This window comes from Lithobates pipiens, unplaced genomic scaffold (genome assembly GCF_037356315.1).
Source record: "Lithobates pipiens isolate NorthernLeopardFrog02 unplaced genomic scaffold, aLitPip1_a1.2 Scaffold_3, whole genome shotgun sequence".
Lineage (NCBI taxonomy): Eukaryota > Metazoa > Chordata > Amphibia > Anura > Ranidae > Lithobates > Lithobates pipiens.
The window spans coordinates 24,168,695-24,240,783 of NW_027507790.1; the positions used below are offsets into that span (position 1 = coordinate 24,168,695).

General features: G+C 41.9%; 1 long non-coding RNA gene across 1 annotated transcript; it reads left to right on the forward strand.

The window, feature by feature from the left end:
- Positions 1–31,801: 31,801 nt before the first annotated feature.
- Positions 31,802–43,214, forward strand: LOC143939956 (uncharacterized). Its single transcript, XR_013263765.1, has 3 exons — positions 31,802–31,928; positions 39,050–39,105; positions 40,841–43,214. It is a non-coding gene; the product is annotated as an uncharacterized LOC143939956 (long non-coding RNA).
- The last annotated feature ends 28,875 nt before the right edge of the window (positions 43,215–72,089 follow it).

A 72,089-nucleotide genomic window follows, 5' to 3' on the forward strand; every position in this document is an offset into this window, starting at 1 on the left:
AGTCTGTTGCGGAGACTTTGTTTGGCATATCATCGGCTGCTAGGTCAAGTGAGAGGGGCCTATCCAATGACTGCTGGATCCAGTCTGTGGAGCTGTTTGTCCTCTGGATCTGACTAATACCTCTCTAACCCACAATTACTAGGTGCCTGAACCCCCCCTTATCCTCTAACCCTCTATTGAAGGACTGTGTTCTTGTGTTTTTCTTTGGTGTTACCCCTAAATAAATCTTCAAAAAGGACCATGTGTCTGATCTATCATCATTTGGGCTACTTTCCATGGGACTCCCCTAAGATGAAGAGGTGAGCAGATGAGGTTACGGTAAGCCCGAATAAAACCAGCAGCTCCTTTGGGGGTTAGTGTTACATATAATTTGTAATATGCCATTTTTGACTGGCAGATAGAAATTGGCCAGTAGTTCACTGTGAATGTCTTGGTTCTTGCAAATTCAAAATGAGACTCCTGTTTGTCAATGTTTATCAAACTCTAAATAACAATTAAAAGGCAGCAGATGACACAGCAGTGTAAAATTGGTCGGCAACATGAAAAAAAAAAACGCTATTAAAATGTTGCATGCAGTATTTGCCCATGTTTTTTGCAATATTTCCAGCATGAAACAGTGTGGTAATTTAATGCAGGTGTGCAATAATTTACTGTAGGTGTCATCATATCCAGGGGCTCTTCTTTTATGGTGCACCCTTCTCAGGGCCCTGGCAGAAGTGAGTGATGGTGGAGGAGAGCCCAACAGAAGTGAAGCCAAACATTCTAGATTTGGTGGAGCACATAGTAAGCCTTTCAACAGCCTCATTTGTCTTAGCAAGTGCACTTTCATGTTTGGCTTGTGTTTATCTGCCTCATTTCCGGTGCCTATCTTGCTTTGTGGCACATGTTTGTTCTGTATTAGATTACTCATTTCTGATGGTCTCCCATTTTTAGCTGTACACTTACTTCCCTGTGTCCCTCACTGCTTGGTGCACACATGTTTCCTGTTTGTTTGCCCAAAAATTCCCAGTGTGAATTTTCTGCCTTTCTTCAAGTATGTCCCAACATATTTACTGTGCATGTGTTTTATATGATTTCGAATACGAAAAGGGGAGAACCACAAACTACATGTAATATTAATAAGAAATTATCTTTATTTACATCTCCAAACATCCAACTTTGAGGCAGACTTAACACAATTAACAGACTTAATATATAGGTGCTTATGTATTCTTTTTTATGTTCTCTTAACTGTATTCAAGTCACCCATAGGAAATGTTTTCAGACTTCTCAAGTCTCCCACGATTTGCGGGAGTCTCCCACATTTGACTGCAGGCTCCCGGACACCTGACAATCTCTCGGCTGAGCCTGTCACTCAGGCGGCTGCTGTCAGCTGCTAGGAGTTTTGGGACTTTTTTTTGTTTCCTCGGCAGGGGCTGTGCTGTGAACAGGAGGTGGGTCTGTGAAACTTCTAGTCTGAATCAGCAGTAAAGGCAGCAGCACATTTCATTTCCAAAATAAAAAAGTTCATACCTGTACGCCCTTTTGCCTACCGACACCATTCTGCGAATGTACATCGGTATGTGCTGGTCGGCAAGCAGTTAAAGTAAAACAATAAAAAATTTAAATTCCTTTAACCACTGGGCACTTAATAACAGACCAATTTTCACCTTTCGGTGCTCTAACATTTTGAATGACAATTACTTAGTCATGCAGCACTGTACCTATATGAAATTTTTGTCCTTTTTTCACACAAATAGAGATTTCTTTTGGTGGTATTTAATCACTGCTGGGTTTTTTATTTTTTGTGCTATAATAGAAAAATTCTGTAAAAAAAAAAAAATGAATTTTTCTTTGTTTCTGTTATAAAATTTAGCAAATTAGTAATTATTCTTCATAAATTTTGGCCAAAATTTATACTACTACATATCTTTGGTAAAAATAAGTACAAATTGGTGATTATTATTTGGTCTGTGTGAAAGTTATAGAGTCCACAAGCTATGGTGCCAATATCTGAAAATTGATCACACCTGATGTACTGACGGCCTATCTAATTTCTTGAGACCCTAACATGCCAGAAAAGTACAAATACCCCCCAAATGACCCCTTTTTGGAAAGAAGACATTCCAAGGTATTTAGTAAGAGACATGGGAAGTTGTCATTTTTTCCCACAATTCTTTGCAAAATCAAGATTTTTTTTCCTTTTTTTTCACAAAATTGTCATATTATCAGGTTATTTCTCACACACAGCATATGCATACTACAAATTCAGGTGTGCTGAAGAGATTTTTTTTTTTTTTGGTGCACAAAGACATATAGAAAAAAACATATAGATAAAAACATATATAGAAATGATAAGATATAAAAGATATTGCACTTCCCCTAAAACGAATTAAAAAGATGAAAGAAAAGATTTAAAAAACACAAACAAGCTCAATAATGTACTTTTATTTTGCCATCAGAAACAAAAGTATGTACATTCATTTACTAGCTTAAAAAATAAAAATTATATAGTATACACCATGCTATATTTAGCAAAACAGTTAGCAATTGGGTTTTAAGGGCCCTGCTCACAGGAGCTTACAATCTAAAATGTATTGAAAACATACTTAACAGTCATTCTTACAAAGCATTCCAACATAATATTAAAAAGGCACATGTTCAAAATATAATATCCACCACCACCCCACAAATCCACACACATACATACATACATTGGTGACCATTTTCTGCTGGAAGCTACATTTCTGTGTACATGATTAAGCAATGAGACCAAAGAGTAGAAGGTCACAAACCATGTTTGCATGGTCAGACAATACACACACAACATCGACAGCATGGCCACATAAACCCACTTTTGATTGAAAAAAAAACACAAGAATTACAGCAAACAGCCCTAGTCAGACGTTTTTCAATAGGCACAATATCATTCCTTCGAACCCCCCCAAAAATCACAGCAAAAAACCTGGTCTTCTCAGGCCAAATGACCCCCACCCCTACTGCAGCCCTTTATATAAGGTAGGTTGTATTGTTAGCACACTGACACACGCCCAATAAAAGTACACATCCACCAGTATCTTTTAAGCTGTCTCTTCTTGTGTCTAAAGTGATTGTACTTGATGGGTAAGAACTAGGGATGAGCCAAACACCTCCCCTCCCCCGCTTCGGTTCGCGGCAGAACATGAGAACAGATCAAAAAATTGTGTGAACACACGAACCCTATTAAAATCTAAGGGACTCTCACTTCCTGTTGTCTCCCTCTGTTTGTAAGTAGGAGTCATTTGTAAGTCAGATGTTTGAAAATAAAGGACCGCCTGTATATACTATACAGCCTGCCCTATACACTCTGCGTAAAATTGGGCCTTAGGTGTTGGTGGTACCAGAACACTGTAAGCCACCACAGTTACTCTTGGTGGGCACTGGAACGGGCCCTGCTGCGAAATATTATATCAAGAATTGTAAATACATGCCCTTGTTAAACAGGGGCAGAAAAATTGGGTCTTAAGCAGTGGTTGTGGTGGTGGTATTAGTACAACACTAAGCCCACGTACACACGGTCGGAGATTTTGCCAACCAAATCCGTCGGATTTTGCCCGTCGGATTTAGTCCGACGGATTGTGTCCAAAACTGCTGCATACACACGGTCGGGCCAAGTTGGCGAAAAATCCGATCTTTCAGAACGTGATGACGTAATTTCGTTACGATGGGACTACATTCAGGCTAGTAGCCAATAGCTTTGATGTAGAAATTTGATCTGAGCATGCGTGGCACTTGGTCCGATGAAAATGCTCTACACATGATCGGATTAGGTCCGTCCGGCCCAGTTGGTCGGGAAATATTTCCAACATGTTGGAAAATTGGGTCGGACGGAGATTCGGATGGAATCAGTCCGATGCATACCACACACAGTCGGATTATCTGACGGCACGGTCCGATAAGACTCATTCCGACAGATTCTCCGACCGTGCGTACAAGGGCTTACTCCTCACAGATACTCTTGTTGGGCACAGGAATGAGTCCTGATGTGAAATATTAGATCAAAAATTGTAATTACACACCCCTGTTAAACAGTTACAGAAACATTGGGTCTTAGGCAGTGGTGGTGGTGCCACAACACTATAACCCCTCACAGATTCTGTTGTTGAGCACAGGAACGAGCCCTGCTGTGAAATATTAGAGCAAATATTGTAATTACATGCCCCTGTTAAACAGGGGCAGAAAAATTGGGCTTTGGGGACTGGTAGTGGTGCCACAACACTGCAACCCCTCACAGATACTCTAGTTGAGTGCAAGAATGAGCCCTGCTCCGAAATATTACAGAAAAAAATTAGAATTACATGCCCCTGTTAAACAGGGGCAGAAAAAATGGGCCTTAGGCACTGGTGGTGGTGCCCTGAAACAAAAATATTCTTAGAAGCTATCAATATGAACATTGAGGAGGAATAGGATAGTCACTCAGCATAACAGGATAGTCACTCAGCATAGGCAGTCTTCGAGGGATCTTACATTCATAGAAAAATGAATCGGTTACATCAGCATCAGGTGCTTGGTAGCTGGTGATCCAAGACTGATTCATTTTTATGAAGGTGAGCCAATCCAACAGTCTGTGGACAGGCACACTCTGTGATCGGCTACAAAGCCTCCAGGAGCCTCCACAGGCCAGTAGCTCAATTGCATATTATGCAAGCTTTGGCCAGTGATTGATCCTCAACATTCAGTAACCCAGTGGATTTTCGGTTGGAAAGGTCTCCAAGTCTGATCTTGCCCCAAGATATTCCTGCACCATGTAAATCAGATGCTGGCGATGGTTGCTGGAACCAATCAGACCTTAGGGCTGTGGGCTAAAGAATTGTCTGAATGCATCGGTCAGATGGCCACCTTCTCCATCACTCCATCTGAAGCCTCAGTAACACATTGTCCAGGAGAACCAGGAAATTGTAACCTCCCAGGCTCTGGAAACGCATTGCACAAAACTTTCTGCAAGGCCCCCCGAAGATGTTTCATTCTCTGCTCCCTCTGCGAAGGTTGGATAAGTTCTGCAACCTTACCCTTGTAAAGTGGATCAAGAAGGGTTGTCAGCCAGTAATGATCCCTTTCCTTGATACCACAAATCCGTGGGTCCTTTCGCAGGCTTTGCAGGATCAGGGAGACCATGCAGCAAAGGTATGCTGAGGCATTCGATCCGGAGTCCTATGGGTCACTAAGGATGACATGATCCACAGCCACATCCTCCCAGCCACGTACAAGTCCATGGGTTTCTGGGGACTGAAAACGATCCCTTGAAGACTGCTGCTGATGCTGAGTGCCAGGCTCCACCTCAATGCTGGCACAATCCTCATCCTCCTCCTCCTCCTCTTCCTGTGTGATTGGCGGGCCCAAAGGAATACTTTCAGGATAAAGGGGGCCTGGAGAGGTAAGGAAGTCCTCCTCTTCTTCCCTCTGATCTGTCTAAAGTGGCCTGTCCATTATTCCACAAAGCATGTGCTTCAACAGGAAGACAAGAGGGACAGTATCAATGATGCATGCACTGTCACTGCTCACCATCCTCATGGCCTCCTCAAATGGTGACAGGACAGTGCATGCATTCTTGATCAGTAGCCACTGGCGTGGGGAAAAAAAGCCAAGCTCCCCTGACCCTGTCCTGGTGCCATCCTCACACAGGTAGTCAGTCATTGATGGCCCTCTGCTGCAGCATTGCCAACGTAGAGTTCCACCAGCTGGGCAGGTCTCAAAGGCGGTTCCTGGGCAAGTTGCATTCCTTTTGAAGGTCAGCCAGCCGAGCCCTGGCATTATATGACCGGCGGAAATGCCCACAGACTTTCCTGGCCTGCCTCCGGAGATCCTGTAAGCCCGGGTACCTGCCACTGCACCACCAAATTAAGGATTTGAGCCAAACAGGGAACATGGGTCAAGTGCCCCTGTCAGAGGGCAGAGAGGAAGTTGGTGCCATTGCCACAAACCACCATTCCTGGCTGAAGCTGGTGTGGCGTCAACCACTTCTGAGTCTGCCCCTGCAGAGCTGACAGAATCTCTGCCATAGTGTGGTTCCTGTCCCCTAAGCAGATCAACTCAAACACTGCATTGCATCTTTTTGCCTGAGTGCTTGCGTAGCCCCTTGAACGCCTACAGAGCACCGCTGCTTTAGAGGAGAAATCTGCAGAGGAAGAGGCCATAGAGGAAGAAGAGGAGGGCGTGGAGGAGAGAGGTGTGGCAGAATCCCCACTACTAGCATTTTGGAGGCATGGTGACGGAACAAGCTCCAACAATACTGTATCCTGTCCTGCATTCTTCCCAGCTGCCAGCAGACTTACTCAGTGCACCATGAAAGAAAGGTAATGTTCCTGCCCATGCCTGCTGGACCATGAGTCAGCAGTAATATGCACCTTACCACTGACCATCCTGTCCAACAAGGCCAAGACATTGCCTTCCACATGCCGGTAGAGAACCAGAATGGCCTTCCGTGAAAAGAAATTTCAGAGTCTACCAGCTGAAAAGGTAGCAGTTGGAGTGCTAGCAATTTACCAAGCTAGCATTCAGCCACTGAGCATGTGGATGGCTGGGACCGAATTTCTTTTGACGGTTCAGCAACTGGGGTAGGGATATATATATGAAATACACTGCAACTAACTGAATAATATACCTGCCTGCTCAATCTAAATGACACTCTCATCTGAATTTTTTGCCTGTTCAGATGTTCTGGTGCGAACTGAACCAGGGGGTGTTTGGCTCATACTTATTCACTCATCCTCTTGGAGTTTAATCATGGGATTACATTGAAAAATCATGACATTACGTGATATACATTTAGAAATGCCCTGTAGACACATATAATCACAGGTTTGACAGTACCAGTATGAATAAGGCCTAAGAGTGAATACTCAAATCCTTGTGACTGATTCTCTTAAGCTTCTAGAGCTCATTCAGAACAGAAAGATATCAATAATATAATATTATGTAAGGCTAATATATTTGTCAGACTTCATTGAAGAGGAGCACTTTCCTAGGAAGGGGCTATGATATAGCTTTTCAATACTGCGATCCCCAAATTACCCTGCAGATTTCTGTCTGGCAGTGGAAGACTATTCCGGGAAGCTGACAGGAGACAACCTGTAAGGGCAAACCTACTTGTTCCCTCCTCATCAGGTATCTCTTCTTCATACTGCTCCTGCTCACTCTCCTACACCCACACTACACTGGATAATGAAGAATCCCATGATTTTCAGAATTATTCTAAGTCACAATGGCCATCCAAATCTTGTGGGATTTCAGTATTCAATAGAATTGCTGTCCTCCCCAAGATGGCTGTTTGGAGCCCACAGTAGTGGGAAATTAGTCCTCAATGGGCTCCTGCTAGCCTGAAGAAAAAAAACAGCGCCAGCCTCCACCTGCCTACTGCATTTCTTGTTACTTAATAGATTAGTTGGCTATTTTTTTTATTGTTTTTAACCACTTGCTGACCGCTGCATGCCGATATATGTCGGCACAATGGCAGCGGTGGGCAAATGGGCAAAAGTGGCTTGGGTAAGCGGGCACGTGTACGCCACGTACATCGTGACCATCGTGACTCAATGTCCGCCGGTGTCCCAGCGATCATGTCACGGAGCTGCAGAACAGGGAGATGCCTATGTAAACAAGGCATTTCCCCGTTCTGCCTTGTGACAAGACAGAGTTCACTGCTCCCTGTCATCGGGTGCAGTGATCGATGTCATGTGAGTGGAAGCCCATTCCCTCCACAGTTAAAATCACTCCCTAGGACACACTTAACCCCTTGATCGCCCCCTAGTGTTTAACCTCTTCACTCCCAATGTGATTTACATAGTAAACAATGCATTTTTATAGCACTGATTGCTGTATAAATGACAATGGTCCCAAAATAGTGTCAAAAGTGTCCGATGTGTCTGCCATAAAGTCGCAGTCGTGATAAAAAATTCAGATAGCCGCCATTACTAATAAAAAAATATAATAATAATAAAAATGCTATAAAACTATCGCCTTTTTGTAGATGCTATAACTTTTGTGCAAATCAATCAATATACGCTTATTGCGATTTTATTTACCAAAAATATGTAGAAAAATACATATTGGCCTAAACTGAGGAAAAAAAATGTTTTATATATATTTTTGGGGATATTTATTATAGCAAAAAGTAAAACATATTGCTTTTTTGTTCAAAGTTGTCACTCTTTTTTTGTTTATAGTGCAAAAAATAAAAACCGCAGAGGTGATCAAATACCATCAAAAGAAAGCTCTATTTGTGGGAAAAAAGGACGAAAATTTTGGTTGGGTGCAACGTCGCACGACCGCGCAACTGTCAGTTAAAGCAACGCAGTGCCGAATCGCAAAAAGTGCTCTGGCCAAGAAGGAGGTAAAATCTTCCGGGGCTGAAGCGGTTAAAGTAAGTTTTGCCTAGGAGAGTTTGCTATACTGCAAGTAATCTTTAACCCCCTTCCTAACCAGACCAATTTCCAGCTTTTGGTGCTCTTACAAATTTGAATGACAATTACTCAGTCATGCAACACTATCTATATAACATTTTGCAATTGAGTAATTTTTCTTCATACATTTTGGCCAAATTCTATACTGCTACATATCTTTGGTAAAAATAATCCAAATCAGTATTATTTGGTCTTTGTGAAAGTTATAGAGTCCACAAACTATGGTGCCAATCTCTGAAAATTGATCACACAAAGAGTACTGATGGCTTAGCTCATTTCTTGAGACCCTAACAAGCCAAGACAGTACAAATACCCCCCCTAATAACCCCTTTTTGGAAAGTAGACATTCAAAGGTATTTAGAAAGCAGCATGGTGAGCTTTTTGAAGTTTTAATTTTTTTCCACATTTCTTTGCAAAATCAAGATTTTTTTTCACAAAGTTGTTATATTAGCAGGCTATTAATAACACAAAGCATTTGCTTACCACAAATTACACCCCAAAATACATTCTACTACTCCTCCTGAGTATGGCAATACTGCATTTGTTGTGAGACTTTTACACACTGTGGCCACAGAGACGCAACATGCAGGGGGCACCATCAGGCGTTGTAGGAGCATAAATGACACATATAATTTCTTGACTACCTCCTGCAATTTTGAAGGCCCTGGAGCACCAGGACAATAAAAACGCCCAAAAAATGACCCCGTTATAAAAAGAAAACACCCCAATGTATAATCTATGAGGCATATTGAGTCTTTTGAACATGTCATTTTTTTGCACAAGTTTTTGGGAAATGTGGAAAGAAAATGAAAACGCATTTTTTTTTTTTTTTTACAAAAAAGTTGTCCATTTATACAATATTTCTAAAAATGATACCCTAAAACATTGTCTGATACTCCTCCTGAGTATGGAAATACCACATGTGTGAGACTTTTACACAGCCTGGCCACATACAGAGGCCCAACATGCAGGGAACACAATCAGGCGTTCTAGGGGCATAAATGTCAAATCTAATTTGACTATCTATTACACTTTGACGTACTGTAGTGGCATGGATGAGCCATGGATGGGGATGGCTGGGTATGGATGAGATGGCTGAATATGGCTGGGTGTGGATGGGATGGCTGGGTCAGGTATTGCTGAGGATAGATGGATGGATGAGTATTGCTGAGTTTTGCTGAGCATGGATGGATAGATGAGTATGGATGGCTGAGCATGGATGGATGGATGAGTATTCCTGAGGATAAATGGATGGATGAGTATTGCTGAGTATGGATCGATGAGTATTGCTGAGCATGGATGGATGGATGAGTATTGTTGAGTATGAATGGGTGGATGAGTATTGCTGAGGATGGATGGATGGATGAGTATTACTGAGGATGAATGGGTGGATGAGCATTGCTCAGGATGGCTGAGCATGAATGGATGGATGGATGGCTAGATGCCAACAAGCCAAGACAGTACAAATACCCCCCCTAATAACCCCTTTTTGGAAAGTAGACATTCAAAGGTATTTAGAAAGCAGCATGGTGAGCTTTTTGAAGTTTTAATTTTTTTCCACATTTCTTTGCAAAATCAAGATTTTTTTTCACAAAGTTGTTATATTAGCAGGCTATTATTAACACAAAGCATTTGCTTACCACAAATTACACCCCAAAATACATTCTACTACTCCTCCTGAGTATGGCAATACTGCATTTGTTGTGAGACTTTTACACACTGTGGCCACAGAGACGTAACATGCAGGGGGCACCATCAGGCGTTGTAGGAGCATAAATGACACATATAATTTCTTGACTACCTCTTGCAATTTTGAAGGCCCTGGAGCACCAGGACAATAAAAACGCCCAAAAAATGACCCCGTTATAAAAAGAAAACACCCCAATGTATAATCTATGAGGCATATTGAGTCTTTTGAACATGTCATTTTTTTGCACAAGTTTTTGGGAAATGTGGAAAGAAAATGAAAACGCATTTTTTTTTTTTTTTTACAAAAAAGTTGTCCATTTATACAATATTTCTAAAAATGATACCCTAAAACATTGTCTGATACTCCTCCTGAGTATGGAAATACCACATGTGTGAGACTTTTACACAGCCTGGCCACATACAGAGGCCCAACATGCAGGGAACACAATCAGGCGTTCTAGGGGCATAAATGTCAAATCTAATTTGACTATCTATTACACTTTGACGTACTGTAGTGGCATGGATGAGCCATGGATGGGGATGGCTGGGTATGGATGAGATGGCTGAATATGGCTGGGTGTGGATGGGATGGCTGGGTCAGGTATTGCTGAGGATAGATGGATGGATGAGTATTGCTGAGTATTGCTGAGCATGGATGGATAGATGAGTATGGATGGCTGAGCATGGATGGATGGAGGAGTATTCCTGAGGATAAATGGATGGATGAGTATTGCTGAGTATGGATCGATGAGTATTGCTGAGCATGGATGGATGGATGAGTATTGTTGAGTATGAATGGGTGGATGAGTATTGCTGAGGATGGATGGATGGATGAGTATTACTGAGGATGAATGGGTGGATGAGCATTGCTCAGGATGGCTGAGCATGAATGGATGGATGGATGGCTAGATGAGTGCAGGAATGGGCACAGATCAGCCCTGTGGGCAGTACACATCCAGCCCACAGCGCTGCTGCACTCAATCTCTCCCCTCTCTGCTTGCGCTATAACGATCAGTACAGAGAGGGGAGAGAGGAACCAGACATGATGCTGGTTTGTTTACAAGTGATAAATTAAAGTGTATGAAAAGCAAAACTTTTTTTTTTAGTTTTGGATAAAATGTGGACATGTTAGAACCCCTGCCAGGTTTTATTTCTCTTTGTGACCCCAATGAGGAGATTCACACTCACTAGTAGTACTGGTGACCATTATCACTAGTACAGAATGTGATAAAAAAATTCAATATTCTTCAGTTGTCACAAGAACTGGATCTAACAAAACAAGTTATTTAGTTACTTGCTATCTTCATTATCCCAAATTATCTAAAGTTACTGAACTTGTGTGTGTGTGTGTGCGTGTGCGTGTGCGTGCGTGGGTTCTTTTATATGAACATTACTTTTTTTTAATGTCATGTGATAGTGGCACTAATATGCAGCACTAATGGTCAATGATAGGTGGCACTGATAGGCACTGATGAGGCGTGGACAGTGTCAGTAATTTTTTATTTTCATTAAATTTTTTACATTTTTTTTATTATTTTTTACAATTTATACTGTCAGTGTTTTTATATTGTCAGTGTTTTTTTATGTTTTATTTATTTTTACAATTTAACCTTTAAATATTTATTTATTACAATTCTTTATTTTTTTTTATGTCTTTATTTATTTTCATCAGACCTCTGACATCTGTCTTTTGAGACAGGGAAAGACACTGAGGACACAGATTCCCCAGTCCCTTTCTCTGCAGCCTCAGCTGCACTGAAGATGAATGGACAGGAGACAGAGGCTCCTGTTCATTCATAAACTGAAGCATCATAAACAGTTTACGATGCTCAGTTATGAATAAACAGTCAGTGATCATGGATTTACTGGCTCCTTCCTCTGCTCTCCATCCTAATATATCTGAGGGGGGGGGGGGGGCGACACAGGGGACAGTTGGGGGTGATCGGTGAGGCTGCAGGGGCAGTTACAACCATTAATCTAATCTCCCTGTAAAGCTTTCAATGAAGCAGGTAACAGCCACAGGAGGGAGAGGAGGAGAAGCATCTGTCAGCTGCTTAATTGAAAGCTATACAGGGAGATTGGTACTTGTAACTTCCCCATTTCTGCATTATTATCGGTGAGGCCCCCCCTGTTATGCTGAGGATGCCGGGAGGTATTGTATTAAGCATCAGAGCATTTACAGGACTACAAGTACTCGTGAAAATGCTCGGTACCGGCACCGATACTAGTATCGGTATCGGTGCAACCCTAGTGTGTGTTATCAACCTCGACCTCAGCGTACAATAACTGCTAGAGATTTAGCACACTTTTTGTTCTTCTACATCATGGTGACATGGATTATTGTATTAATATATGCAATATTATTAAACCTTGTTAAACATGCTTTTAAATACTTCTCGCACTTTAATTACAACTCTAATTGCAACATTTCAAACATTTTACAAACCTCGATAATGCGAATACCATAATGGGAACTAGTTAATTTTACAAAGAAAAGGCAAAGTAATACTGGAACTTCAGTAATGTTTTTAAGAGGAATTTTGGGCTGATATAAAGCACCATTTAGTACAGTGCATTCCTTTAAAAACAAGTACATTTACTTGCAACTAGCATGGATAGCTGAACATATCTTGATATGAGCTTCTGTCATTCACTACCCAGTTTACTCACATGCTGCGAGAGTGAGTGCAAGAGCAAAGATAACCAGGCTCTGCTGCATACACATGTCCCGACAAGATACATGTTGATAGAAGACGAGAGCAGAGCTGATACACGCGTGCATTGCTGTCCCTTCTTCCCTCAAACATCATACTGAGTACAGAGAGGCATATTTTCTAAAGTGGTGACACTAGCCTGCAGGTACTGTCTGGCAGAGGTGCATTTTTAATCCCAAAAGTGTCTTGACAGAATTACAAATCCCTTAGCAAAGAACACAGATTTTGTATGTATATTTCAGCTATGCATTTAGCTGCTTGCCTGGAGTTAATATTTAAAGAACTCATTACAAGTATATGCAAGCTTAAACTTCACAATTCATAATATCCCAGCTCACAAGGGAAATCACAGTGTCTTTATATTGAGTATATCTGTTTACTTACTATTACACCGTTTAGTATTAGGTACATTTTTAATGTGACTTTCACACTGGCTATCTGCTCCTGCTTTTTATATAGTTTTTATATAAGTACTTTATAAACTCAGGCCACAGTGTAGCGTTCAGGGCCAGGATGGGGGGGGGGGGATCAAAGGGCCACTTGCTCTGGGTGCAGCGTTGAGCGGGGCACGTTGGGAGCTTCAGCTTCCCCAGCATCTCAGGGACGGGTCCAAAGCTGTCAGCTTCTGTCCCCGCCCACCAACTGTATGGCTTTAGTATCCTTAGATCTGCCCATGTCTAGTTCTGGCATTGCCTGCATCCTCTGTTGGCTTGTGTCCCTGCCTGCCAGCCGACCCACCCCCTGTATGGGTTTTAGTATCCTTAGATCTGCCGGAAATAGCCCTGCATTTTCTGCATCCTCTGATGGCTTCCACCTGTAGCACTTCCCTAGACTTTATTCTACAGGTCTGGTAAGTGGTGGGTGGGTCAGTGGGTAGGGACCGAAGCCACCAGAAAATGCAGGGCAAGACCCAGCAGATCTAAAGATACTGAAGCTGGCAGGCCAGCTGGGTGGGGACACAAGCCGACAGGACATGCAGAAGATGCCAGGGCTAGATTCTGCAGATCTAAGAATACGAAAGCCTTACAGGTAATATGCTGGCCGGCCAGGTGGCGACACAAGCCAACACAGGATGCCAGGACCAAATCCATGCAGGTCTTAGAAAAAACTGTAAGCCCTTGTACACATGGTTGGACATTGCGACAACCAAATCCGTCGGAAACTGGTGTTGCATACACACGGTCGGACACAATTGTCAGAAAATCTGATCGTTCAGAATGCGATGACGTTATTTCGTTACGATGGGACTACGTTCAGGCTAGTAGCAAATAGCTTTGGTCTAGGAATTTGATCTGAGCATGCGTGGCACTTTGTCCGATCAGAATTCTCTACAAACGATCGGACAAAGTCCGATCGGATCATGTTGTCAGAAAATTTTATAGCCCAGCTCTAAAACTTTGTCGGTCGGATATTCCGACGGAAAGAGTCCGATGGAGCCCACACACGGTCGGATTTTCCGACAACATGGTTTCCATTTTCCATCAGAATGTCTGACTGTGTGTACAAGGGCTAAGAGTTACAGGTACAATTCAGTTATGGTCTGCACTTTTCAGTTCAGGATTTGAGCACTGTGGATGTAATTGCTAGATGTGACACGTCAACTTTCAACTGTCAGATGGATGCGATTTGGCCACACACTTCCATGGGATTCCATGCAATGTAATTGTTGGTCCCAGTGCTCACCCCTGCCATGTTTCCTGGGCTCGAAACGCTTATTGGTGGGACCAGTATGGCAGGTGGCACTGGATAGAGGGTAGAGAGATCAGAGAATGGAAGTTCTTGCTAATGACCTGAAACAAACATATAAAACGTCACTTCCGGGTCCTGGTGTCACTTTCCCTAGTAAATCTGAGCGGGAAAAAATGAGCTTCATTAACTTCAATGGAGGGCAAGTAAGACATCAGGGGTCTTTTAAAGCCCTGATGTCCCACTAAAGAGAACCTGTCTCCAAAAGACCACATGTGATGAAAATTAAAGTTTAGAGAAAAAAATGAAAAAAAGTGTAAAAAATGTATACCAAAGTACTTAAAACCCCTGAAAAAAACAAACAACTTAGTCCTCTTATTGCCCCTTCTAAACCTGCTCAGCATGATCAGCCCAGTCTGTACCTTATCCACTCACTATGTTGCAGCACATACTGGAATAAAAGGGGGAGACAGACAAGCCCACAGGTGTAGAGCCCAGAACAGACCACTGGCTATAGCAGAGCCCAAAAATAACTAGATTTACCTATGACATTTTAGCACCTAACTAGGAGGTTGCTACAGTACATAACTATTTTGGGAAACTTAAACTGGTGGGTTTTGTTCCACTTTAAGAATATTGGCATTATGCCAAATGTACCTGAAAAATTGATTTAGGAGTTACATAGAATTTTTAAATAAATGAATCAGCTCTGCATCTATTCAGATTGGCCCTCTGACTAGGAGGGTGTAAAAACTCTATAGTTTTACAAAGTGAAGCTATACCACATTACATTTACTAAGGAAAATGTGTGAAACTGCACTTGCAAAGTGCATAGTGTATTTGGCTTTGGTAAATTAATATAGCACCTGAGAATTAATTAGTTGTGTGTGACCATCTACCCTACCTTAAAACCCATCTCTGGGAACAATTAAGCCCCTTTCCACTGCTTCACCCATCCTCATTCACCCAATCAGCTGTGTTTTTTTCAATAATTTGTATATTATACTCACCTAAGCCTCAAGCCTTTCAAGGTGTGAAGGGATGGTAATAAGCTGCAGACGTATCTGCACTGACAGTTCCCCCTTTACTATCACCACATAAGACTCCTCTTCTGGTTCTTGGGAAGAGCCCCAAGTCCAATCTGATATAGCAGATCCTGGACAAATTTTCCCTGTGCAGATACCCATTGTCTAGTTAAAACTTTTGTTCCTCTCCCTCCATTGGAGAGCTAGAAGCTAGGCTTCTGGTCTGCTCCAGACTAAGGTCAGTCTTCAGCTCTTGCTCAACAGTGGCAATACAAGTCCCAGTCAACTTTCTCTTGGTGAATGAAGAAAGCAACTGAAGCTTGTCAGAGGCTGAGTCCACTGGGTCAAAGCAAGAAAGGAGTTATGGGTGCCATCCTCATGTTCGGCATCCAGATATTGTACCTTAGAAGCCTTTTCAGCACCATGAATGACTACTAAATCTGGCAATTCATTATCAGCAGAACATTTCCGACATCAGACATACTGTACATGTATTGATAATTGCATATGCAAAATGATTACTCCATCCCCATCTCCTAACTTAGAAGAACTATACATATCCAAACCACTTCCCCCAGTTGTTCAGATGTCAAACCCACATCTATAAACAGTACCTTGAAATTTTCGGAAGTTTAGAAGGGTCTGTTTTTGAAGCTTGTCATCAGTGCACCTAGCAGAAACCGTGTGGCAATCTCATCTGACACAACCTCTTTTATTCCTGCCCCCCCATAGATAAAAACTCATGTATAAAGATAAACTTTTGGGTGCACACTGAAGTTGAACTTGGTGCAACTTTTGCTTATTTGGTGTCTGCCAGATGGTTGAACTAAACTTGATGTTCCTCCACCCACCAAGTTGAGTCTCTGGCTGCAGAGCAAAGTGAAATATTTAGCAGCAATATTGCTATCACTGCTAAATCTGACAGCTTTCTTCTCAGGATAATTGTTTGAGAGCCAGCCCTTGTTTTCCAAGAAACTAGTGCTGTATCCCCACACAGGCATGGACATGGCCATATTTAGTCAATGTCCATGACCACATTTGGTCAACTACATCAGCCACCTTTCCGGTGAGGCCCGGAGAGAAAAGTGTGGATAAGGAGACACATAAGGGGTTAACCAGAAAGGTGGTATTGGGAATGTTTAGAGGGGAGGGGGAACCAGGAACTTTTAGTGAAGGGGAGTGGCATTATTTAAAAGAAAGGAGGAGCAAGGACAGGGCAGTCAGAAGAGGAAGATCCAGGAGGAGGCAGTTTTTCTTCACTGCTCCTCCACAATGGCAGATATAGACACCATCCTGGCTAGACTGAGGGCTGCGGCGGTGACAAGCGTTCCGGACTGGCTGCACAGGCAAGTCGGGGCACTTATAGAGGAAGAATCAGGTGGATCGGCACTAGTGGAAAAGACCCCTCATGCGCAGAGGTTGCGACCTCCGGCACACCTTTCACCTGGGCCGCCATCGCGGCCCGTTTGGCAGTCACGGAGCCCACTGGAGGACCAATCAGTGTCCCCAGCTAAAAGGACCTAGCAAGCATACAGGGCATGGGCGGTTCGCACGCCGCCGGCCTGCTTCGGGGGGGGGCAAGGGCCATTATGGTGCTGCTTCCCCACCTGAGGCTCACACGCCACACAGTGGGGATTCATCCCTCAAGAACAGCGGGGACTTGCGGGAGGAAGCTGAGGGAGAAGAGTGCAAGTATTGGCTGCTGGAGTGGGAACAGAGGACGTTGCAGTCATTGCTGGGTAAGTTGAATTTCGCCTGTAGGATCACCCCAATGGGGAGAATGTTCTGCTAATGGCTGTCGGCGGCTACTATGGGGGTTAAGGCACCTAAGCATTTTGTTAGGAACACCGTAAGGATTTGAAGGTGTAGTATGAGTTTCTGGAGTCATACAATGGCAGATCGGTGTGGATGTCGGGCCCAGTGAGTAACTTTGACACGCACTTAGCTACGGATGCGTCAGAATCCATGGGTTAGGGTCCTTTTTTCCAAGGGCAGTGGAGTGCGGAACCTTGGCCACAGTCATGGGTAGCAGCTGAGTTTTTGCGTAACCTGGTGCTACTGGAACTTTTTGCAGTAGTACTGGCAATGGAACTATAGGAGGAGGCTTGTCAGAACCTGAAATTGAGATTGAATTGCGACAACATTGGAGTGGTCCAGGTGGTCAACCGAATGTAGGCATCATCACCACTGGTAATAAGGCTGTTGCATCAGTTGGTGTTGAGGTGCTTGCGATTGAACATTTTGATATATGCTGTTCATATCCCAGGCATGGACAATACTCTGGCTGATGTATTGTCTCAATTTCAGTGGGACAGGTTCAGAATGCTGGCCCTGAGCACGGAAAAGGAAGGAGTTCCTTGCACGGATTGTATCTGGAAGCTGACATTGGAGTCACCTTGGGATGGATTCGGTAGTCAGTAAGTGAGTCCACGTGGGTGTATTACAATAAGCTATGAAAAGAATGATCACTACTGGTACAGGAGGCTGGGATTGGCAAGGACAGGGCAGAGGTAAGGTTGCTGGTGTTGTATTTTGTGTCTCGGAAAATGGAAAGTGAGGGATCGGTCTCTGCCATCGACCGGAAGATGGCAGGCCTGTCATTCATTTTCAAGCTGATGGAGTGAGAGGACGCGACAAAAGATTTTTGGGTGAAACAGGCAATAAAGGGTTTCCGTAAAGGACACAAGAAATTAGATACTAGACGGCCTGTCACTTTTGCTAATTTTATGTCCATCTGTGGTATGTTAAGTTCAGTGTGTACCTCAAGTTTTGAGGTCCTGCTGTTTACGGCATTGTTCGCACTAACGTTTTATGGGGCATTCCGGATCGGGAATTAGTGAGTCTGTCGTGGGTAGCGGCAGGGAGGATTCGGGAGCGGGATGTATGGGTGGAGGAGCACAGGGTGTTTTGTAGGCTGCAGAGGTTGAAAATGGAGCAACAAGGAAAAGGGATGGATGTGTGGCTGTTTGCACTGCCGGGGTCCGAGGTATGCCCCATGGTAGCGGTGCAGGAATTTCTGAGGGTCAGGTTGGCTGGGGAGGGCCATTCCTGAGGCACAGGGATGGGTCCTATTTGTCAAAATTCCAGTTTATTTTGGTGTTCAGAAAATGTCTTACAGGGGCGGGTTTGGAAGGGGCACAATATGCTTCACACTCCTTCCGCATAGGGGTGGCTACTGAAGCCGTCAGATGTGGGTTGGATGAGGCATCTGTGCGAAGGATTGGGAGGTGGGAATAGAGGGGATTCCATACCTATATTAGGCCTCAAATGGTGGTTGAATAAAAAAAAAACAACAACAAATAAAAATGGAGGGGGTAGGCAGGATTCACATGGTGGCAGAAATGAGGTTGTCAGTAAGATATATGGTATAATGGGTAGTGCTACCTTTTTCTTGTTTGTCATCTCGTTTCAGATGGAGGTTCCATGCACCTCGTCTGGCTCCTCGGTCACTCTTATTTGTGTTGGGGGGCCAGGAGAGAAGATATTAGGCCAGATTGCAGACAGTTGGGCATATCGCGGAGGGAAGTTTATGTGCGATGGTTGAGTATGCCCGGGATGAATTGGGAGAGAGTGTTACAGGAGGTAGAGAGGTATGCAAGCTTAGACAGACCTCTGGATGTCTTGGTAATACATGCAGGGGGCAATAACTTGGGAGTCTGTCCGGTCAGGGATCTGATTGCAGACATCAAGTCAGATTTTCTACAGTTGCACTTGAACTTTCCTGGTACTTTATTGCTGTGGTCTGACATTGTCACTCGTACAGTTTGGCGATGGGCTAGGTCAGTGGCGAGAGTTCAGAAGATCCGCATATATATAAACAAATTGGTGGGGAGGATTGTGCTTAAGAATGGGGGCTTAGTAATCAGGCATAAGGAGTTGGAGACAAATGTTGGTCTCTATTTGAGGAAGGATGGAGTTCATCTTTCAGATGTGGGGATTGATCTCTGGACAATGGGCTTGCAGGGGGGGATCCAACGGGCCCTGCAGGTGTGGAGGTGCCCTCAAGAGTAAGTTTGTCACCCTTTCAGGCTGTGGTGGTGTTGCTTGTTGGTCTCTGGCAGCGGCAGAAAAATGTAGGTGATGAAAAAGTGGTGTAGGGGTCATGGGTAGTATGAGCCCCTCTGGTGTATTCAAGCAAAATGGGGATGGAATACAGTAATGGTGGCACTGTGCGAAAGGGGTTGTCCCTGAGTGATTATAGCTGGAGGCCTAACAGGTTGTAAAAGGTCCTGCAGTGCGTGGTGGTATATATGGTAAAAGGTGGGTCGCCGTCAGAGACCAACAGACTGGCGTAAAATGTTCATGTTGTGTGTTTTATGTTATATTTGATATTGGAGTTATTTGGTTTGATTGTTTAATAAAGGCTGTTATGGCCAGTTATACTCCAAAGCAAGGTGTGGTCTCAGTTATTTTAGGTGGGTAATAAGGGGGTTGGAGTATAGGTGCAGTAAGATATGGGGGTCATTTGGACTACACTGGTCATGTGTTTACAATTCAGCTGTCAGTCCAGGATTTATGCTTTAGCATGAGTCTCCATTGGGTTGAAATATTGCCTGGGAAAGTTGTTCCTAAATGTCCTAAATGAAAGGAGTGTCATAATCAATCACCAGTGGCATGATTTCCACTAGTATTGGCTATCAATAGGTCTAAAGGCCCATACACACAATCTGACTTTTTTGTTGCTGTTTTAAGGCAACATCCGACCATGTGTATGCTCCATCGGACAAACTTTTACGGTTTTCATCAGACTTTTGTTGGCTGTGTGAACGGGCAAACTTTCCGGCAACAAAAGTCCGATGGAGCAAAGTCCGATCGTGTGTACAGAAAACCATAGGACTTTTGTACACATGCTCAGAACCAATGCAAAAGATCAGACAACAATACAGAAGTTGCTGTACACACACAATAACACTGCACAGTACCAAGTATATAGAAAAAAGCTGCCAACACGCTAAAACCAGGATTTTTAGCCACAAAAATATTAAATACAAAAGTGTAAGCGCTAAGTATATGATGCCACAATAATCAGCTGAAAAAATGAAAGCAGAAAAAATTCATAAATATAAGAAAGTGAACAACATATATATTGAAAAGAGTATAAGAAACCCTATATAGTGTATTCATATGTCCATGAATATTTTGTGAGATATAAACACAAATAGTTAGATGAAGTCCATATCTTGTAATAATGGATGCATAAATATAAGTCCCAACAAAATGTGATGAAAAAAGGAATCCAAATCAGATGTAATCATAAAAATTCCCCACGGTGCGAATCCCACCACCATAAGAAGCGCAGGCTTACCAGATGGAAATGACCCGATTAGACGTATATCTAAGGGGTCACAAATCGCTTATGGTTCCAAATATTGAGGCACTGGTTCAGCGTTCTATGGTTGTATGGATCCCAAGAAGGATGACTCTTTCATTATATTGGACTGTATATGGTAACGGCTTTTAAAGAGACAGCTCCGACATCAACCCAGACATGTAATGGAAGGATAAAGCCAGGATAGCATAATAACGTTTAAAAAAATTTTTCTTAATAAAAATAAAATATCAAACTCACATGCCAGTAGTTGATAGTGAACATATCAGATAAAATTGGCAGTGGTAGAGTCTCCCCGATGCGTTTCGTCCTATGGGACATCATCTGGGGTGGACTACTACCACTGCTGCACTGCCTTATATAGGTAACACACCATAATACAATGAGGTTCAATTGGAATCAACCCCTCTGTGTCACGGGTGTCCACTTCCGGTTTGAAGGAAAATGCGTTCCACGGCTCTATTTCGTAAACTAAGCTGCATTCCACCTACCTCATATGGTCAAACCTTATGTTTAAAACTATAAATCTAAATTGCCTAACATTCCCAATGTTGTTCTCCCTCAAGTGTATATAACAATATACTTCATTAGTTCATATAGGAATAAGTCTAAGGAGTGACCCATACTTAATTTGTCTTAATGAATAAAAAATCACAAAACTTGGCTCTCCTCGGTTTCACGCAGTCAATTTATTAGACTTCGTCGCAACTGCAATGACTTAAATATCTTTTTCACCCAGGCCAATCTTTTGAAACAACAGTTTATCGATAAAGGCTGTTAGGCAATACTCCCTTTTTTGCCTTTTTGGTTCATTTAAAAGAATTTTGTGAAGATACATTATAGATTTTTCAATTGAACTGTATTTTCTAAGAATGAGAAGGAAGCTTATAGTATTATAGCTGAGCCAGTGTAAGATAATCACCATGTAAAAAACGGGATGTTTAAATTTGAGTTTTGGGAGTGATGGACGTTTGCCCATTCCCATATATATAGATGCCCTTCAGTTATTTGGCGTTAAATATTGATGTGGCAGTTTTTAGCCCTCTTCACGCCATAGATCTGAAGATGTTTTTGCATCTATGATTCCTTTTTACCACTTCGGAGCTTCTGTACTTCCGGTTTTGGCTATATTAAAGGTGATGTCATGACGATGTTTGACATCCATGCCTCGTTCTCGCCGTACCGGAAGTGATGTTGGTTCACTTCCGGTTCTGATTATTTATGTCTCATTTTCGCCGCACCGGAAGTGACGTTTGTTTACTTCCGCTTTCGGCTCCACCGGAAATGATGTAGTGTTACTACTACACAGGTCTATTTAGAGGCCTGATACGCAAATTTGATTATATATCCTTGCGGTTTGACATATCTCGGACGTATTACTCTTTTTTCATATTCCAGGTCATTATATCGATCCGAGACATACTATTTAGATTTATAGTTTTAAACATAAGGTTTGACCATATGAGGTAGGTGGAACGCGGCTTAGTTTACGAAATAGAGGTGTGGAACGCACGCCCGGCCGCCATTTTCCTTCAAACCGGAAGTGGACACCCGTGACACAGAGGGGTTGATTCCAATTGAACCTCATTGTATTATGGTATGTTACCTATATAAGGCAGTGCAGCAGTGGTAGTAGTCCACCCCAGATGATGTCCCATAGGACGAAATGCATCAGAGAGACTCTACCACTGCCTATTTTATCTGATATGTTTGCTATCAACTACTGGAATGTGAGTTTGATATTTTATTTTTATTATAAAAAAAAATTAAAATGTTATTATGCTATCCTGGCTTTATCCTTCCATTACATGTCTGGGTTGATGTCGAAGCTGTCTCTTTAAAAGCTGTTACCATATACAGTCCAATATAATGAAAGAGTCATCCTTCTTGGGATCCATACAACCATAGAACACTGAACCAGTGCCTCAGTATTTGAAAACATAAGCGATTTGTGACCCCTTAGATATACGTCTAATCGGGTCATTTCCATCTGGTAAGCCTGCGCTTCTTATGGTGGTGGGATTCGCACCGTGGGGAATTTTTATGATTACATCTGATTTGGATTCCTTTTTTCATCACATTTTGTTGGGACTTATATTTATGCATCCATTATTACAAGATATGGACTTCATCTAACTATTTGTGTTTATATCTCACAAAATATTCATGGACATATGAATACACTATATAGGGTTTCTTATACTCTTTTCAATATATACGCTGTTCACTTTCTTATATTTATGAAATTTTTCTGCTTTCATTTTTTCAGCTGATTATTGTGGCATTATATACTTAGCGCTTACACTTTTGTAACAATACAGAAGTTGACCAAAGGTGGTGGTAAAGAGCAGAAAAAACATGTGATTTGGTGAAAGTTGGCTGAAAAAGCCCTGCGGGTGTGTGCAATACAAGTTCACAAGTTTGTACAAAAATCCACGGGAAAGTTTGCACAAAGTCCAATGGTGTGTATGAAGCTTTAGAGGAAATAAAAGTGATTCTAAATGTAATAAAAAAAATAAAAAATAAAACATGTCATATTTACTGCTGTGTGCAATGATTTTGCACAGAGCAGTCCTAATCCTCTTCTTCTTGGGTCCCTGCCGGTGCTCCTGCCTCTTAACTCATGCCAAGTGTCCCCATAGTAAGCTGCTTGTTCTGGGGAACTTGTGCGTGCTCGCTTCCAAGATAACTCTGTATGTCTATTCACACACAGAGTGCAGCTTGAACCCAACCCAAATCTTCTCACTAGCTGTGAGTGTTAGCATCAGGACCCAATGGCTCTCACTGCTGCCTCACTGTCCATTGAGGAGGTAGAGAACCGATAGTGCCACTGCTCGTGTGCACATTGCTGGATCAAGATCGTGCTCAGGTAAGTATTTGGGAGATAACAAATGTAGCACTGCCCCCTTGAGTACTACTGAGAATTACTTGCTCATCTACACGGCCATGAACAAGTGAACCTTTAAACCCAACTGACACTCTGGGTTCAGACATCCTTGTAAAACTGTTCAGCAAGAATCAAACAACTCAGTAATAATAGGTTCTGAAATATTTAGCTTGAACCAAATAGAGGAAGTTATTTTACAAAAAGGAGGTAATAAATCTGCTGAGCCAGTATAACAGAGCCAACTCAGCAAACAAATTCCTTCCAAGGACACAAACAGTGGTTCAGCAACAAACAATATTATATACATATATGTACACTATATTTAGATCCAAAGTCACCTCCTAGCGGATGTTTCAGTTAACTACTTATGTGGCTACTTTGAGAAAGATGTAATCTAGCCAGCCTATGCTATCCTAGCAGGTCTACTGAAGGTAATGTATATATAGGCTTTCCTATGAATGATAATACAAGCGTTCCATGTTGCAGATCTGATTTTTTTCGCTAGTTAGTTGTAATCCGTTTGATTGTAGATAAAGCAATAGGTTCCTAGTGGTGAAGATCTAAGGCATATGAGCAGATTGTTCAAGCAATGCAGCAAAGTGTACTTGGGTTAAAGATGTCTATGCATAGTGTTCGGTAATAGTGACATTGAATAGATAAAGGGTCGAGCAATTTGCCCTCTCGCCAACGACCAAATCGATCCAAGGTCTTCTGGACAGGAACATGTGTAGCAGAACTTGGGCAGTGGATCCACTGTCTCGGTCTTCCAAAGTGAAACTTGCCCCACACACCCACACATCGGCAGGCAGGGGATCCAAGTGATGTTTTCGACAGGATGTCCAACAGCATATAACAGAGCTAGGACCCTTAGGCCACACTCCTTTTATGGTCACTCCCAGAAACCCTCAAACCACCGCAAAGATCCCTGGTATGTGTAGTCTTAGGGTACATGGTTGCAAAGTAATAGTCTGAAGGAGAACTATATGTCCCATAATTCACTTTGTTGGGTGCACAGATATGTGGTCACTGATTGCACTGATTGCCAAAAGGGACAAGCGATGTCTAGAAACACTAAATGTCTAGAAACACTGTCTGCTGACAGTCCATATTGCTATATCCCACCCCCCCCCCCCCCCTGAAAGTCTTTGGTCCCTAAAGACAGGGTATAATCCAAAATCACTTTACTCCATGAAGCTAATCAATTATTCATCTACTAAACTAGAGACTGCAACAGCTAATAACTGACTTAATGAAGGATCCTCTGATAACAAACTATATACATCAACAGAAGAGAAAGTCATGTTAATTTTATGACAGGCTGAGATTAAATCAGTGGCCCACCCAGTAGTGTCAGAGGGTGGATCGAGGTCATCCTTCACTAAAAACTCAGTGAAGGAGACAAGTGCTTGACTGGGGCCTTAAGCAGTAGGTACGAGTTCAGCTGAGTTTTCTCCAAGGGGTAGGTCAACCTCTTTGACGATATATCTTTTGTCTCAGTCGAGAGTGCATGTCTTCCAAAGACCTGTTCTGTTCCCCAATGACTGCATCCAGCTTCTGGTTCAGACCCTACCTTGGCCTCTGGCTCCAATTCAGGTTCTGGTTCTATTGCAGGTTTTAGTTCTAGGACTACAAAAAAAGAAAAAGTATCCCCAAAGTGGGGTTTTTAAACAGCATATATTACCTGTAGAAGCTAGTAGATGTGTGTATTGAAATAAATGCTGACATGTAGCAAACAACTAGTAATACAAATGTTTATTAATAAAAAGAGGATTGGACAGGTGACACAGTGGTCAGGGACTGGGCTCCACTATGTGAATAAAAATGTATGATATTACATATATAAACAAAATGCAATTGTAATACTTAAACCATAATATCACTGTAGATACAATAAAAAATAGATAATGTGGACCCTTTACGCGTTTCGACCCTCTCGGGGGTCTTCTTCAGAAGGTTTTTATCTATTATAAAGAAGGAAGACAAACATAAATATATATCCATACATGGTGCACTGTACTGTACTAGAAATAGTCTGCTGTGAGCAGAGTATACATCAAAACATTGCATGGTTACATAGTTGCCAGTCAATTAGTATACATTGCAAAATAAATACCTATATCATTCACGTAGGAGATCCTCTTTAAAAGACAGAAATAAACTCCGCCACTTCTCCCATATCCTTCATAGATGTGCCAAACTTGTATAGTTGGAATTGGTCGCTGTGCTCTACCGAAAAGGGAGAGCAAGGGAACGGAGTCCAAGGGATAAATGGCGTACAGGGGATCACATCCCTATTCCTACCTCCAATATAACATAGTGGAGGAAAGTGTAGGTATAGGTAGACAGAGATCAGGAGGGGGGCAACCTACAATGAAAACAGAAAAAATATATAAAATGTATATGTATATGAAAATCCCTGTTTGGGGACTGCCCTCTCTGTATGGAGAGACAGAAAATATACCCACATATAGTTGCACTCTTACCCCACTTTTCACTACCCTATTCTTATCACAGTCACGCTGTGTTATATTAGATTGTGCACATGTTGTGTTTTCATTTCACTCACTATTTTTCTCTTTTTTTCACTTGGCGTTCTCTGTTGTTGCTGGCTTCCCCCTGGGCACCTACAACTTTTAGCTCTTATTATTATTTGCTTATACTCTAATCTTGTGTAGCATTCTACATTAAAGTAGTATGGCTCACCTTTATATTCACATACCCTTTATACTATATGTGGGTATATTTTCTGTCTCTCCATACAGAGAGGGCAGTCCCCAAACAGGGATTTTCATATACATATACATTTTATATATTTTTTCTGTTTTCATTGTAGGTTGCCCCCCTCCTGATCTCTGTCTACCTATACCTACACTTTCCTCCACTATTTTATATTGGAGGTAGGAATAGGGATGTGATCCCCTGTAAGCCATTTATCCCTTGGACTCCATTCCCTTGCTCTCCCTTTTCGGTAGAGCACAGCGACCAATTCCAACTATACAAGTTTGGCACATCTATGAAGGATATGGGAGAAGTGGCGGAGTTTATTTCTGTCTTTTAAAGAGGATCTCCTACGTGAATGATATAGGTATTTATTTTGCAATGTATACTAATTGACTGCCAACTATGTAACCATGCAATGTTTTGATGTATACTCTGCTCACAGCAGACTATTTCTAGTACAGTACAGTGCACCATGTATGGATATATATTTATGTTTGTCTTCCTTCTTTATAATAGATAAAAACCTTCTGAAGAAGAACCCCGAGAGGGTCGAAACGCGTAAAGGGTCCACATTATCTATTTTTTATTGTATCTACAGTGATATTATGGTTTAAGTATTACAATTGCATTTTGTTTATATATGTAATATCATACATTTTTATTCACATAGTGGAGCCCAGTCCCTGACCACTGTGTCACCTGTCCAATCCTCTTTTTATTAATAAACATTTGTATTACTAGTTGTTTGCTACATGTCAGCATTTATTTCAATACACACATCTACTAGCTTCTACAGGTAATATATGCTGTTTAAAAACCCCACTTTGGGGATACTTTTTCTTTTTTTGTTTTCAATATACCAGGGGTGATCAGCGCCCTCTGACCCTGCATTGGGGTGTTACTGTCCATTTTCTTTAGTTCTAGGACTATCCCTCTCCACTCTATGTTAGTAGGAGGGATAAGTACATCAACCGGATCAGACACTTTACTATGTTCAGTTTGACTCCTTCAGTTTCCAGAGGGGGTAGGAAGCCATGGCCTCAGTATCAGACCTGGGAAGGCCTGTTCCGAAACAGTCTTCTTCTCCAGCTTCAGAGACAAGAGGATCATCCCTCGACGAGTGGGCCCACAGCTAATTCAGAGGTACTTCCTCATCATCACTTTCTTCCACCGGAGATATGAGAAGACAAGGTTTTCTGACCCGAGGCCTCAATGTTGGAGACGGCAGGGGGTTGGAATCAGGGGCTGATGGTACCTGGACATCCTCTGAGATAGGTAACAGATGGTTTCCCATGCAAAGTCTTTAGGAGCCCTGTCTTCCCTTCTGGCCTGATCTGGTACACAGGATGTCCAGGCAGTCATTGGCAAACAATCTAAGGTTGGGAATACCTGTCACAGCCCATCAGAGTACCCGAGTACCTGTCAAAGTCCATCAGAGTACCCGAGTACCTGTCACAGTCCATCAGAGTACCCGAGTACCTGTCACAGTCCATCAGAGTACCCGAGTACCTGTCCCAGTCCATCAGAGTACCCGAGTACCTGTCCCAGTCCATCTGAGTACCCGGGTACCTGTCCCAGTCCATCAGAGTACCCAAGTACCTGTCACAGACCATCTGAGTACCAGAGTACCTGTCACAGTCCATCAGAGTACCCGAGTACCTGTCACGGCCCATCAGAGTACCCGAGTACCTGTCACGGTCCATCCGAGTACCCGAGTACCTGTCACGGCCCATCAAAGTAACTGAGTACCTGTCACGGCCCATCAGAGTACCCGAGTACCTGTCACGGCCCATCAGAGTACCCGAGTACCTGTCACAGCCCATCAAAGTACCCGAGTACCTGTCACAGCCCATCAGAGTACCCGAGTACCTGTCATAGCCCATCAAAGTACCCGAGTACTTGTCACAGCCCATCAGAGTACCCGAGTACCTGTCACAGCCCATCAGAGTACCCGGGTACCTGTCACAGCCCAGGACCTTCAAAAGTGTGATAGGTAGGAATGAAATGAGATGTGTCATTTATGCTCCTAGAACGCCTAAAGGTACTACTTCAATGTTTGGTCTCCCTATGTGTTTTGGGATGTGTTTTGGGGTGTAATTTTTGCTATATACATGCTATGTGTTAGAAATATCTTATAAATTGACAACTTTGTGAAAGAAAAAATGCGTTTTCATTTTTCCCACATTTTCCAAAAACTTCTGGAAAAAAATGAACCCTTCAAAAGACTCATTATGCCTCACAGATTATACGTTGGGGTGTTTGCTTTCCAAAATGGGGTCATTTTATGAGAAATTCCATTGTCCTGTTACTCCAGGGCCTTAAAAAGTGTAATAGGTGGTTGAGAAATGAGATGCGTCATTTTTGCTCGTAGAACGTCTGAAGGTACTACTTCAATGTTAGTGCTCTGTATGTGGCCAGGCTGTGTAAAAATCTCACACATGTGGTATCGCCATACTCGAGAAGAGTATCAGAATGTATTTTGTGGTGTAATTGGTTGTATGCATATGCTGTGTGTGAGAAATAACCTGATAATATGATAATTTTGTAAAAAAAAAAATAATAATAAAAAAAGCAAAGAATTGTGGGAAAAAATGACAACTTAAAAAAACTCCCCATGCTACTCACTTAATACCTTGGAATGTCTACTTTCTAAAAAGGGGTCATTTGTACATTCCTGACTTGTTAGTGTCTCAAGAAATGAGATACACCTGATGTACTGAAGGCCTGATTAGATGTGATCGATTTTCAGTGATTGGCACCATAGTTTGTAGACTCTATAACTTTCACAAAGACCAAATAATATACACTAATGTGGGTTATTTTTACCAAAGATATGTAGCAAAAAATTAGGACAGAAACAAAGAAAAAGGCATTTTTTGTCACAAACTGTAGGTTTTATTTTATTTATAGAACAAAAAAAAAACACTAGTAATTAAATACCACTAAAAGAAAGCTCTATTTGTGTGGAAAAAAGGACGCAAGTTTCATATGGGTACAGTGTTGCATGACTGAGTAATAGTCATTCAAACTGTGAGAGCGCTGAAAGCTGAAAATTGGTCTGGTCAGGAAGGGGGTGTAAGTGCACTGTATTGAGGTGGTTAAAAAATGCATTCGTCCAAAAATCCAAAATAATTAAGGTTGAATCTGTCATTGAAGGCTTATGGTGTCTGTCGAATGTTCTAAGAAGATTCGACTGAGCAGCTAAACTGTACGATGCCGCAATCGTACATTTCCGGTCGAATGTTCCGCCTACAAGCTATAGTAGAATTCTAATGTTGTATGACACTAGTAATAATTATATTTATTAAATATTATTACTAGTCAACCAACATTATAATTCTTCTATAGCCTATGGGCAGAGCATTTGACCATAAATGTCCACTCACGGTGACTGCTTCATCGAATCTTCATGCCAAATCTTTTCTCTCTATGTCAAATAATCTTGGACTAATAGAGTTAGGTTAGGCACATTCAACCTTTTTTGCTATTGTCTCTTTTATGTCAAATCTTTTCTCTCTATGTAGAATAATCTTGGACTAATAGAGCTAAGTTCAGTCGACCACAGGTTCGGTCGGACACAGATTGCTATTGTCAACGTCATGTCGAATCTCCTATCTATATCGAACTGTTGTCACAACGAAAAATGAAAATAAAGCATTTGTTTATGTTTTTTCGGTTTTCGGATTCTGCACGTTCATTATCATTTGTTAAAACAATAATGAAAATACCTGAAATTCGGATGAAAATTTATTTGGATGAAAACGAATGCACATGTCTAGTAATATATATAAATAAATAAATACATACGTCCAATACAAAATATGTAAAATGTATGTCCATTTAAACATGAAATCATATGAAAAATGTCCTTTGTGAAAATAAGTAGTTGCTATTGAACTAATGTGATGTGGATGCGCTGAGTTAGGAACACATTTCCACATTTGTTGGTCATGTCCCAAAGCTCAAATTTATTGAAATGAGATCTTTACTATAGCATCTAAAATGTTAGGAATATCCATTACCTCAGATCCCTCAATGGCACTCATCAATCGAAAGCAAGACTTTCTAACACACACCCAATTTAAATTAATTGTTAATTTATTCACCGCAGCAAAACAAACACTTGCAAGAACCTGGAAATCCCCTACATTGATTGTGGATGAGATAGTGAATAGGATGAACAACACTATGACACAAGCCAAAATGGCAGCTCTTGAAGCTGACACGCTTATCAAATTTGAAAAAGTATGGCATCTGTGGATAAAAAAATATTTACCATCAAATTTTAACAAAGAAGTTCTATTACCATGGTAGCTGACCCGATGGGTAAGTGATTACAGTATATGGATTCTGAATGATATAGCGGCCCTTGACTCGACCCTGCGGACCTCTCTTCTTCCCTTCCTAGTTTCTTCTCTTCCTATCTTTCCTTTCTTCTCTATCTATTCCTAGTATGATTTTGAAGCTCTTTCCTACTTCAGAAGCTAATTCATCGAATAAACCATACCATTAATATGCGTTATTGTTATAGTAGTAATTATAGTTGAATATATCATTTACATTGTATTGAATATATAACTCTGAGCTTCATTACTTCTGTTGTATATTATGTACCTAACCTATTGTCAAATACTCTATTGTATGTTCAATAAAATCTTTTTGACAAGGAAATAATGTGATGTGTCAAAACACACTCCACGCCAATGATTGCTTCAGTGTATAAAATCTAATTAATTAAAATTAGCTACTAAAGTTGTTCTAAGCAGATTTCAGGTATAGTGGCTATTTCTACATATGTATGATATATCATTGTATATTGTATATGTGCTCTTTTTTATTCCAATTCCATAACACAACAATATATCTCTAGTCTTTATACTGTAGTTTTAAAGCCATTATTATCTTGTGTGTAAATCCAAGATCACAAATGCACAGCGCCTAATATAAATTCAGTAACTTATTTTTGGCTTCAGCAGGGGATGTCCTTGATGTATTTTCCTAATGCCAGATAGCTAGTAGTTTTTATGAATAGTCTGTGAACTCATTCATTGCAATTTCTTAAACTGAAGGCCACAAATATATAAGTGAGGGGGGCTGCATATTACTGTACTTAAAATATCCGTTTGTCAATTTGTCACATTAAAATGTGCATAACAATAAAATGATTGTTTATAATTATCTAACATCAAAATTGTGGTGTTAATGAGTGATTCTCCCAGAAGGACAACAGGTGGTAATTATTATGTATGTCAGTTATTCACAGATGTCATCTAGGGAATATACAGTATTTATTGGTTAACTGCTGACTTGAATTGAGGGTTTTGTTGATGTTTTGTTGATGAAGCAGCCTGTCCTCTCCTTGTTGATAGACACTTGTCATGCTGACACAAATATCTGTATCAGATGGACAAACCAAAAAGTTAGAGATATTCCCCATGCACTACACATTTAACATCTTGACAGGTAAAATTACTATGCTGTTAAAAAAAAAATACAGTAATGAACTTTTCAGCTAAAGGAGTATTTTAATTTTTAAAAATAAAAATTTCACCAAGAGCAAATGCAAATTTAGTTTAAAAACTGTTTAAATGTTGCATTTTGATGTTTTTTTTGCTTGGATCTTGTTTTATTTTATTTTTTTTACAAATATTAATGCAATAGCTGTAGCATTATTTAAATTGTATTTATTAATGATGACTACACTCATACTACAATTTTTGATGCATTTTGAGTTTGCATTATTATAATTATTATTTTATGAATATCTATTATTGTTAATATTTGTATTATTGTTATTATTACTGCTGCAAAGAGTAGTAAAAATGGGGCTTCGATTTGATTGTGGCTCTAATTAAAACATTTATGAACTAAAATAGATGTAGAGTATGTCAGAAATTCTTTCATTTCTATTTTTTTTTTTTAATACATAGTACAACTTGTTTCAGAATCTACTCATTGAAGAAATATATAAAGCTTGTCATTGTTAATCACAATCTGAAAATGCTATTTGCCATGATCTATGCTGCTCCTCTGGCTTCAGTATTTTTTTTATCACTGACCTAGCACAAGTGAAATTGGAACTTCTGAAATGCGTACTTGTATTGAAGTACTGAATCCACAGTGATAGCAGCATGACTGCCAGGCAAATTCCAATAATGGCAGCCTTCATATTTCTTTCATGAGCAGTTTCCTTTAGCATAGTAAGATTTGTTTTACATACATATTTTCAGAACTAGGCTTCATGTACACTGCTGCTGGTAAACGGATGTTTAGGAGCAGTTAAGCATTTTTTTCAGCTGCCCCTGAACTCTCCTCTATCTTATCTTATCAGTACATGTGCACAGGGTCGTTTATAGTCATTTCTAGACAGGTAAGTTTTGAAGCATTTTTTGGAAAACAAAAAATGTGTTCAGGATGGATGTTCAGAGGCATTTGAAATGCCAAATGCTTGTAACAGAGCTTGTAAATGCATGTAAACGTGGTAACGCATGTTTAGCCGTGTTTCGTTCATAGGCGTTTTTAATGAAGATACATTTTTGACAATTTGCAAAAAAAAAAAAAAGCTTCTAAACGCAAACGAGGCATGTGAACGCAACAAAACGGACGTTTTTAGACGATGGTTACTATCTGTCAAGTTACATTGTTCATGAGAGGTTTTAAAACGTCCTGTGTACATTAAGCCTTAGACAGTTTTGTTAATGCAGGTGTACATTTTATGGAAATTCAGCTCCTTACAACACGCGTCAACATGTTGCAATGCGCTGCTGCTCATAGATTTGAATTAATGTACAGTAAAAAATTAAGCACTGTGATGGGTTGTAAGAATGCACTGCAGTACAGGAGCATAATGCATACCAGCATGTATATGTTATGAGGCCCATAATGGACATCTGCTGGTGTGAATGGACACTTAGTGAGTTAGTGCTCTGCAAGCAATGAACCAACACATACTGTAACACATGTGTAGTGGACATGTGCATGCTATATGTGCGTGTGATTTGTGGGGGTGTGTTATAATGTTTTTTTTTTTTTTATGTTTTTTTTTTTACATTAGTGTTACTGGTGGTCTTTGGGGAAATACTATGGGTCTAAACAGATACATAGTCCTCAATCTCCTCATGCGATTCATGTGTACTATATCTTTAGTTAGGAATGAACACCACAGTGCTCAGTACTGACCATTCTTTTATTCATTCAGGAAAGTAAAGGGATCAGGAAACATGAGAAATACTGTATTTACTGTATGTAATACTGTATTTACTGATCCTCAGATTGTCACGCTGAACAAACACAATCTTCCCTGCTGTGTAACCACACTATTACCCCCTGCACAGCCCACCTATTATCTTTGCCAGTGTAAGTGGAGGGAGAGTAGTGGAGACTGTAGGAGACCCAGGCATGTGACATGACAGTGGGAGGGAATCAGAATACAGCACACAGAGAGGAGGGTCAGTGACACACTAGGCACACTGCGGTAAGCATTGGTGGTGGTGGGGTGGAATGTTTTTAATGGATGGCTATGACAATCACTGATCCCAGCGATTAATTAGTGCAAAGGGTCTAGAACAGTGATGGCAAACCTTTTTGAGGCCAAGTGCCCAAACTGCAATGCAAAACGAACTTATTTCTTTCAAAGTGCCAACGCAGAATTAAACCTACCAGGGGCTCTGTAAAGAGGATGGGACTGATCATCCCTCCTAATGAGAGCTCCAAGGGACCAAAAATGTACGATTCTGCCAGATTCGCTAAGAAATCAGGGTTCAGGAATGCATTGCACCAACATACACTGACCTACCTGACACATGCACTCACCTACCTGACCATTATACTCACCTACCTGACACATGCACTCAGCTACCTGACACATGCGCTCACTTACCTGACACACACACTCACCTACTTGACCATTACACTCCCCCACCTGACACATGCACTCACCTACCTGACCACTACACTCATCTAACTGACACATGCACTCATCTAACTGACCATTACACTCACCTACCTAATCATTACACTCACCTATCTGACCCATGCACTCACCTACCTGACCATTAGACTCACCTATCTGACCATTACACTCACCTGCCTGACACATGCACTCACCTACCTGGCCATTACACTCTCCTACCTGAAACATGCACTCACCTACCTGACCATTACACTCACCTACCTGACACATGCACTCACCTACCTGACCATTACACTCACCTACCTGACACATGCACTCACCTACCTGACACATACTTCCTGCGCTACTCACATCCTCATCCCTCACACACAGTACAATGTAGATCGGAGGATCCATCCTCCTCCTTACCTTTCCATGGTCTCATCGCCCAGCTCTCCCCGGGCAGTATTGTATCAGTCCCCGCCATCCAGCCGCTCCTCAATATTCCCACTGCCGGGAGGTCAGCTAGCAGCCACTGCAACCTCTCCCCATGGCCATGGATGATCTGCTCTGAGCACAGCCCCTCCCCTCCCCCTCCGCTGTTTTACAGGCTGCACCAGAGAGACAGACTGAACTAAAGTCGTCCTGGAGCAGGGGGAGCTGGAATAGGGTGCCAGCAGAAAGGAATGCCGAATGCCTTACCAGAGGTATAGGGGTCCAGGGGAGGCAATAAGCTACAGAACAGTGTCGGTGCAGTGGAAGAAGAATTTTACAGCCCCTAAACATCGCACATGGGAAAACATAACTGGCTGCAAACCCTCTACCAACGTCACTGGCACTGATGCAAGGAAGGGAGATGGATCCTCCAGGCCTGCACCGTCAGTGCAAGTGACTGCCTGGCTGAGGGGTTCCCCTGGTGTGCCCACAGAGAGGGCTTGGCGTGCCATAGGTTCGTCATAACTGGTTTAGAGGATCCTTCTGTTATAAGTTCATGGTTGGAGCTGCCATCGGCTTATAGCAGAAGATAATGCAGTTGCAATAGCCCTAATGACACTGGTCTACAAGAAAGAAGCTTTAGAAATTAAATTTTACTAGAATTCAGTCACTAATAAAGGAAAATTGAGTCTTGAGAATTAATTGGCTCCAGTTTCCAACATACATCTTCAGGTCAAAATTACATCAAAACAATTCATAATTACAAAGGGGGTGTGCGCCATAACTTTTCTGCAAAATGTGATATAGCATTAAGAACGGTTCCACACCAATCATTATGAATGTATCTTTTTATTGATACCAATAACATAACTTTCCATTCATTTCTACAAGAAAGAAGCTTTAGAAATTAAATTTTACTAGAATTCAGTCACTAATAAAGGAAAATTGAGTCTTGAGAATTAATTGGCTCCAGTTTCCAACATACATCTTCAGGTCAAAATTACATCAAAACAATTCATAATTACAAAGGGGGTGTGCGCCATAACTTTTCTGCAAAATGTGATATAGCATTAAGAACGGTTCCACACCAATCATTATGAATGTATCTTTTTATTAATACCAATAACATAACTTTCCATTCATTTACTGTTTTTTTCATGTAACAGTTTCATGCTTCCTCCACACCATTGGGACTGTGAAAGGCATGGACTTTTTCTTCTTGTTTAGCCAGTGACGCAGATAAGTTGCACATGTAATGCAACAATAATGAAGGGCCCAACTCTTGTCCTGATTCCTTATTTTGCATCCAAAATATAGTTGTTATGCCTTTTTTTACCACTGCCATCATATTGCACGTTTGAGATGCAACATGTAACCTCGCCACAAATGTAGCAGAAGTTATCTGTGTTGTTTAAAGACAAATGTATTTTGCAATAAAAGAACAATGAATTACAGTTAGGTAATAATCTTTAGTCTCAAAGTGAAGATTTTATACACTTCCATGTGGAAAGATTTTCATGAACCATTTTCATTGTTCTACCATACTTTGTCGAGAAGGTATGAGGCATTATGATCATTATTATGATTATCAGACACCACCCTCCCTTGTAGGCAATATACTCCCCTATGTATGAATCTCTAGCCAACCAGCACCTTTATCACCTGTTTTCTAATTCATCTGATCAAAAAATGTAAGAATTAGCACATTTTATCTCGGCGGCCGATAATTTCTCAAAATTTGTAGATCAGTGTGATCTGGCCAACTGCAAACAGTTTTGTTTCACCATAAGTGTTAAGTCCATGTCAGAGAAAAGGTTAAATGTCTCTTCTCAAGGAAGGAGGTAATCTTTCCTCACAGCTGAGAGTGTCCATTCCCCATATTAGTTTAGTTGCCATTCTCTGTACTCTCTCCAGTTTTGCTGCATCATTTGTGTAAACTGGTGCCCAAAATTAAGCTGCATATACAAGAATATGTCTTACTAATGCCTCATACAGGGGAATACAATTCCTATCTCTCTTAAATCCATACCTCTTCTTATACAATAAAGTATCTTTATAGCTCTAGAAACTGAAGTTGGCTTTGCATGCCGTTTTTAAGTCTACAATCTACCAGAACATCCAGTTTTGTATTACAACTTCACTGTTTTATGAGTCCACGTTGGCTATCACTTATGATATGTATGTTAATAGATTCTCTTGTATGTGGTCCTACAAAACCTGAGGTCTCTTCCCTACTATAGAAGTTAAACTTAAAAGCTTTAAGTTACTAGGTGAAGACCTTGATCCTTTTTTTAAATGTAGGCATAACATCGGCCTTGATACTAACCAAGTCAATAAAAAGCCACCTCTTCATTATACATTCGCCTTCATAAGTGCAACTGTGGGAAAATGCACAAGAAAGTTGTCAAGATGATGCGACCTATGGGGAATTCCTCAATTTATTATTTAGTTGATGCTCCTTTTTAACCACCTTGATATCTATGGGTTTGAGTGCCCCTTTTTTTTTCTCCTGTCCCTGCTTTATGCTGGGAGACAGGCCAAACATAAAGAGATTTAACTCGCCATTCATATATGTACATGTCCTCTAGTTCTCTGTACCCTGTGGAGGCTGGGCATTTATCTTTACATCAGTGGTTTATGGTTATCATTGATGACTGTTTAATAAGAATTTAATAAATATACAGTTTATGGAGTCTATTTTTTGTCCTTTTTTCCTCATTTTGGCACATTTAAAGTCCCTGATTTTCTTAGGAGGTGAAAGTTGATGTTACACTTTGCTTTTTTTGAGACCCTCCCCCTCTTCCTCTCCTTTTTTCTTTTTCCCTTGAAGACAAATGGTTTCAAATATAACAGAGCTCAACTTTTTTTTTGGGGTACTTTTCACCTTTATTTTGTTTAACTGTTTCTGGTCTGGATTATCTATATTTTACACCATTCTGGTTAATTTGAGTTTATGTTAAAGCAGACCTGCACACCCTTATTTTACTTTATGTCATTGTTTTCCTTATATGTCAAAGAGTGCTAAATGGCCTTTTCTTTTTGTTGCTATGGTACCCTTTAATTGCTGGCTCGGTCTATCCACACATGCCTCTGTGTCTGTGGCTGTGGGCGGGTCTGTGCGGGTATCTGCATCATTTCCTTTGAGTGCCGTACTGTCTCCTGGGATCTGGTGTCATTCATCCCAGGAGTCAGTGTGGACAGCCGACGCGAAATCTCGCTTGATTTGATGGACGTGAGTTGTTTACACCGCTCGGCGCTGTTGCCAGTGCGCATGCGTGGGAACCAGCGAGGCTTGCTGGTAGTTATAACGTAAGGGAACAAGGAAGTGATTGCTTGTGGGCTTCAAATGCCCACAAGCAAAATGACAATTCAGTTGTTTTCCTTTTAAATATGCAGATTTTATGAAAAAACGGACATGGATGCCGGACAGACACCTAACAAGTGAATTTAACGTTAGACTGATAATACTTGTAACATGAGAAGAAAAAAATAAATGTGTGCAGAACCGCTTTAACACGAACCCCATTTTGGATATGAGCTTCACTGTTTTCTTTAATTCACTTATTTTTTATGCTGTAACAGTTTTGCACCTTGTCACTGTGTCAGAAGGGTTAGATGTTATCCAGGGTTTTCACCAAGCCTTGGTTCACACCAGTGCAGCTTTGAAATTGCTCTGCTTTAGCACGATTTCAAAGCCGCTCGCTTATGACTTAATTTAATAGAAGGCAACGTAAGTCTAAATTTGTTTGCAAAAAGGTAGTGTAGGAACCTTTTTCGCAATGATTTAAATTACTCCATTGCCGGCAATGGGGTGTGACTTGCCATGCTAACTGTCAAAGTGCACTGGTGTGAACCAGGGCTTATGCAGGTTGAGGAGCTCTGAGATGTCTGTTCTAAGTGGAGAAAACAGGTGTTGACCAGGGGACTGGAAAATTTCGGTTTGGTAGTTGTAAAGCTGAAAACTCCTGTAACAGCAGCCTGTGTGTTTTTTTTTTTTTACTTTTCTTTTGAATAAAAGCGGGAAAAAAGCCATTAAATGTACTTCACTAGTTGGACTGAAATGTGTGTGTATACTCGTATATAAGTGGCATTGGACTACAAACACTTCTGTTAGATATGGAGGAGGGTTTTTTTTAACATTCCCAATAGATAGCTGACAAAGCTTATAAAAATGTTTGAGATTTCAGATCAGTACACAGGAAATTACAAGAATAATGAAGTTCTATTGGGATCAACCAGTGTTTTACTTAACTTGCAGAAAATGTTCATAGCATGAAAAAAAGAAAACAAACGAGGCTGCCTACCTAAGGACTGGTAAGTTGCAATATATATATATTTTTTTGGGTTTCCATATACTTTAACTGGCCTCATGTTTAAAGTGATCCTAAAGGTACAATAGCACAGAGCAAACCTGATTGGATATCTGCCGCTTTTTTAGTTTTCGTTATTCGGAAATTTGGATGTATCCGAATTTCTGAATTACAATAGTAACACATTTAAATTAATCCTAAATAAAAAATGTATTTTGGTCAACATTTGCATTTGAATAGTTTTCTAATCTAATTAAAATCATTTTCAAATCAAATTCAAATTTAAGAAGAGAACACAAACGAATAGAAAATAAAGGAATAGAATAGAAAATAATAGAAAATACAATTTAAAGAGTAGAATTGACTAGAATAGAAAAGAGAAGAATAGAAAAAAAAACAATCAAATAGAATAGAAAGTATATAACCATCTTCTGAAATTCTAATTTTGAATAGAATAGAAAAAAATAGAATAGAAAATAAAATAGACTAGAAAAGAAAATAATCATATATACTAGAATAAACAATAGAAAATAATAAAATAGAATAGAAAGAATATAACAATATAACCATGCTCCGTTATTTTAATTCCAAATAGAATAAATGTTAACGCAAACAGAATAGAAAAGGATATAATATTATATAATATAAAATAAAAGAATAGAATAGATAGAAAATAAAATAATAGAGTAGAAAAAAAATAGAATAGAATGAAATAGAATGTATATAACCATCTTCTAAAATTCTAATTTCGAATAGAATACATTTGAATCGATTCAAATTTGAATTCCATTTGAATTTGAATTTAATTGCCTTTGAATTGAATTCCATTCAAAATCAATTAAATTTTTCCAAATTTGGGAAAAGACTCACCCAAGCTCTCCTGCTGTATGGAAGTTGATGAGTGGACTTGGTGCACTGGCTGTGTAGTTCACTATGCATCTATAATAGAAGAAATCGCAAGCAACTCAAAACTTATAACAATTTTATTTGGCACAATAGCAGCATACAATACACATAATTTTAACACGTTTCGGCCGAAGCCAGTGTGAAGGAAAGGGAGATAAGCATTCTGAAAATAAAAAGGAGCACAAAACAGAAAAATGTACTATATAAATCCCAAAGGGAAATGTATGTATTTCAAAAACAAATTTATATCCATCCTATCATTCATTCCTGCCGGCTGGCACTGTCCGTTCCTCTCCCAAGCCTCTTGTTATGGGGGCACTGTGAATGGACATTGTCCATTCACACACAGAGCAGAGCTCTCTCCTAATTGGCTCACTAGCTGTGTGGTTTTTATATATATATATATATATATATATATATATATATATATATATATATATATGTATATCACAACCACAATACACTACACACATATGACAGCCAGCTGTGCACATCGCTGGGTAGAGATGGGGCTCAGGAAGGTATAAGGTGGGGAGCTGGCAGGGGAGCAGCACCCAGAAGGTTTTTTTCCCATAAAGCAAGGAATGTATTAAGGTAAAAAAAACTTCTGCCTATAGAACCACTTTAAGCTCTTGGTAAACCAGCTAACACTGACTAAGTCCTACAGCCACATTCTCCACCTAGCCATAAAAAAACTTCTGCGTAGAGTCACTGGCAAGGCTTAAAAATGTTTGCTTGATGAAATGTGCAACAACTTTATAATATTTTAGCGTCAATATAGAATAGGATATCATATTTGATACTGAGAGTAATAATCACATTTCTGTTTGCAGGATTTCTTCCAAATGGAGAACCGAGAGAATATGTCTATTTATTTTAAAGATTTTATTTTGCTAGGATTTCCCGTGTTTCAGTGGCAGTGGAGTATGTCTGGAATTATTATGATCATGTATATTTTGTCTGTCACTGGAAACATGATCATAATATTCATGGTCTGTGTTGACCAGCATCTCAGCAGTCCAATGTATTTCTTCATAGCCAACTTGTCTTTTATAGAGATTCTTTACACATCTGTCACAATACCGAAACTTTTAGTTATACTCATTGAAAAGAACAGAATCATATCATTCAATGGCTGCATCACCCAATTTTATCTGTTCTTCTGTTTAGGCTCAACAGAGTGTTTCCTTCTAGCGGTTATGTCTTATGACCGCTATACGGCAATCTGCAACCCCTTGCTATATAACAGCATCATGAGACGACCTGTGTGTTGGTATCTAGTTATGGCTTGTTGGATGGGCAGCTTTATTCCAAACTTGATAGCCACTTTTATAATCGCAAATTTAAAGTTCTGTGGCCAAAATATTCAGCATTTCTTTTGTGACCTTTTCCCACTTTTGCAGTTATCGTGTTATAACACAAGCAAACTGCAGACTTTAAATTTTTTCACGGCTTCCACTATTGTTTTGTTTTCTTTCTCTCTAACACTCTGGACCTATATCCGTATTATAATGGCTATATTAACAATTCCATCCATCAATGATAGATTTAAAGCATTCTCCACTTGTGCTTCTCATCTTACTGTTGTTCTCCTATTTTTTGGGACAGTGTCTTTTGTTTATCTTAGGCCAAGCGTCAGTGCAGACTTTAATCTTAATAAAGCACTGTCTGTTATTTACATAGTAATGACACCAGTGGTAAACCCTCTTATTTATAGTTTCCGTAACAAAGATGTAAAGATGGCAATAAAGTCATATCTAAAGAACATTAAATTGAAATAAATATATGCTTTTATAAATATTCTTTCCTCTGACCTATTTGCCTCTGATAGCAGCCTAACCACTTCAGCCCCCGGAAGGATTTACCCCCTTCCCTACCAGAGCACTTGTTACGATACGGCACTGCATCGCTTTAAATGACAATTACGCCGTCGTGTTTAGTTGCACCCAAACAAAATTGACATCCTTTTTTCCCCACAAATAGAGCTTTCTTTTGGCAGTATTTGATCACCTTGGTGTTTTTTATTTTTTGTGCTATAAACAAAGAAAGAGCGACAATTTTGAAAAAAAAGCAATATTTTTTACTTTTTGCTATAATAAATATCTCCAAAAATATGTAAAAAAACATATTTTTTCCTCAGTTTTGGCCGATATATATTCTTCTACGTATTTTTATTAAAACAAAAAAGGCTATAAGCTTATATTGATTGGTTTGTGCAAAAGTTATAGCGTCTACAAAATAGGGGATAGTTTTATGACATTTTTATTATAATTTTTAATTAGTAATGGTGGTCACCTGCAATTTTTATCATGATTGCAACATTATGGCGGACACATCGGACATTTTTGACACTATTTCGGGACTATAGTCATTTATACAGCGATCAGTGCTATAAAAATGCACAGATTACTGTTCAAATGACACTGACAGGGAAGGGGTTAAACACTAAGGGGTGATCAAGGGGTTAGGTGTGTCCTAGGGAGTGATTATAACTGTGGGGGAGATGGGCTACTACTCACATGACAGCGATCACTGCTCCCAATGACAGGGAGCAGTGATCCCTGTCATGTCACTAGGCAGAACAGGGAAATGTTTACAAAGGCATCTCCCCGTTCTTCCATCAGTGACACGATCAAAGAGAACCCGGCGGTCACAGCCATGGAGCACACGACACATTTTTAAGGGGAGGTACCTGTACGCCCATTTGCCCAGCCGTGTCATTGTGCTTATGTATATTGTCGTGCGTTGGTCGGCATTTGGTTAAAGTGTCTAAACTAGACTGCATCTGAGCACCACAAACAAAAAACACAATTTCATTCTATTTTAATAGTCAAAGCAAACTCACCCATCCATTCATGTCTCCGTGCTTAATTATGCTGAGAAATAACTTTGAGAAACACCCCCCCAGCATTGCTGGCTGTTGACATCTTGATAAAGGGCAGATGAGTCATGTAGCATTTACTTCTTGGAATAAATCTTCCTTTAGCTCTGGTATCTAGGCTGGAGGGTGTGCTTAGCTGAGAAAGCACCTCCTCCTTCCCTTCCTGGAGACTCCTGGGATGTATGACATTATTCGCCTAAGCCTGGAAACCAGGGATTAACTGAACACATTTAAAAATATATTATAAATAAAAATATTCAATTTTCATCCCCCAGAATGTGTCGAGTCCGTTTGTTGGTGGGGGAGGAGGAGGGGGCGGAACAAGGTGAGAGGGAAAAGGGGTCGGAAGGGAAATTGAGAAGGGTTTTTTTTTTTTGGGGAAAGGGAGAAAAAGGGAAAGGAAAGTACTAGTGGAGTGGGCCAGGATGTAGGGAAATATCATATAATTTTATGCAGTGATGAAATTGATGAATTAGATACCTACTGTATGTTATGGAACATTTAAGTTGATATTGTATTTAACGGAATGTTGACTTGATATTGTTGTTTAAATAAAGAAAAAAATATATATTCAATTTTGTTTGAAAGAGTGAAGTTTCACTTTAATTGTAGATGCTTGACTATATAATTAAGCTCCGTTAAAAATGAAATTTATTTGTCATCCTGATTATACCTGCTAGTTGGATTCCTCTAGTGATTCTTATAGTCTGGCTTAAGGGGGGGGGGGGGGGGGGGAGGATGCATAAGGGCTCATTTACACTTGCTTTGGCTTCAAAACACACATTTACACTTGCTTCAAATCATGGCTTTGGAAAGGCTTTGTTAAAGCTCTCTGAACACTAGTCAAAGCCCCTGTCACTAAATAAAATGGTTAGCTTGTAGTCCTGTTTACACCTGCTTTTGCTTTGCTTTGCTTTGCTTCTGGTTCGCTTCAAAAATGATTTAATTATATCCCATGTGGCTGCTTCAAAGCGTCTTTAAAGCCTCCATAAAAGTCTATGGCAAAGCTCGCTTGAAGCCCCACTAAAGCCCCATCGAAGCCCCATCAAAGCTCCACCGAAGCCTCATCGATGCCCCACCAAAGCCTCATCGAAGCACCAAGCAAAAGTAAGGTGTAAACAGGACTGTAAAATAACCATTTTATTTAGTGACAGGAGCTTTGACTTCTGTTCAGAGAACTTTAACAAAGCGTGTCTGAAGCCATGTTTTGAATCAAGTGTAACCTAGCCCTAACGCTACATGGGGTAACATTTTGAAGCAAAGCCATAGCAAAGCAAAGCAAACGCAAGGTGTATACAGGACTGTAAGCTAACCATTTTATTTAGTGACAGGGGCTTTGACTGGTGTTCATAGAGCTGAAGTGGTACATCAATGATGTGGAGTAAGCTTTGTTTTAAAGAAGATTTTCTATATATACTACTTAAGGGTAGGGATGAGCTTCGAGTTCGAGTCAAACTCATGTTCTACTCGAACATTGCCTGTTCGCCTGTTCAGCGAACAGTGAACAGTTTGGGCTGTTCGCAGCAAATTCAAAAAGCCGGAACACCCTATATAAGTCTATGGGAGAAATCTAAAGTGCTCATTTTAAAGGGTAATATGCAAGTTACTGTCCTAAAAAGTGTTTGGGGACCTGGGTCCTGCCCCAGGGGACATGGATCAATGCAAAAAAAGTTTTAAAAACTGACGTTTTTTCAGGAGTAGTGATTTTAATAATGATTAAAGTGAAACAATAAAAGTGTAATATTCCTTTAAATTTCGTAGCTGGGGGGTATCTATAGTATGCCTGTGAATGGGGCGCATGTTTCTGGTGCTTAGAACTGTCCCTGCACAAAGTGTAATTTGTGCAGGAAAAAAAGTCTTTTAAAATCACTTGTGGCTAAATTGTCGGCTCCCCGTAATACAGAGAACACTCAATGAATGTTCTCTGTATTAGATTACAATTCATTCATTCATTGATAAAAAAAAAAAAAAAAAGTGCGGGGGTTCCCCTAAATTCGATTACCAGGCCTTCAGGTCTGACATGGCTATTAAGGGGAACCCCGTGTCAAATGAAAAAAAAAAATTGACGTGGGGTCCCCCTAAATATCCATACCAGACCCTTTATCCGAGCACACAACCTGGCAGGCCGCAGGAAAAGAGGGGGGGATGAGAGAGCGGCCCCCCTCCCTCCTGAACCGTACCAGGCCACATACCCTCAACATTGGGAGGATGCTTTGGGGGTCTGTGACCCCTCAAAGCACCTTGTCCCCATGTTGATGAGGACAAGGGCCTCATCCTCACAACCCTGGCCGGTGGTTGTGAGGGTCTGCGGGCGGGGGGCTTATTAGAATCTGGAAGCCCCCTTTAACAAGGGGACCCCCAGATCCCGGCCCCCCCCTGTTTGAAATGGTAAGGGGGTACAAAAGTACCCCTACCATTTCACAAAGAAAGTGTAAAAATGGTTAAATAAGACAAACACACTTTTGAAAAATTCCTTTATTAAAAATAAAAAAAATAAAAAAAAAGATTCCAGCGGTGCTAATCCACTCTTGCAATCCAGTGACGAATCTCCGGGGTCCAGCGATGGATGATCATATCCAGCGACGGGGGATCTCTCAGTCCAGCACTGTCCATACATCCATCTTCTGTCTCCAGTTCGGAGACACTGCGGAGATCCCAGCACTGACATTTCTTATATTAGGAGGGCGGGGCCACCCGTCACCTGACCCCGCCCCTCTGATGCTGGTGAAGGGAGTTAGGGGTTCCCCAGTGACGTATGGGTGACCACGCCCCCTCTGATGTAACGGAAACCTGCGTTACATCAGAGGGGGCGGGTCACCCACACGTCACTGGGGAACCCCTGGCTTCCCTCTCCAGCGTCAGAGGGGCGGGGTCAGGTGACGGGTGGCCCTGCCCTCCTAATATAAGAAACGTCAGCTCTGGGATCTCCGCAGTGTCTCCGCACTGGAGACAGAAGACGGATGTATGGACAGCGCTGGACTGAGAGATACCCCGTCGCTGGATATGATCATCCATCGCTGGACCCCGGAGATCAGTTGCTGGATAGCAAGAGTGGATTAGCACCGCTGGAATCTTTTTTTTATTTTTAATAAAGGAATTTTTCAAAAGTGTGTTTGTCTTATTTAACCATTTTTACACTTTCTTTGTGAAATGGTAGGGGTACTTTTGTACCCCCTTACCATTTCAAACAGGGGGGGCGGGATCTGGGGGTCCCCTTGTTAAAGGGGGCTTCCAGATTCTGATAAGCCCCCCACCTGCAGACCCTCACAACCACCGGCCAGGGTTATGAGGATGAGGCCCTTGTCCTCATCAACATGGGGACAAGGTGCTTTGAGGGGTCACAGACCCCCAAAGCATCCTCCTAATGTTGAGGGTATGTGGCCTGGTATGGTTCAGGAGGGAGGGAGGGCCGCTCTCTCGTCCCCCCCTCTTTTCCTGCGGCCTGCCAGGTTGCATGCTCGGATAAAGGGTCTGGTATGGATTTTTAGGGGGACCCCACGTCAATTTTTTTTTAAATTTGATGCTGGGTTCCACTTAATATCCATATCAGACCTGAAGGGTCTGGTATGGATATTTAGGGGGACACCCACGTCAATTTTGTTTTTAAATTTGACACGGGGTTCCCCTTAATATCCATGTCAGACCTGAAGGGCCTGGTAATTGAATTTAGGGGAACCCCCACGCTTTTTTTTTTATCAATGAATAAATGAATTGTCGGCTAATACAGAGAACACTCATTGAGTGTTCTCTGTATTACAGGGAGCCGACAATTTAGCCGCAAGTGATTTTAAAAGACTTTTTTTCCTGCACAAACTACACTTTGGGCAGGGACAGTTCTAAACACCAGAAACATGCGCCCCTTCACAGGCATACTATAGATACCCCCCAGCTACGAAATTTAAAGGAATATTACACTTTTATTGTTTCACTTTAATCATTATTAAAATCACTGCTCCTGAAAAAACTGCCATTTTTAAAACTTTTTTTGCATTGATCCATGTCCTCTGGGGCAGGACTCAGGTCCCCAAACACTTTTTAGGACAGTAACTTGCATATTACTCTTTAAAATGAGCACTTTAGATTGTGAACGTTCGAGAACCATAGACTTCAATAGGGTTCTAAAGTTCACACGAAGTTTAGGTCTGTTCGCAGGTTCTGGTGCGAACCGAACAGGGAGGTGTTCGGCTCATCCCTACTTAAGGGTAGATTCAAGTAGAAAAATTCATTCTTTGTATTACCATGTGTTTTTTTCTTTTGATTGATAATTTTAAAGTGTTACTAAACCCACAACACTAAAATTGGTAGACATGTGCAGAGTAAAATATTTCGTTTCGGAATTTCGTTTTCGTCTGAAAAATTCATTTATTTAGTTACTCCCGAAATTCGTTTTTATTTATTTAGTTTTTCGTTCAAAAATTGCATTAGTCTGAAAATCCACATGAATTAAGGTCGAATCTGTCTTTGAAGGCTTATGGTGTCTGTCGAATGTATAAAGAAGATTCGACGGAGATACTATATAGCATACTTCGTGTGAACTTTAGAACTCTATTAAAGTCTATGGGACTCCAACGTTCAAAATCTAAAGTGCTAATTTTAAAGGCTAATTTGCAAGTTACTGTCCTAAAAAGTGTTTGGGGACCCGGGTCCTGCCCCAGGGGACATGTATCAATGCAAAAAAAAGTTTTAAAAATGGCAGTTTTTCGGGGAGCAGTGATTTTTTTCGGGAGCAGTGATTTTAATGATTAAAGTGAAACAATAAAAGTGTAATATTCCTTTAAATTTCATACGGGGGGGGGGGGTGTCTATAGTATGCATGTGAAGGGGCGCATGTTTCTGGTACTTAGAACTGTCCCTGCACAAAGTGTCATTTATGCAGGAAAAAAAGTCCTTTAAAATCACTCGCAGCTATTATGAATTGTCGGCTCCGTAATACAGAGAATACTCATTGAAAGTCATTGATAAAAAAATAAAAATAAATTTTAAAAAAAGTGTGGGGGTCCCCCAAATTCAATTACCAGGCCCTTCAGGTCTGGTATGGATATTAAGGGGAGCTCTGCGTCCAATTTAAAAAAAAATTGACGTGGGGGTCCCCCTAAAAATCCATACCAGACCCTTTATCCGAGCACGCAACCTGGCAGGCCGCAGGAAAAGAGGGGGGGACGAGAGAGAGGCCCCCCTCCCTCCTGAACCTTACCAGGCCACATGCCCTCAACATTGGGAGGATGCTTTGGGGGTCTGTGACCCCTCAAAGCACCTTGTCCCCATGTTGATGAGGACAAGGGCCTCATCCCCACAACCCTGGCCGGTGGTTGTGAGGGTCTGCGGGCGGGGGGCTTATCAGAATCTGGAAGCCCCTTTGCTATCCAGCGACGGATGATCATCTCTCCGGGGTCCAGCGATGGCTCATCTGAATCAGCGCAGTGAATCCATCCATCTTCTGTCTCCACTGAGGAGACACTGCAGGGATTCCGGCGGCCTGACGTTTGTTATATGCGGAGGGCGGGGCCACCCGTCACCTGACCCCGCCCCCCTCTGACGCAAGGGGAAACCCGGGCTTCCCCGTGACTTATGGGTGACCCGCCTCCCTCTGATGTAACGGAAACCTGCCTGTGTTACATCAGAGGGGTGCGGGGTCACCCATACGTCACGGGGAACCCCGGGTTTCCCCTTGTGTCAGAGGGGGGGTCAGGTGATGGGTGGCCCCGCCCTCCACATATAACAAACGTCACGGCGCCGGAATCTCCGCAGTGTCTCCTCTGTGGAGAGAGAAGATGGATGGATTCGCTGCGCTGATTCAGATGAGCCATCGCTGGCCCCCGGAGAGATGATCGTCCGTCGCTGGATAGCAAGAGTGGATTACCACGGCTGGAATCTTTTTTTTTATTTTTTTTTTATTTTTAATAAAGGAATTTTTCAAAAGTGTATTTGTTTTATTTAACTATTTTTTACACTTTCTTTGTGAAATGGTAGGGGTACTTTTGTACCCCCTTACCATTTCAAACAGGGGGGGGCGGGATATGGGGGTCCCCTTGTTAAAGGGGGCTTCCAGATTCTGATAAGCCCCCCGCCCGCAGACCCCCACAACCACCGGCCAGGGTTGTGGGGATGAGGCCCTTGTCCTCATCAACATGGGGACAAGATGCTTTGAGGGGTCACAGACCCCCAAAGCATCCTCCCAATGTTGAGAGCATGTGGCCTGGTATGGTTCAGGAGGGAGGGGGGGCGCTCTCTCATCCCCCCCTCTTTTCCTGCGGCCTGCCAGGTTGCGTGCTCGGATAAAGGGTCTGGTATGGATTTTTAAGGGGACCCCCACGTAATTTTCTTTTAAATTTGACGCGGGGTTCCCCTTAATATCCATACCAGATCTGAAGGGCCTGGTAATTGAATTTGGGAGACCCCCATGCTTTTTTTATTTATTTTTATTTTTTTATCAATGACTTTCAATGAGTGTTCTCTGTATTACAGAACCGACAATTCATAATAGCTGCGAGTGATTTTAAAGGACTTTTTTCCTGCATAAATGACACTTTGTGCAGGGACAGTTCTAAGCACCAGAAACATGCGCCCCTTCACAGGCATACTATAGACACCCCCCCCCCCCCCCATATGAAATTTAAAGGAATATTACACTTTTATTGTTTCACTTTAATCATTATTAAAATGACTGCTCCCGAAAAAACGGCGTTTTTTAAAACTTTTTTTTGCATTGATACATGTCCCCTGGGGCAGGACCCAGGTCCCCAAACACTTTTTAGGACTATAACTTGCAGAATCTTTTCTCTCTGTCAAATCTTTTTTCTCTGTCGAATATAAGGTTAGGCACATTTGACCACAGGTTCTATAGACTCAGATTGTTATTGTCAGAGTCACGTCGAATCTCCTATTCTATATCGAACTGTTGTAACAATGAAAACGAAAATAAAGCATTTATTTATGTCGGATCTTTTGTTTTTCGGATTCTGTGGTTTCATTATCGTTTGTCAAAATGAAAACGAAAATAGCTGAAATTCGGACGAAAATGCATTCGGACGAAAACGAATGCACATGTCTAGAAATGATCTGCAGGCCTATGTACCCTTTGAAGAATTGCCACCAAAACCCTCTCCAGAACCTAAAGCCCCATACATTTTATTAGATTTTCTGCAGATTTTTGTCTTCATATTTACTCAAACCATAAAATATTAGGTCAAAGGTCAAGAGTTTCAATTTGTATGCAATCAGGCAGACCCTTGCACTACATGGTCTTGGTAAATCTGAAGACAAAAATCGGCAGAAAATCTAATAGTGTATATTGGGCTTTAATCTCATTGACATTGACTGTAGCATTGGTTGGGAAGAGTGCTAACATCAGGATGACATTTGACACATTTGACTCAGTCTACATCCACAAGGGAGGAGCTAAGGTTATAATAAACTATTCTGATTATCTTAATGAGGCATTGTGACAACTCTCTGATGAACTTTCAGACCCCACTCAGGGATGCAGGGAGCATTTGGATTTAATTGTGAGAGAGGATGTGTCTATAGCAATCCTTGATCATAATCGGGCAAAGAGATGTGTACCCTCTCATCCAGTTGCTCTAATTTTTCATCACCTTCCTAAAACACATAAAGCCAGTGTTCCACTCCAGGATAGACCCATTGTTTTGAACATTTGATCCCTTGGTAAACGCCGTGGTGATTTGATGGACACCCTATTACAAACTCTTGTCAATAGAATACCCTCTCATTTGAGAGATACCAAACACACCATAAAAGTGTTTGTGGATTTTCCCTGGAGTGAGAAAAAGAAGTGGCTAACCTGTCATGCTAGGTCCCTGGATTTCAGCACACCCTAGGCTCTGGTATTCAAATCACTTAAAAATCATATAGATCTTTATGCGGAATACTCTACTGAACTCAAGTGGTTCATCCTAGAAGGAATATCTTTTCTCCTACAGCACAACAATTTTCTCTTTAATGAGAAATGGTATGTACAAAAACGAGAGGTCTCCATGGGTGCTATATTCTCCTCCACCTATGCTAATTTATACATGGGGTGGTGGGAGGAACAGCATGTCTACAACACATGTAACACCCACAGGGACTCAATTACTGCATACTTTCGGTACATTGAGGACCTGTTCTTTATTGTGAAATGTGGCCTACCCAGTACCGTAGTACCAAATTCCTAATTTATTTGAATAACAACCCCCTAAATTAAGGTTTACATCAGAGGAACATCATGTTGAGATCAATTTGTCAGGCCAACCACGACCAGGTGACAGGTGCACTCCGTAAGAGTCGGAAGTGCATCGCTAGGTAGTGGACCTTAGGACTGATCAGCACCTCTGGCTTGCAGTGCACAGGTTAATATAGGGTTCCCTGATAGGGCCTGGGGTGGAGCCATATTTAGAGGAGAGGTTATTAAAAAAAACAAAAACAGGTGGAAGTGACTGGCCTCTTAGTCTGAACACATGAAGAGAGGTTTTCAAACAGAGGAAGATTACTTCCTATAGAAGATTAACCATGACACAATTACAGTACTTGTTGTCTGGTTCTCGTCAGGACAAGACCGTGACAGTGCGTTCATATAGGAAACCTACATCTAAAAATGCACTTCTACATGCGCCTAGTTGTCACCCTCTCATACCATCAGGGCTATCCCACGAGGACAATTTATTTGAGCCAGAAGTAATTGCTCTAGCCTGGCCTATTGTGACAAGGAGGCAGCCTCATTGGAACATGCTAGAAATTTGTGTAGGATGAATTTGTTGACAAATCAATCCCTTAGGCAGAAAAGGTCTACTAATTTACTTGGATTTTCCATGTGTTATAATTTACAATTCCAGGAAATTGAACACATCATATCCAGACACCCTACTATCTTATATAGCGATGACAGTTACAGGACGGTGTTGGGTTATTGAGTTAGATACATAGCCAGAAGGGCACCTACCATATGAAAACATGGTATTCCCTAGTTTGTAGGCCACAAATCCATCTACACACACACATGACTTAACACCACTGGCATGTACATTTCTGAAGCCACCAGGTGTTCGTGCTGTGGTCATTTGGATGATCCCCACAATATACCATCATGTTCAAATGGTTTTTCCTCAACCATCACACAGCTTGTCAACTGTCACACTAGGTTCATTATATACCTAGTGAATGCACTTCATGTAATATCCAATACATGGGCAGTGATGGGATAAGGAACCATTTTTCCAATATAAGGACAAACAAAAACACCAATTTTGGAAGACACTTTAACCCATGGGTGTTCAACCTGTGGCCCCCCAGCTGTTGCGAAACTACAACTCCCATCGTGCCTTTGGGAGTCATGCTTTTAACTGTCAACAGCTTGCAATGCCTCATGGGAATTGTAGTTCTGCAACAGCTGGAGGGCCACAGGTTGAGCACCCATGCTTTAACCTATTCCTGTGACTGTACTCTTCACTGATTCACTGATTGTCATCCTACCTATGCCACTGCACTTCCGGCATCACTTACAGTTCTACTTCCTTCTCTCCTCTTACTTTTTCTATCGGGGTCCCTCAAGGTTCTGTTTATGGACCTCTCCTATTCTCATTCTACACCTCCTCCCTGGGTCAGCCTCCCATGGCTTTCAATATCATTTTATAAGCTGAATATATCCAAATTTATCTTTCTACCCCTCAGCTCACAACATCAGTATCCTCATTAGGTATGAGCCGAACACCCCCCTGTTCGGTTCGCATCCAGAACATGCAAGCAGGCAAAAAATTTGTTCGAACACAGGAACACCGTTAAAATCTATGGGACACGAACATTAATAATCAAAAGTGCTAATTTGAAAGGCTTATATGCATGGTATTGTCATAAATTGTCAATGCAAAAAAAGTTTTAAAAATGGCAGTTTTTTCGGGAGCAGTGATTTTAATAATGTTTAACCACTTCAATACCGGGCACTTAAACACCTTCCTGCCCAGACCAATTTTGAGCTTTCAGCTCTGTCGCACTTTGAATGACAATTGCGCGGTCATGCTACACTGTACCCAAATGAAATTTTTATAATTTTTTTCCCACAAATAGAGCTTTCTTTTGGTGCTATTTGATCACCTCTACGGTTTTTATTTTTTGCACCACAAATAAAAAAATACCGAAAATTTTGAAAAAAAAATGTTTTTTTTGTTTCAGTTTCAAAACTTTGTAAATAAGTACGTTTTCTCCTTCACTGATGGGCACTGATGGGGCTACACTGATGGGCACTGATAAGGCGGCACTGATGGGCACCAATGATGTGGCACCAATGAAGTGGCACTGATGAGGTGGCATTGATGGACACTGATATGTGGCACTGATAGGCAGCACTGATAGGCGGCACTGATGGGCGACACGGATGGACACTGATAGGTGGCAAAAATTGGCACTGATAGCTGGCACGGATTGGCATGGATGGGCGGCACAGATGGGCATGGATAGGCGGCACAGATGGGCATGGATAGGCGGCACAGATGGGCATGGGTGGGCACTGATAGGCGGCACAGGTGGGCACTGATAGGCGGCACAGGTGGGCACTCATAGACGGCACAGGTGGGCACTCATAGGCGGCATTGGTGTTATACTGTACTAATGGATGCCAATCAGTGCCAAACAATAATGCATGCCAATCAGTGATGCCCATTGTGGGCACTGATTGGCATCCATTATGGGCACTGATTGGCATCCATTGTGCTGACTGGCTTTCCTGGTGATCTAGGGAGGATTACATTTTCCCTGGTGGTCTGGTGGCGTCCCTGGTGGTCCAGTGTGGGCATCCTAGGGGGGGCTGTGCTGATAATCGATCAGCACAGACCCCCGCGAGTGAGGAAAAGCCGATCACCGGCTCTTCCCATTTACACTGTGATCAGCTGTGATTGGACACGGCTAATCACGTGGTAAAGAGTCTCCGTCGGAGACTCTTTACCGAGATCGTAGTTGCCGGGTGTCAGACTGACACCCCGCAACAACGATCGCCGCGATGCGCGCCCCCGGGGGCGCGCAGCGGCTCATAATCCTGATCACGTCATATGACGTCCGATCAGGATTATGAAACCACTTTGCCACCGTCAATTGCCTATAGGGCGGGCGGCAAGTGGTTAAAGTGAAACAATAAAAGTGTAATATTCCTTTAAATTTCATACCTGGGGGGTGTCTATAGTATGCCAGTAAAGGGACGCATGTTTCCTGTGTTTAGAACAGTCTGACAGCAATATGACATTTCTAAAGGAAAAAAAGTCATTTAAAACTACTCGCGGCTATAATGAATTGTCGGTCCGACAATACACATAACAGTTCATTGATAAAAACGCCATGGAATTTCCCCACAGGGGAACCAAAATTTGAAAAAAAAAAATGCGTGGGGCAGGCCCTTCAGGTCTGGTATGGATATTAAGGGGAACCCCGTACCAATATTTTAAAAAAATGGCGTGGGAGTCCCCCTCAAAATCCATACCAGATGAGGATCTGGTATGGATTTTAAGGGGGACCCCGCACCAAAATGTAAAAAAATGGCGTGGGGCTCCCAAAAATTCATACCAGACCCTTATCTGAGCATGCAACGTGGCAGGCCGCAAGAAAAGGGGGGTACGAGAGAGTGCCCCCCTCCTGAACCGTACCAGACCACATGCCTAAACATTGGGAGGGTGCTTTGGGGTAGCGGCCCCTCCAAAGCACCTTTTCTCCATGTTGATGGGGAGAAGGGCCTCATCCCCACAACCCTTGCCCGGTGGTTGTGGGGGTCTGGGGATGGGGGGCTTATCGGATTCTTGTTCCGGCTTCTTCTCCACTCTGTCCACACGATCCGCACGATCCTCCTCAGTTTACGTAAACGGGATGATTCCGCCCCCCTGACATCACAGGGAATGCCATACGGAAGTTCCTATGCATCAGAGGGACCCTCTGTTATATAACAAGTGTCAGAAGAACAGAAACATCACATGGCAGAAGACTCCCACTGAGGCGGATCGTGCTGACGGAGCGGAGAAGAAGCCGGAACAAGATGCAGGATGGGAAAAGTGGAGGAAGAAGAAGATGAAGATGGAGAAGAAGAAGATGGAGGAAGAAGAAGAACACCGAAGGAAGACCAGAAGAAAGAAGATGGGAGAAGTGGAAAGAAGAAGAAATTAATAAAGGACTTGTCAAAAATCGTCTCTTGTGTTTTTTAACCCTTTTTTGTGAAATGGGGGTTGGGATTTGGGGGTCCCTGCCTGCAGACCCCCACAACCACCGGGCAAGGGTTGTGGGGATGAGGCCCTTCTCCCCATCGACATGGGGACAAGGTGCTTTGGGGGGGCCGCTACCCCAAAGCACCCTCCCAATGTTGAGGGCATGTGGCCTGGTATGGTTCAGGAGGGGGGAGCTCTCTTGCCCCCCTCTTTTCCTTCAGCTTGACAGGTTGCTTACTCAGATAAGGGTCTGGTATGGATTTTGGGGGGACCCCACACTATTTTTTTTAAAATGTTGGCATGGGGTTCCCCTTAAAATCCATACCAGACCTGAAGGGCCTGGTATAGAATTTAGGGGGACCCTCACGCATTTATTTTTTAAATTTTGGTTCGGGGTTCCCCATGTCGTTTTTATCAATTAACTTTTATGTGTATTGTCAGACTGACAATTCATTATAGCCGCAAGTAGTGTTAAATGATTTGTTTTCCGTTAGAAATGTCATTTTGCTGTCAGACTGTTCTAAACATGGGAAACATGTGCTCCTTTACAGGCATACTATATATGTTCATGCTCCGGCTTCGTCTCCGATCCATCCACATGATCCGCCTCTGTGGGAGTCTTCTGCCGTGTGATGCTTCTGTTCTTCTGACACTTGTTATATATTGGAGGGCGGGGTCACCTGGTGACTCCATCCCCTCTGATGCACGGGGACTTCCCTATGGCTTTCCCTGTGTTTTCAGAGGGATGCGAGGTCACCTGTTTATGGCAGTTTTTAAAACTTTTTTTTGCATTGATACATGTCCCCTGGGGCAGGACCCAGGTCTCCAAACACTTTTTATGACAATACCATTCATATAAGTCTTAAAATTAGCACTTTTGATTTCTTGCATAGACTTTTAAAGGGTGTTCTGCGGCTTTCAAATTTGCCACGAACACCCAAAATTGTTCGCTGTTTGGTGAACTGGTGAACAGCCAATGTTCGACTCGAACTCATGTTCGACTCGAACATAAAGCCCATACCTAATCCTCATGCATCACTGGCGGGCTGGCTGTCATTCATCACCACTCCCTGATGAAGTATACACCTTGTTCACTAACACTTTCCTGTTCCACCTATACACTACCTTGGACCATATGCTTTACTTCAAGTCCCAGGTAATCTAATTGTTGTGTTTTTTTATTTTTATTTTATTGGTTCTGTTGTGGGTAATCCTTTTCTGAATCATTTGCTTTCTTTTGGTGACACATCCGATCCATTCAAAACTCAGGTTCTTCTTTTATGGCCCACTTTACCTTTCATAAATGGTTAACCCCCCCCCCCCTTTTTTTTATCAGCTTAGCCAGTTACTTTAATTGGTACACTAGTTTACATTATATTTATATTATTTTTCTTCACAGAAACCTTTTGAGCTCATATCTAATATTCACAACCATAGCTTGTGATGGGGGATCCCTTCCTAAGCCCCTGTACACATGGTCGGAGATTTCCACAACCAAATCCGTCGGATTTTGCCCGTCGGATTTTGTCCGTCGGATCTTGTCCGAAACTGTTGCATACACACGGTCGGGCCAAGTTGGCGAAAAATCCAATCTTTCAGAACGTGATGACGTAATTTCGTTACAATGGGACTACATTCAGGCTAGTAGCCAATAGCTTTGATGTAGGAATTTGATCTGAGCATGCGTGGCACTTGGTCCGATGAAAATGCTCTACACATGATCGGATTAGGTCTGTCCAGCCCAGTTGGTCGGGAAATATTTCCAACATGTTGGAAAATTGGTTAGGACAGAGATTCGGACGGAATCAGTCCGATGCATACCACACACAGTCGGATTATCTGACGACAAGGTCCGATAAGACTCATTCCGACAGACCGTGTGTACAAGGGCTAAGAGATGTTCATTCACCAGTGGTTTTTGCCATTCTGTCACCGCAGTGCCATTACCTCTGCTCCTGGGGGGATGTTGTTCCCACAGTGCCTCCAATCCTTAATAACAACATCTACCTTTAACATAGATTTTACCCATAGGTAGGGGTGTTGGGACTATAGATTTTTTACTCCCTCTCTTCCCTTTATAGTAATTACTATTTACGCTTAATTTACACTTTATTACAGACATATCAATGTACAGCTGCACCTGATGAGTGGAAATTATCCACAAAACGCGCCCAGCTTTTACCAATGCTATTTCACAGCAATCATGCATGTACCGTGTGTTTTTTACTTGTTTAAATCATGAATCAATTATATATTACCAATCATGTTTGTACATATTTGGGTATATTGCTATTCGATTATGAATTACGTGGAATAATGTTATATTATGCATTTATTTTTAATATTATGTGATTCACCAATCATGATTATTATTATTCTGTATGTTATCTATTGAGTTTACACACAACAAGTAAAAAAGGCACAATATGACAATACCTCAGTATATAGTTCCTAATAGTCCAAGGGGTTAAGGGTGAATATCTGTGTAATTTATACACATACAAGGGTCTGTCAGGGCTGCCACCGGCGGGACCAGAAGCAAGGTCCAAAAAAAGCTGAGAAGAAAAACAAGGAGAGGGCCTCTGAGCATGTATCAAATAAACATTTATTATAAAACAAATATCCACTCACATGTAAAACTGCAACAGAGCGTTCAGGTCCATCTGTGGATAGGAAGGAAGGAGAAGGACTACAGGTCACAGCAGGTCTGTATACTGTAAGCAGCACATCTTGTCCAGTGGAGAATGGAGATAGTGAGGTGCAGCAACAAATCCTTCTTGGAGTAAAGTACACCAAATTTCTCAACAGCGGGATCAACAGAGAGTTTCTGCAACCAGATGTGGGTTCCAGGAGGGGGGCTGACGTTCACCCTTGTTGCCAGTAGTCATGGTGTAAGTTCAGTACGCATGAAGGGCCTCCATTAGGTTGTAAATCACGGCCATGTATGGGAGGCCAAAACGAGGCATGGAATGCACAGTGAAGCGCGGAGCCGGGCTGATGACGTCATAAAAATACAACGCATTTCTGAGTATTCGCACTATTGATGGCAAATAGCGGCACTCCTATTTCAAGCATTTTTCAAGATTTGTTGCTGCACCTCACTATCTCCATTCTCCCCTGGACAAGATGTGCTGCTTACAGTATACAGACCTGCTGTGACCTGTAGTCCTTCTCCTTCCTTCCTATCCACAGACGGACCCAAATGCTCTGTTGCAGTTTTACATGTGTGGATATTGTTTTATAATAAATGTTTATTTGATACATACTCAGAGGCGCCCTTCTCCTTGTTTTTGTTATCTATTGAGTTGGTACATCATTACCTTATGCTCATCTGTACTAATACATATTTTATTTACTAACATTGATTGATTCATTCTACCTCACTGATGTGTTTCATATAAAGTCCCACTATCCCCTTTTCCCCATTTCCCCCTCTTTTTCAAGTATCAGTGATGGAGACATATATACCATAATAGTCGTTGCCTCATATAAAGTCCCAACATTCTCTTTTCTTTATAAAGTGGATATAAACTCCAATTTTTTTTAAATTAAGACTCATATCTGTTACAGCAGAGGATGTGATTCATCTGTGCCCAGTCTTGCCACGAAGTGTTAATCCAGCTCTGAGAAATCATCTTATCTTTCTTCAGTGAGATAAAAACAGACACACTGAGAAATAGGTTTCTGTTCTTCATGTGACAGGTTTTGACAGATTTCCTTATCTCATGAATGAGTGTGAGAGAGACATTCTGTGTATTTCATATCCCCCCCTCTTTTATTCTCCAGCTCTCCTAGGATTGGCTGCTCCAAGATTTGGCATGCTGAAGTCATGTAGTGACTTTCCTAGGTTTTTACTGGATGTTAGTGATCATGGGGCATAATCCACAAGACCAGCAGAAGTTCAGTGTAAGAAATATTGATGCCAAATGAATTTCAATCACTGTATGTCCAGCTGAAGGATGTACTCTGAGTTCAAGGCATCATAGGACTGCACTCTGACGTAGCATCACCACAGTACTCTGCACTAACAGTACAATGGTACAGAGAGAGGTTCTGATCTCATGAGGTCATTACCGCTCTATGTATCATTGAGCACTACCCATTACTTGGAAAATGTTCGAAAAGGGAAGTAAACTTGCTCAGAAAAAGGTATCTATTAAAAAAAAAAAAGTTTGGTAGGCAGCACTGGGTGGTGGGACCTGAACTTGGCATTGGGCTTTAAAATCTTATGCAATAGGGTGTGGCTTAGCATAGGACCAAGATGGCTGCATGGTTGATTTGGAAGTTTTGCTTTACCGAGTGACATCCATCAACACTACAGCTATTTCTCCCCCTTAGCTCCCATAGCACATCTCACCTTCTGGATCAAACAGGTGTCTATGTTTCGCAAGAAGGGCAAGCTGCCTGGACCTTGCAGACTCATTGAGGGAGAACTCAGGGCTCTACTTCCCATCAACAGCCTGCTGCAAACTACCCAGATGCCATGGATGAATCTTCTGCAGGAACCTCAGACACTCCTGAGCTGGAAAGGACAGGGCTAGTGGAGCAGCTCCTTTTCCTGCTCCTTCACCCTTTAAAGCTCTGAAGAGTAAACAACACTGGTGCTGACCCTGACACATTTTACTAAAGGAAAATCCACTTTGCACTGCAAGTCGCTGTAGATCCGAGGGGGGCATGCAAGGTAATAAAAAAACAGCATTTTAGCTTACACATGATTGGATGATAAAACCAGCAGGGCTTCCACTCATTTCAGATCTACCCCTTAGATTTAGAGAGACTGCTCTTGAAAGTGCACTTGCAGGGCAAAGTGGATTGGCCTTTCGTAAATAACCCCCATTGTCTGAAGATGAAAGTTTGAACTTTCTGGCTTCCATACTAGGTTCTGATAGTCCTGCCTCAGAAAACGCACTGAAAAACATGCTATTATCTGTACAGAAAGACATACAAAGAGAATGCATTCAGCCTAGATTAGGGCACATAGAATAGCACACTGAATATATAAAGAGGCAAATGGGGGAATTCACCTCAGCTTACAATGAATTAGTTGATGCCCACACTGTGCACTCAGAGGGGATCCAATATCTTAAGAGTAAAACTTTTAATCTATAGGATCATTCCAGAGTATCACATTCATTTAATTGGAACAGCCTCATACACAACAAATATGACTTACATCCTAATCCAATTTAACTTCATCTATGACCCCCAGAACTGTGCAGAACCCAGGCATAGAGCAGGGGAGAACAGGACACATCTCCATGCAGTGGAACTGAGACATTATTCCTATAAAAGATGTATGTATATATATAAAATATATATTTCTGCTTAGGTGAGATATATCCCACTCAGAAGCTCAGACCATTTATAAAATGCCATGCAAAATGGATCAACCAAAATTAGGGGCTACACAGAGTACTCACCTATCCACTTTTTTCAAAAATGTTATTTTCACTGACACATTCCTGCTTGGTGGTTAGTCTATCTTCTCCCACAAATCTAATCAGACACCAAAAGATTTGGGCTTTTGGAAGCTGAGATTAAGAATTCTCAGAACTCTCTACACACAATCAGAAAAAGTCAGATAGGATCTTGTTGTCGGAAATTTTTAAATCCAGCTCTCAAACCTTTTCCGTCATAAATTCCAACAGAAAAGGTCCGATAGAGCCCACACATGATCGGATTTTCCGACAACATAATCCGATCTGACTTTTTCCGTCTGAATTTCCGACCATGTGTATGGGGCATAAGTGTTTTTATCCGTTGCCTTTTTTTTATATATATATTTTATTGAGAAAATAACAGGGAATACAAACAAAAAAGTGATAACATTCTGTGCACAATAGCACTTAAACTGCATATGAGAAATTTGTGATCATGTGATGAGTACATTTTCTAGGTTGGAAAGGAGGGGGGGGGGAGTAGGAAGGAGTGGTTAGGTTGAATAAAAGAGGGTGTATATGGCAGTATAATCTTTTACAGCCCGGGGGGATAGTAGGGAAGTATAAAGGGAATACGGGGGTGAGGGAAGTGGAGGGGGGTAAGCGGAGGGGAGAAAAGGTCAAGGGAAGACCGGAAAAGAGAGATGGTGATTGAGGGAGATGAAGGGCAAACGGTATGTTGCATTTTAAATGGGAGTTCTGCCATTGGACCTTCATCTCGCTCCTTGTTGCATCATATAAAAAGAAGAAGGCTGAAGATCAAATATAGTATAATCAAGTTATATTGTATCAAGTACACATTCCGTTTAATTAGAGCAAACGTACTAAATCTGGAATTATGTTTGGAGGGATCGATGAGTGCTGATGTGTTACATCAATGTTAATGGTGGTTAATAGACTTATAGGCTGGCAAAGGCAGACTTTGGTACTCTGTATTAGTTGGTGGAGGGATCAGGATTGTATGATAGGTGACTTTTTCCTGGGCTGTAAAGCAGTGTTTGATAAAGTGTGTCCAGTTCTTGTGAGGTGGTTTAGTAGGTCGTTGTTTGCAAATTGTGTCCAGTTGCTCCTGGTATAGTAACATCTTTAGACCATTGATTGTTTCAGCTAATCCTGGAGGTGTCGATGAGATCCAGTGCTTGAAAATGTTTCTTCGGGCTATGAGCAGAGCAAGGAGTATCCATTGGAGGGTAATATGGGGGGGTCACATTCATTGGTAGTATAAGGCCCGTTCTCTGTGGGGGGAAACCGAAGAGTAAGAGCATTAGCTCTTTTGTGGGTAGGAAGGTCGTTACGTCTTGGATGAATTGGAGAATAGAAGACCAGTATGTGTCTATTCGTGAGCAAGTCTATAAACGGTGTAGTAGGGAGGGCTTGTGGTGCGAGCACCATGGGCAGGCAGGTCCTGCGGGAAAGGGATGCGATGAAGAGAAGGGATAATATGCTTTATGCACCAGTCTGAATTGAGTTTCCCTCCAGGTTTCACATCTGGTGATTTTCCTGGTCATCTGATATCTCTGGAGTATATTGGTTATGTCTAGTTGCCCAGGAAGGTCAGATAGCCAGGAGGACATGGAGGTGGTGTGAAGGGGTCTATTGTATTTCTCGGTTAGAGGACGGTAAATGTCTGATATGGAATATTGGTTTTCTGCAATTAAGGTATCAATGAAAGAGGTTTTGAACCCTATTGTTTTGTTCGGGCATGATTGGTGATGTAACCTGCAACTTGCATTACATTGAGAAAGTGGTGATGGGGTAGACTGAATTCCTCTGCGATGCTTGCAAACGTTTTAAGGGTGGTGTAATAAGTCCCCTGGTAGAGAGAGTAAGCTTTGGTCAGGTCTTTTTCTCTCCATTTAGAGAATGGTTCATATTGTAGCCCCAATTGGAACATAGGATTGTTTTGAATTGGTAAGAACTTGGAGACGAAGGGGGACAATCCTGGTTTTTTCCTAATCTCTCTCCAAGCCACAATCATATCTCTAAGCAGTAGGTTCTGTTTAAGGTTGATTGGAAGTTTCTGTAGGTTATTATGGAGGAGTGCGGCTAGGTTGAATGGGTGTGCCATCGATGATTCTAAAGCATAATTGGAATATTTAGATGATTGAAGAATCCAGTCTGCCCCATTTCTTAAGAGACAAGCAATGTTGTATACTCTAATATTGGGGAGGTTGGCTCCGCCGGCCCTCTTCGGGAGATATAATTTGGATAAGGCTATTCTCAGTTTGCCGCCCTTCCAGAGGAATTTCATGATTGCCTTGTTGAGAGTGTGAACATCTTTATGTTTTAACAGTAATGGGTAGCGCATGGAGGGGGTATAAATGTCGAGCAAAGCTGACAATTTTGAATAGGGCGCATCTCCCAAACAGTGACAGCGGTAGTTTCGACCAGGTTTCCAGCTCGCCCAGGATATTCATAAACAGTGGGGGATAATTTAGTGAATAGAGAGAGGAAGGTTCTTTACCAATTTGTATACCCAAATATGTGATATGTTTTGTGTTGATGCAGAAAGGGGAAGAAGAAAACCACAATTTTGGCGGTTTGGCCCCTAGGGGGAGAATTTCACTTTTATTGAAATTTATTTCCAGGCCCGAGCATTTGCGGTAAGAGTCAAAAATGTCCTGAATGGCGGGTATATCTGATAGTGGGGAGGTGGTAAAAATTAGGAAGTCATCAGCAAATAGGGCAGCCTGCAAATTCTCTTATCCAAATAGGATTCCGTGAATAGAGGGTGTGGTGTTGAGGTGTCATGATAGGCTCAATAGCTAAGTTGAAAAGTAGGGGGGAAAGAGGGCATCCCTGTCTCATACCTTTGTGCAGTTGTATTTGGTTGGATTGTATGCCTGCATCTATCACTGTGGCTGTAGAGGCAGAGTAAAGATTATGGATGAAGTGGAGAAAGGGTCCTGTGATCCCAAATTTTTGCAATACTAGGGATAGCCAATTGAAGTTTACATTATCAAAGGCCTTTTCGGCGTCTAGTGTCAGGATCGCTATGTCTTCCGTTGGTCAGTGCTTGGTGAATTCTAGGGCTGCTAGTACCTTTCTAAGATTGGATGCTGCCGATCTACCCTTGGTAAAGCCTGATTATGCATGGTGAATAAGGGAAGGCATTATGTTAGCTAATCGTGTGGCTAGGATTTTAGACAAAATTTTGGAATCTAGGTTCAGTAAAGATATGAGGATCCTGTGGGTCTTTTCCTTTTTTTGCTATGAGTTTTATGTGAGCCTGATGATTGGTCAGGAGGTAAGGACCTCCAATCCAGATTGCATTAAACACCATAAACAATGTGTGAGTGATATAATTTTTTAGAATCTTATAGAATTCAGACGAATAGCCGTCGGGTCCCATGGATTTGCTGTTTGTTAGGCAGCTAATGCCTTTGGAAATTTCCTCCTCAGTGATAGGGGCGTTTAACATGTCTAGATGGCAGTGGTTGATCTGAGGGAGGGGAGTGGAATCAAGCCAATTGGTAGTGGTATGTGAATCCATAGGGTCTTGGGCATATAGATTAGTATAAAAGTTTTCTAGTGTGATGTTAATTTCTTTGGGGGACGTGGATAGGGTGGCATCAGGGTTACGCAGGGCCGAGATGTGAGTAGGGGCAAATGTATTTCTAGCGAGCCTGACCAATAACTTCCCTGCCTTATTACCGTGGTTGTGGTATTGCAATTGTGCACATAACCGTTTCATCTGCTCTATGTTGTGTTTCCAGGAGTCAAAAAGATTCTTTGCATGTCTCCATAATTTATGATTTTCTGCAGTGTTGTGCTCTTGGAGTTGTGTTTGCACCATTCGGACTAGTGCACTTGCTTCTTGGTATTTTTAAGAGTGTTTTTTTTTTGTGGGCCGAGGTGAAAGAAATTATCTTTCCTCTTAGAATTTGGGTTTTCTAAGTGTGGGCTATTGTTGTGCGTATATTCGAGCCACGCTGCAGTGAGCATCTGGTTGAACTCATCAATACCTGAAAGGTATGTCATAAAACTCCATTGTCTGTGTTCCGGGCTGTGTCTAAAATTGTCTAGGGTAATAGTAATGGGAGACTGGTCCGATATTACCAAATCATTAATATGTGAGTAGCTGACTTTGTGGATTAAAGACTGAGAACAAAAAAAGTAGTCAAGTCTTGCAAATGATTTGTGGACTGGGGAACAAAAAGGTAAATTCTTTCTCCAAAGGACAAGAGAGCCTCCAAATGTCTATAAGCCCGAGGGTGTGGATCATGTGATATAAATGTGAGTGTTGGGTTGGTTGGGATCGTACATGACGTTGAGTTGAGTATGACCTGAGTGTTGGGTTGGTTGGGATCATACCTGTCCTCTCCATCGTTGACGGTCACCGCCTATGAGGTGCGGAGTGTCAAGGTAATTCGCTAAGGTGGCTGTCAGCTCCAAAGACATGCAGGTAGGTTAATTGGCTTCTGTACAAAATTGTCCCTAGTATATGAATGGGGACCTTGGATTGTGGGCTCCTTGAGGGTAGGGACCAATGTGAGAGTGCAATGTACAGGGATAGGGACAATTGTAGACACTCACTCAGGTTGAACTGGATGTCTTTATTCAACCTTACTAACTATGAGAATTAACTATGTACAGCTCACTGAAGTAAGCCTTGTCAGGGGAATTAGGGGCATATATACGTTAGTGAGTCTGAGTTTACCAGAAGTGAACTTGAGGCGCACCAAAATAAGCCTCCCTTCCATATCTCTATTGATGGAGAGCGAGTCATATTTCAGGCTCTTATGTAGTAGAATGAGAGTGCCAGCTTTGCGGCTTTTAGAGGCCGAGCCCATTACTGTTCCCACCCATAGCTTTTTCATGCGGGGGAAGTCGTGTTCCTCCAGGTGGGACTCCTGGAGTAAGGCTATGTCTACTTTCAGCCTTTTTAGTTGTCTGAGCACAGCCATGCATTTTCCAGGAAAGCGTAGCCCCTTCACATTCCATGATGTAATGCGGATGGGTTGCATTGCTCGACTGGAAGAAGAGGGCTGTATGAGGGGGAAGGTTTATCCTGTCTACAGTAGAGTAGACAGAAAACCCAGATAGTGAGATGTGAAGCAATGTGATTATGAGGTGATTGAGAGAACCTTCCTTTCTCTGAGGAGGGGAAAAGGATGAGAAAAAAGAAAAAAAAAGGAAAGGGGTAACAGGTATAGTCACTATACAGTAACTCTGAGTGATTTCTCTTTCTTCCGCATGCAACCTCCGCACCCGGTGTCTTGTCAGCCCGCAGTACACAGAAGTGCATTTGGAAGGAGGGGGGGAGGCAGAGGGGTCTGGCGCAGCTCTCCTTTAGTCACAAGTGTGCCATGTGTGGGTTTAGTCACGAGTGTGCCATGTGTGGGTGGCCATTCACAATCGTGATGTTGGGGAAGGTAAGAGAGTGACCATACCTGACGAAGTTGCATAGGGATTCCCAGTCTGTTGCACAAAAAACATATTATAAGGTTTCAGCTATTGTATAACAATATCAGCTGTACGGTATAGTAACGAACCAGTAAACAATAACAAGCGTGTTTCAATTGCGTTAACTATTTCAGGTCGACTGAGGTACCCTAATCAATCCACTCGCCACCGGGGTGGCGTCGAGTGTAAGCGGGCAGATCATGGGTCTCAAAAATGCCCTACTCGTACCTTATTCTGTCATTAGGGGAGGCTGTTTTTTTGGAGTCAGCGATAGTCTGTGTGCTCTGGCAGAGAGGTGAGTTTCAGGTGTTTTGTAAAGTTCCACACAGATTGGTTGGAATTCCTTGTGTTTGCAGGAGACTTCTGCAGAGTAATCTGCGAATAGGAGCAGTTTGGTGCCCTCTATGATGATAGATTGTGATTTTCTGAAACTTTGAAGGATATCCATGAGATCAATGTAATTGAGATATTTAGCCATCTTAGGCAGCGCGTGTGTGAGACTCGTCCCTCGACCTGGATCTAGAGCGGGATCGTGGCTGGGTCAAGTATCGCTCCATCCACGGCAGTGTGCGGAGCGGTGTGAGTTGTTACCGGGTGTCTGGGGAGGCTGCGCCGGGACTTTATAGGCAGAATTTGCTGTGGGCTGTACGGAGCCTCCCGGATAGTCTCCTCTCACATACGGCACCGGAAGCGGAGGTATCCATTGCCTTTTAATGAAATTGATGATATACTGCACTTGGAAGCACATTTCTCTGCATATCCATTTCCCTTCTGAACATAAAGATATATATGTTAAGAGTTTGGTGACCTGCCTATCAAACTACACTACATATCTTGTTAACATGGATCAGGTAGGACTTGTGACTAGCAGATCAAATGGAACAAGGAGATTTGAGGACCACAACCAATGGGCTGAACATTATAAAATGCCTTCTCTGTTTCTATCTTTAGATTCCCTAGAAGGCATTTGACAGAGTACGTGGGATAGACCCTAGGGAGGTATTTCAAAAATTTGCCCATACAGGAAACATACTTTCAATATATTAGGCCTATATTTAACACCAAGCACAAGGGTCTGGATGTCTGATCTCTTCTCCAAACCCTTTAAGCCCTTGTACACACGGTCGGAGAATCTGTCGGAATGAGTCTTATCGGACTGTGTCGTCAGATAATCCGACTGTGTGTGGTATGCATCGGACTGATTCTGTCCGAATCTCCGTCCGACCCAATTTTCCAACATGTTGGAAAGATTTCCCGACCAACTGGGCCGGACGGACCTAATCCGATCATGTGTAGAGCAGTTTCATCGGACCAAGTGCCACGCATGCTCACATTCAAATTCCGACACGGAAGCGCTCATTCAGGTAAAACTACTGCTCGTAAGCGATATACAGTGGTGTGAAAAAGTGTTTACCCCCTTCCTCATTTCCTGTTCCTTTGCATGTTTGTCACACTTAAGTGTTTCGGAACATCAAACCAATTTAAACAATAGTCAAGGACAACACAAGTAAACACAAAATGCAATTTGTAAATGAAGGTGTTTATTATTAAAGGTGAAAAAAAATCCAAACCATCATGGCCCTGTGTGAAAAAGTGATTGCCCCCCTTGTTAAAACATACTATAACTGTGGTTGTCCACACCTGAGTTCAATTTCTCTAGCCACACCCCGGCCTGATTATTGCCACACCTGTTCACAATCAAGGCATCACTTAAATAGGAGCTGCTTGACACAGTAAGGTCCACCAGAAGATCCTTAAAAGCTACACATCATTCTGAGACCCAAAGAAATTCAGGAACAATTGAGAAAGAAAGTAATTGAGATCTATCAGTCTGGAAAGGGTTATAAAGCCATTTCCAAAGCTTTGGGAATCCAGCGAACCACAGTGAGAGCCATTATCCACAAATGGCGAAGACATGGAACAGTGGTGAACCTTCCCAGGAGTGGCCGGCCGCCCAAAATTACCCCAAGAGCGCAGCGACGACTCATCCAAGAGGTCACAAAAGACCCCACAACAACGTCCAAGGAACTGCAGGCCTCACCTGCCTCAGTTAAGGTCAGCGTTCATGCCTCCACCATCAGGAAAAGACTGGGCAAAAATGGCCTGCATGGCAGAGTTCCAAGGAGAAAACCACTGCTGAGCAAAAAGAACATCAAAGCTCGTCTCAATTTCTCCACAACACATCTTGATGATCCCCAAGACTTTTGGGACAACATTCTGTGGACTGATGAGACAAAAGTGGAACTCTTTGGAAGGTGTGTGTCCAAGTATATCTGGCATAGAAGGAACACTGCATTTCATAAAAAGAACATTATACCAACAGTAAAATATGGTGGTGGTAGTGTGATGGTCTGGGGCTGTTTTGCTGCTTCAGGACCTGGAAGACTTGCCGTGATAAAAGGAACTATGAATTCTGCTGTCTACCAAGAGATCCTGAAGGAGAATGTCCGACCATCTGTTCGTGTACTCAAGCTGAAACGAACTTGGGTTCTGCAGCAGGACAATGATCCTAAACACACCAGCAAGTCCACCACCGAATGGCTGAAGAAAAACAAAATGAAGACTTTGGAGTGGCCTAGCCAAAGTCCTGACCTGAATCCTATTGAGATGTTGTGGTATGACCTTAAAAAGGCCGTTCATGCTCGAAAACCCTCTAATGTAACTGAATTAGGACAATTCTGCAAAGATGAGTGGGCCAAAATTCCTCCAGGACGCTGTAAAAGCCTCATTGCACGTTATCGCAAACGCTTGGTTGCAGTTGTTTCTGCTAAGGGTGGCCCAACCAGTTATTAGGTTTAGGGGGCAATCACTTTTTCACACAGGGCCACGATGGTTTGGATTTTTTTTCACCTTTAATAATAAACACCTTCATTTACAAATTGCATTTTGTGTTTACTTGTGTTGTCCTTGACTATTGTTTAAATTGGTTTGATGTTCCGAAACACTTAAGTGTGACAAACATGCAAAGGAACAGGAAATGAGGAAGGGGGCAAACACTTTTTCACACCACTGTAGCACATTCGTCACGCTGCAATGTTAAAAAATCATTCATCAAGCGCATTCTCTTGTTCTTTACAATGCTGCAAGAACCAACTTCTTTTGATGCTCATAGTCACACACACTTCTCCCGAATGGATTTCATTACTCTTTTTTAACCATTTCAGCAATACAATTTTAGTTTAAGTCACATCTACACAATGTTTTTATTTTTATTTTTTTTCTTGGATGTTTTTTTTTTTTGGGGGGGGGGGGGATTCCCTAAAAATCTCCTTTAAAGACACTGCTCATTTCTCCTTTTATTTTACTTTTTATTTTTGGGTGTAAACTTACAACAACAACATTATTGTATTTTTTTGATTTTCTTTCTTTTTTAATCTACAGGAGGTTGTTTAGTGTTGGTACCCCTTGTTATTTAGTTCACTTTGTATTTTGGAAATGTACCTGCCTGCTCACAAATAAACTCTACTTTTTGAAGGAAAACACATTACACAAGTATTTCATCAAACAAAAATAAAATTGATTCTGTTTGCTCGAAAATAAAAATAGGAACGCAGCACTGGAGAAACTTCTTAACTTTGGTGCAGCCTTTGGCCCCCAGGGCAGACATGGCTAAATGACATATACAAAAATTGGTGGCCTGAGGAGTACATATCTCAGGGAGAGAAGTCTGCTCCTGAAGTCCTAGAGAGCAGGAAATTCAGATGACATTTCTGTCCCCAGGATGGTGATCTTGAAGAGGCTGCATCTTCTGGCACACCAGACTCATCCCAGGCCATCACTCTCTGGTCTTCCTTTGTGACTTCCCACCAGGCATTCTTCCAGGCTGTGGCTGGGCTCCTGTAGCTGGGGCAGGAGGAGAAGGAGGGTGTTGTTGGACCTCCTGGCTGCCACTTGCCACAGCCTCCCCCCTACTGAGGTCTTCCTGTGTATGAAAAGGGGACATAGTTTTAGTTTTTTGATCATCAATCACAACATTTTGTGCTCCTGGCTTTTGCTATTTGAATGTTACCAAATAGAACAGACTATCATTCTGACACCAGCATTTTTCTTTCCCGTCCCAATCATTTTTGGTCACTACTGTCTATTGAGATGTAAACCACTTTGAGAAATCTCAACTTACTGATCAATAAGAACATCTAGTTAACATCATTAAATGTAACACAAGAAATATGTTCAACAATGCAATACCTGTCTCAAGCTGGGCACCACCACATGGTGCTGCCTGGAAGGCCCAGGTTGGACATCAGAAGCCTCAGCTGGGGGTGAAGGATGCCTTGGAGGAAGCCTGGAGAGTGGTGGCCTGAGTGGTGGCCTGGGTACCCCTTGGTCTACCAGAAAATGCAGCCTGTCAAAGTGCACCATCCTGGGGTAATAAACAGCATCTGGATCTCCTGCTCTCAAGGACTCCAGGTGCTTTTTTCTCTCCCTGAAATATGTAAGCTTCATGGCCACAATTTTGCGATTCATATATGTCATGTCTGCCGTGGGGACCCTGATCTGCACCAAAGCAAGCAGTTTCTCCAGTGCTGCGTTCCTCTTTGATCTGTCATAATAAAATTTGTTGTGGAACTGCCACAGGCAGGGCATCTCCATGTAGAGCTCGAGGAATAGCCCCATAAAGTTGGGATTGTTGAATGGGTCCATTTTGTCTGCAAGACACAACACGAGACAAACCCTCAAATACTAATAATGCAATTAAAATCCCTCCTAATCTTGTCCCAACAGCCTAGATACAAGCAGTCTAGTCTAGTGAAGCACAAAGTTAAAAATGTTACCTTCGTTTCGACGTTTGGCGCGCCCGTGACTCACACACAACTCCCAGATCATACGGACGATACACATGGCACATGTGTGGCGTTTTATATACAGTGCGCATGCGTGAAACTCTGCCCGCCCCTGACGTTCTTTCCAGACTATTTCCCGCCCCTTCGCTTCCCGCACAGTGGGGAGAGCACATGGCGGAGAGAACGCAGGTGCGCAATAATAGTTCCACTAACGAGGAGGAGGGTGAGGAAAGCCCGGAGCCTGAAACGTCTCGATCCAGGAAGACAAGATTTAAGGCCTCAAATATGTCTTTTGGAGAGATGTTGGAGATGGTCGACATATTGAACAGGACCGACTATGATGGGAAGTTTGGACCTTACCCAAACCCAAATATCAGAAAGGCCAAGATCATGAATAAAGTTGTGAAGAGTCTTCTGAAGAATTTTGGGGTACACCGATCCAAGGATCAACTGAGAAAACGCTGGTCAGACCTGAAACTGAGGGAGCACGAACATTTCATGTTGTGCATTTTAAAATGGCCACTTTCAAGGTCATGGTTTCGTTCGTTCGTATGAAACATCGTTCTGCAGGGAAGTATTCCAGCTTAACAAAGTGGCCCCAATAATGTTCTCACCTTGTAACTCGGGCCAAAAAACAATTGTACAACACTTCCAAGCAATGTTTCATATTCCTATTTATGCCCTCTGTGTGCTAATTAATCTTTGTTTACATTCTCATAGGGGAGAGAAGACTCGGCAAGTATGAGGACACCAGGGACCATGAGGACACCAGGGATCACACCCCTCCCAAAGAAGGGCAACTTCCAAAAGAAGAAACAGAGGAGCAGGAACAGGAGCAGGAGGAGGAGGAAGAAGGAGAGATCGTGGAGGTTGGCCAAATTGTCACCACAACAGGTAACTGTCGGAGAACACAGCTTCCGGTAAGCTCATCAATGTATATCACCATATTTGGATTACATGGTGTGTTTGTTTGTTTTTTTTCTAGGTGATGTGGAGGAAGATTCCTGTTTTACCAGTGAAAGTGCCCAGATCTTAATAGGGGAGAAAATGGGGTGCAATAGGGATTTGGAAATTGTACAACAAAACATCAATGATGTTAAAAATAAAATGAAGAACATCATTGATGTTTTGGGGAGTGTGTGAAAACTAAAAAACTAGATAGGGTTTTATTTTTGCTTTTTAAACAAAAAATGTTGTATTTTGCATAATTCCAAATTTGGAAGATGCACAGAGTGTGTAAACATGCGCTATCTCCCATCATGGGGGATCAATGTACATGTTTTGTGGAAAGTGTCTGAGATGAAGGGGTTGCAGCCTCAAAGCATGTACATTGATCCCCCATGATGGGAGTTTGCATGTGTTGACACACTGTGTGCATCTTCCAAATTTGGATTTTTCAG